This window comes from Dromiciops gliroides, chromosome 4 (assembly GCF_019393635.1).
Source record: "Dromiciops gliroides isolate mDroGli1 chromosome 4, mDroGli1.pri, whole genome shotgun sequence".
In the NCBI taxonomy this organism is placed as follows: domain Eukaryota; kingdom Metazoa; phylum Chordata; class Mammalia; order Microbiotheria; family Microbiotheriidae; genus Dromiciops; species Dromiciops gliroides.
The window spans coordinates 258,664,028-258,735,431 of NC_057864.1; the positions used below are offsets into that span (position 1 = coordinate 258,664,028).

Consider the following 71,404-nt stretch of genomic DNA (forward strand, 5'->3'; position numbering starts at 1 on the left):
CACTATTGCCCAAGGTCCTTGGGATATCAGGGAGAAATTTGGAAGTTGTTCATAAGTATGCTGTGACATGGCATCATAAAATAGACATAACTCAAAGGGACCTAGTGGGTACAGTGGAAAGACTGATACAGCTGCTTGTATGACCTTGGATAAATCACTTCCTCTTTCAAGCCTCAGTCCTTGTGAGATTAAAATTGGATATTAGATCATAAATCTCCCCTACTTAACCTTTCCCTTAATTTATCTCCCAGACTAGTAAATGGAAGAAGCTTCTGGTTTTCTAGATAGAGCCTTTATTGTATGGTCGTCACAAGGTGATGTTGATTAGAAGGATAGGAAAGTAGAAATACAATACAAATCCTCTTAAGTCTAGGCTTAGTCTATATTCTGTATAAAACTCACCAAAACCCAAGGCCACTTTTGGGGAGAGAGACCGAGTCAAGCGCGTGCTGTTAACCGAGAACCGGGCTGAGTCAAACTCCAGTCCGCGTCTGTCTGTGCAGCGCAGCCAGGAGACCAGCGGAGCAGGAAAAAGCCCCCATTTCCGTTCTCTCCTTGCCTTTTGAGCTCGCACCCCGGAAGTCAGAAGTCGAGTGCTCAGCAGGCAATGCTGTTGGTCTCCTCCCCAAAAGGGTGGTCCTAAAAAAAACCCCAAAACTGGCGTCTCTCCATTATCTAACCGACTGTTAAAACTTTTTACCACATTCTTATATATAAAATGAGGCAGGCGGGTGACATGATCTCTAGATTTCTTTCTCTCTCTAAAACTATGATTCAGAGGACCTCCTGACCATGGAATTTGAAGGGAGGTCCATGTTTCATGTTACTGGAAAACTTCAGTAACATGAGTAGCTCTCTTTCCTCCTTCCCCCTACCCTGATCCAGATTCATTCTTGACAATTTAATGGCAGAGACAATATGCAAGAGGAGACCTTCCAGATTCATTTGGTTTGACCAGTCAAGTAAATTTTACCTTTGCTATCTCTTTGGGGTCTAGGTATCATTCTCATTGGGGAAAATACCACCATTCCTTGATCTTCCTCTCTCTTACTGTATTTAACCAGAGTCTTCTTCCCATAATTCCTAGGACTGCCAGGGTACTATTAGAATAGCACTGAGTAAAATCAAAAGACCTGGGTTCAAGTTCTGGCTATGACATTCACTAGCTGTGTGACCTTGGATACATCATTTCTCCTAATATAGACCTCTATTTCCTTACCTACAAAATGAGGGGGTTGGACTTAATGACTTCCAATATCCCTGCTAGCTCCATCAGCCCGAGTCCATCAGCAGAGCTGTTGCCAAGGTTACTGTAAATCAGGGTCATGGGATTTAGAGCTGGCAGGAACCTAAGGGATTATTTAGTCTAACCCTCTCATTTTATAAAGGAGGAAACTGAGGCGCAGAGTGGGGAATGATTTAAACAGCCAGAGTTACAGTCACTGAGTCGAAGAGCATGTAATAGAACCCAGGTTTCCAACAATCTTTTTATTATGCTACTGTTGCCTCTAAGGTCCCTTCCTGCTCTAACATGCTCTATAGTTTTAAGCTAAAACCTCTCCTGCTTACTGCTGTGTGTATGTGTCCACATGTGTGCATGAGATCCCCAGTATCTCTTTGGCAGTAGGGTAGAAAGGAAGGAGAAGGAGTTGGGAGGACGAATGGAAAAGGAGATGCTGGCCAGATCTGGAAGAGAGTTGGCAGTGGTTAGGGGCTCTTCCAGATCACTCAAGCAATTTTGCCGTGCTATGAGGATTAAAGTTCCCTTGTGATGGGGATCAGAACCAGGAGTGGAAAAGGGAAGGGGGTTGACCTTTGCTCTCTTGTTGATGAACATGTTCATTTACATAAACGCTAGAGCTGCTTATAGAAGTATGAGTTCCACCCTCTCAACTCTACCTCCAATCCCTGCCCCTCTTAATACACTGCCCTCCCCCTCCCCTTCCCCCCCCCCCCCCGCCAAGACCAGGGTGCTCCTGGGGTTAACACCTATCTCTTTCCACAAAAAAATATGTGGTTTCTTACCTAGAAGAATATAAACCCACTCAATCTTTCCCTAAGCAGTGAGACATGGAAGGGAGAGGAGAAAAAAAGGTTAGCTGTCACCAGCTGGATTTTTTTATTTTTATTTTTTTGGCTTCCCTAGTGATTTAGAATCAAAGACAGAATTTCAGAGCTGAAAGAGACTTCAGAAGTCCAACTCCCCCATCATTCTATAGGTGAAGAAACTGAGGTTTAGAAAAGATTAAATCATTTGCTGAACCTCACAGTGGCTAATATCTGGTACAGGTGGTGCTAACACAATGGGATTTAATGTGACCATTAACCTCGAAGGCCCCTTCCATTCTGATCCTAGGATGCTACAAACCCAGGGCTTTAAATCTCCCATTGAAATGCTCCATTTACTAGCCTTAGTGGCTAGTGAGGCCACTGTCTCCCTAGGAGTTCTCTAGAGTCCACTCGCTCTTGTTTGGAGAGGAAAGGGAAAAGGGACCTTGGGAGTGAGTCTTGGTTCATGAAATATTTATTATATCAGGCCAAGGAGAAGGAAACAGAGGATCACCTCCCCTCCTTAGGCAATGGGACTTAGGTGCCAGGGGTCTGCCTAGTTTATCTTGTGGGGACTTGGGGAGAAAGGGAAACAGAAAAGGTCTAAGTCTCAGTGCACCCTGGGGTGAATGCAACTTGTTCCTTCATTTCCACAGAGGAGGCTGATGCCTTGGCTTTTTTTTGGGGGGGGGGCAATCAGGGTTAAGTGACTTGCCCAAGGTCACACAACTAGTAAGTGTCAAGTGTCTGAGGCTGGATTTGAACTCAGGTCCTCCTGAATCCAGGGCTGATGCTTTGTCCACTGAGCCACCTAGCTGCCCCCAGCCTTGGCTTTTGACAGGGTAGGACCCTGCTAACATTTTCTCTGCTTTCTGACTACTATCCCTGCTCCCCCACTTCTCCTGTGCCAGGCCCCGGGCAGGAAACCCTCCCAATAGGGGGCTGTCGACACCTCTCAAATACTACCTCCCTGTTCCCCCCCAAAAGAGCTGATAACACGAGCTCTGGCGCCAGGGCCCCAGCCCAATGCCTGAGTCTCTGTCTCAGCTGTAGTGAGGCAGGGGAAGGGGGCAGGGAGTGGGAGGGATGGGGGGGTGGCCTGAGGTAGGGTGCCCAAAGTACAACCCTCTTTCCCCCATCCCTTCCTCACCAGGGAAGGGTCTTGTCTTTTTCTCATTTTTCTCAAATACTTGCTAAGCTACTCAACAACCTTCTCATTCCTTTCTCCCCCCTCCTTGCCCTAAATTCTGCACCAGCCACTTCTCCCCCCCCCACCTCCACCCTGACCAAATTCCTTTTCCCACTTCAGTGCTTCAGCCTGGGGTAGCCTGGGCATTCCCATCCACATCTGACCTCTAAGGGGGATGGGGACCATAACTCAGTAAAGAAATAAAATTCAGCTTCTTTCTTTCCTTCCTTCCTTCCTTCCTTCCTTCCTTCCTTCCTTCCTTCCTTCCTTCCTTCCTTCCTTCCTTCCTTCCTTCCTTCCTTCCTTCCTTTCTTCTTTCTTCCTTCCTTCCTTTCTTTCTTTCTTTCTTCCTTCCTTCCTTCCTTCCTTCCTTCCTTCCTTCCTTCCTTCCTTCCTTTCTTTCTTTCTTTCTTTCTTTCTTTCTTTCTTTCTTTCTTTCTTTCTTTCTTTCTTTCTTCCTTTCTTTCTTCCTTTCTTTCCTTCTTCCTTCCTTCCTTCCATCCATCCATTCTTCCTTCTTCTTTCCCTTTTTCTTTTGCTCTTTCTCTCCTCCCTCCCTCTGTTTTTTTCATTTCCCTCCTCACCCCATAATCATCAGTTGTTAGGACTGTAAGAGACCTCGGAAATCAGCTAGCATATCCTGTTACATAGTTCTGGCCTAGAGAGATGAAATGATGAGCTGACTAGCCTGAAGTCAGTCACCTTTCTATCTATTTTTGGCGGGACAATGAGGGTTAAGTGACTTGCCCAGGGCCACACAGCTAGTGTCAAGTGTCTGAAGCAGGATTTGAACTCAGGTCCTCCTGAATCGAGGGCCGGTGCTTTATCCACTGTGCCACCTAACTGCCCTCAGTCAGTCACCTTTGAGCCCATAGTAGAGCCAGAACTAGAATCTGGGTCTCATGACTACTCCTCAGACAAGGTCTGTCTCCTACGAGGACATCTCCCTCAGCCCTCTCTCTACCTTTGCAGAGGATGGTAAAGCATTATCTCCTGCTGCTGACTGTTTGCCATGAGAGAATCCATCTGAGGACCTCCTTTGGGGAGGTGCTGAGGTAACCTTGTTTGGGGGGAAGAACGGTGACTGGAATCAAAAGGCTTGGGTTTACATTCCTGCTTCGGGGACAGTACACTGCCTTATGGGACTTTGAGCAAGTCCGTCACCTCCCTGGTTCTCAGTTTCTTTATATGCAAAAGGCACTACTGCTTGCACTGCCTTTAGTTAACTGTGTAACTTTGGCTATAGAAATCACTTCCCCTCTCCGGGCCTCAGTTTCCTTCTTTGTAAAATGGGAAGGTCGGACTTGATGGCCTCTGAAGTCCCTTCCAGATCTACATCTATGAGTCTATGATCTAGCTGTTAATTCTTTTTCTGATTGGTGCAACAGGCAGGGCGAGTTGGGATGAGGGCTGTCCAGAAATTTTGAATACTGTGGGCTGTTAGGAGAAGGTCCTTCTTTTCTCCTTTCACTCAATCCCGCCTTCACTCTCCTGAGAATCCTGATGGCCCTTGCAGAATAAGGATGTTGAGGGAGAGTGACTCGGACCACTTTGAGGGCCAAGGGCTTGCCCTGGTCATCCCCTCTGCGTGCACAGACACTGAATCTGGTCGTCTGCAGATTGAGGATGGAACTGGAGAGTCTCCCTGCCTGGAGTGGGCAAAAGGTCCAGGGCCATTGGTAAACAGTTGAGGAAGCAAGAATGCCAAGTGGCAGGCCCTTGGAGAAGCTGTTTGCGTCAGGTGCTTTCAAGGTAACTCCCTGGGCTGGGGGTGGGGAACAACAGCCCTGGAGGAGAGGGGGAGTCTCCGGAAGCAGCTTGGAAGCTGTGGAGGTCGTGGTGACCCAGGTCAGCTCACAGGGAACATCTGGATTTCTGGAAACACTTCTTCCACCCCTGATGTGGGGCCCCTCCCCCAGAGAGTTGGTCAGTCCCTGTAGGCTGCCATGGGTCTTGAGAGGAGCCTGGACAGCATATTAGTGGGGTGGGGGATACTAGGGCAAGAATAGGGATGAGTCTAGGGGAGAGAGGGGTCTGTTTGCCCACCCTGATACCTACCCTTGCCATTAGGAAGAAACTTTTCTTCTGGCTGCCAATGGGCTATGTGGCCCAGGGTCACCTAGAGGGGAGGGGGTGGGGAATGCTAGGGAGTTCCCCACCAGCATGGCCATCACATGACTACTCCACCTGGCACACATATGGTCTGGCATGTTTGGATTTCTTCCCATGTCCCCAGCCCCCTCTACCCAAGCCCCTATAAAAGTTTTCCCGGAGTCTCTAGGAATCTAGGGTAGAGACTTTAGGGGAACCATGGAGTTTAGAGCAAGATGGGCCCTTAGACATTGTTCAACCCAGCCCTCATTTTACAGAGGAGAAAACTGACATCTGGAGAGAGGAAGTGACTTGATGGATGTCATGCCCCTGGGAAGCAGTAGGGCCAGGATCTGAATCCAGGTTTTTGGGGTTTAAGTCTAGTGCTCTGACTACTCCAGAAAAGGTTTTGGGGGACTCTGGGTGGGAATAGGGCAAGGGGAGAGGGGAAAAGATGATAGACACTACTGCTGGACGGGCAAGGCTAGATCCGCAAGGACAGAGGTAGGGTCTTATTTCTTTTTCTCTTTTATGTGCTGCTCAAGCCCTTAGACAGTCACAGGAGGGCGCTCAATAAATAGAAGTGATGAAGGAGCTTGTACTAGGAAGTCTCCCAGGACCGGGAGGGATTGGGATGGAAGCAGGAAATGGAGGGATCCTTTTTGCAGGGAGGTTGTAGGGACGGGGAGGGGAAGGGATGAAGATGTGCTAGAGAGGGGTAGGTAAGAGAAAGGCTGAGGGATCAAGAGAAGTTGAGGCAGAGAAGGGGAATGGGACAAAAAGACAGAGAGGAAGAGACAGGTGGGGGAAAAAGGGAAGGAAGGAGAGAGGGGAGAAGAGAGATTAGGGCAGAAGTAGATGAAGAGAGAGAGAGAGAGAGACAGAGACAGAGACAGAGACAGAGAGAAAGGGAGAGCACCTATTTAGATTCAACTTCATTTTAATGGTGATACCACTATGGTGGTCTGGACATTGGCCCTGACATTTCCCCATGGGAAATTAGAGATCTGTGACTCACAGGAGGGGGACTCTTCACAAGGAGACCAGACCCCCAGCAGCATATTGGGCCCCTTGACCCCCATCAATGGCCTGGTTTCCTGAGGTTGTTTCCATTCGGCTTTGGCACGTAATGTCCCCTACTAGCGAGAGAAGAAGAAACTGGGAAGGAAGATCATTCCAGTTGGGGAAGGGATGGGCTGGGAGATACTGAACCCTGATACTTGTACCCTAGCATTTCAGAGAGTATGTCACCTTAGACATAATAGGCTAGAGCAGGCAGAAGCTAGTATGGCAAATGTTTCAAGGCCTAGACTTTAAAATGTTAGGCAGGTGGGTGGAAGAGAAAGTAGGAAAAATTGAATAGATTCCCTTCTCCTTTATAACTTTTTTTTGGATGGGGCAATGAGGGTTAAGTGACTTGCTCAGGGTCACACAGCTAGTAAGTGTCAAGTGTCTGAGGCTGGATTTGAACTCAGGTCCTCCTGAATCCAGGGCTGGTGCTTAATCCACTGTGCCACCTAGCTGCCTCCTCCTTTATAACTTTTATAACTTTTCAAATTAAGTCTCCTGGGGCACCCTGTGTATTGGGGGTAGGTGGAGGTTAATGAGGAAAGGTATTTACTGTAGGCTGTTTGGAGAGGAGGGCAGGGAGTGAACTTGGACAAATGGGAAATGGGGTAGGGTATGCAGATGTCCCCAACACCTTTTAGGAACGTTGGCAAAGCACACACACACACACACACACACACACACACACACACACACACACACTCAGGCACTAATGGTACCTGGTTAGCCACTTAAAACTCAGATGGCCCTGGACAAGTCCCTTTCCCTCCTCTGGGACTCAGTCTTTTCACTTGTAAAGTGAAGGGGCTAGGCTAGAATGAGGTGATCTCTTAGATCATATTTGTAAAACCCCTTAGCATGGTGCCTGGCACAGGGCAGGTGAATGCTTCTTCCCTTTCCCTTCAAGTGACCCCGTTGTGATTTATTGGGGAGCACTGGGAATGGACCTAAGGAGGTAGGCAGAGTGGTGGGGACTTCCCTGATTAGCGGGCCTGATTGGCCTTGACCTTCCCTGATGGTGGCATGTCTGTCTGACCCAGGCATCTGGCCAGCCCCTTCCTTCCCAAGTAGATTTTACTATTCCAGAGGAGACCACTACATATTCCCTACATTTAGAAGCTAGAAAGACCCCCCGAAGTCATTTAGGGGGTGGTGGAGTACCCCTGTCTTAGTTGACAAGGGACAGAAACAAAGGCCTTGCCAGCCTGGTGATATGGGTTTTCTGATCTATTTAGATTTATCTTTAGGCTGCATTGTATGATTTTTAAAAATCCCACCAAATCTCTCTGCCTTGTGCTTTCAACTGAGATGGCTTATAGGATCATAGATTTAGGGCTGGAAGAGGCCATCTAGTTCAACACTTAATTTTTTTTTTTTTTTTTTTTTTGGTGAGGCAATTGGGGTTAAGTGACTTGCCCAGGGTCACACAGCTAGTAAGTGTCAAGTGTCTGAGGTCGGATTTGAACTCAGATCCTACTGAATCCAGGGCCGGTGCTCTATCCACTGTGCCACCTAGCTGCCCCAACACTTAATTTTATAGATGAGGAAACCGAGGTCTAGAAAAGTTTGGTGATTGTCTGAGTCACCAAGGTTATATGTCAAAGATGGGATCTGAATCTTAGGCTTCTGAATCCAAATACAGTGCTTTCCCCACTGCTAGATGCTTGAATATAGGCAGCTGGGTGTCAAGGGGGCTGGGAAAAGCTGGGGATGAATCCACCAAGTGCCCAAGTGGGATCTTATATTTTATCTACTTTCTTTTGTTTCTTTTTTTTTTTTTTTTGGGCAGGGCAATGGGGGTTAAGTGACTTGCCCAGGGTCACACAGCTAGTAAGTGTCAAGTGTCTGAGGTCAGATTTGAACTCAGGTACTCCTGAATCCAGGCTCGGTGCTTTATCTACTGCGCCACCTAGCCGCCCCCCTTTGTTTCTTAATATAGAGAAATAATAATAGATCACATTGATATTGTGCTTTAAGGTTTACAAAGGTGGTTTATTTTCTCCCATCATGGCGCTCCTGCGAGATAGGTAGTGCAAGTATAATCACCCCTAGGTATAGATGAGGAAACTGGGGGCAGGGAGGTTAAGTAACATCATTGGTCACAAAGCTAGTGTCAAAACTGCAATTAAAATCCACATGCCTTACTCAAAATCCAGAGTTCTTTCCACTCCAGCAGGAGGCCCACTCATTCCCTCTCACTAGGTCTGCCCTCAAAGAGGAGCCAAGGATATTTCTGAAGGGTTCTGGGAAGGACTGCCCCACCAAAAAAAAGAAAAAATAAAAATTTTAAAATAATGATTCCTTCCCAAGGCCTAAAATCCATCATTAGAGATAACATTTCTTTGTGTTAGGCTTTGCTCTTCCCAGGAATCCTCTTGGGCCCTTGAGAGGGGATAGAATATTAAATCATTAACACCTCATTGTGAATGCTTGTCATCTACTCTCTTGGAAGCTCAGTTGTTAGGGCAGGAGGTGGGAGACCTTAAGAGATAATTTAGCCCAACCTCCTCATCAGATCGAAGCAATTGGGGCTTTTCAACATGGTGCTGACTTAGGGGTGGGTTGTAACCTTGAGTCAAGAAGGACCCAATACAGTCGAACAGTGAGGAGAGGAATCACATCCTTCCTCTGTCCTGCATAGCGTCTATGTTTTCTCCCCTTCAGTCTCCTACCTACCCCACTCCCCAACATTGTTTCTGAGAGGGTCGATTGTTAAAGGATGTCTATCCTGAGGGACCCAAGCCACTAAGATACACAAGCTAAGTTAACAGTGTCAGTGCTCTACAGACCTGGCAAATGCTGGGTTCTCTGTCTCCTTTATTAGTTCACCTCCTCCCCTCCACAACTGAATTTATGCCAGGTGCTAGGATTCCTAGTTATGGCCCTGTTCCCTGTTCAAGTAATTTACACATGCTAATTGCTTAATCAATGCTTCATTCATTCATTCAGTCTCACTTTACAGAGGAAGAAATTCAGACTGAGATAGGACAGATGACTTGGTAGAGTCACATCAGCTTTGACAAAGACAGTACCACACTGAACCTAGCTTTTCTAATTTTTTAAAAACTAAATCACCTTGGGGCAACTAGGTGGCATAGTGGATAAAGCACTGGATTCAGGAGGATCTGAGTTCAAATCTGCCCTCAGACACTTGACACTTACTAGCTGTGTGACCCTGGGAAAGTCACTTAACCCTCATTACCCTACAAAAAAAAAGTGGTCTAACCAAAGTAGAGGGATGACCACGTCTTTATTAATACAACAAGAATAAAAAGAATAGCTAATCTTAAAAACATAAAAATAAAACCCCAAACCCCAATAAAATAAATTGCTTTGCTGTAGCAGAACATCCAGCCAGCATATGCACCCTAGGCACCTGATGGGGAAGGAGACAGGGTGGGAGACATTGAAGCTAAATTCCATTATTCCACAAGGGCTTGGGGGCCTCTCTCTGCTCATCTGGAATTGTTCTCCTCCAAATCTCCAGGGTCCTAGGGACTTTGGCTGAGGGAGCCCGGATTCCTCTCCATTCCTGTCTTCTCCAGAGGCTGATGTCCTCTGCCCTCCCCTTTCACCACCAACGCAGAAGACAAACAGTGATGAGAGAGCTGGACCTGATTTCCCCTTCTCATGTTTGTTTAAATTCTCTAGGGGAGACTTTCTGTCTCTGAGGGCGGAGAACCTGGCCTGTGGCTCTCCACCAGAGGTAGCTGCATTTTCCCCTGTACTTTAGTAGGCTGAGGATGTCTCCGAAGAAACTATGTTTTCCCAGAGAGTCCCTTCGAGGGCAGCCAGGTGGCCCAGTAGAGAGCAGTAGACCAGGAGTCAGGAGAAAACTGGAGTTCAAATCCAAGCTTGTCCAGTTACTAGCTTTGTGACCCTGGGCAATTCACCTAACCTCTATATACCTCAGTTCCCTCATCTATAAAATGTGGAATAAAACCAGCGTCTCCCTTCCAGGATTGTGGGGGAGAATAAAATGAGATAATAAATGTAAAGTACTTTGTCAACTATAAAGCACTATATAAATATTAGCTATCATTGTTATCATCTCCCTCTTAATTCCTCTCCACTTTCTTTTTACATCTCAAAGACCATTGCAGATCTCAGGTAGACAAGGTAGAAAGGGCTAAGTCCCAAGTAAGGGACAGGGTCAAGTTTGGGGGTGAGCATCATAATTTGCCTCTCCCTCACAGAATCCTAATCCTGGCTAGTCTTCTCTCCTTGTTTTTTTTTACCTGAGGAATCTCATCTGGAAACTGAAACCCAAAGGGCAGATGAGGCTTGCCCAAGGTCCCATAGCAAATATATGGCAAAGCTGGGATGGGAAACCTGGCTTTCCTGACTTCCAATCAATGTTGTTTCCATGAGGCCTAGCTGCCCCACAAATTTCCCTCTACAACCTTGCCTGAAGGCTGAATGAGTCACTCTTCAAAGCTGGAGTGATGAGGGTGTTTTGGGGAAAGGCCTCCTGCCTTCTGTCTTGGACTAGATTGGAGGGTAATGCTTGTGCTTGCTTAGTGTAGGCTGTCCAGGACAGAAAAGGGGAACAGCTGGGATCCTAGGGGGACCCTCAGGGACAAGGTGATGGGGTACTGTTGTTATCTTCTAGGCCTGTGGTATGCAACCTCATCTCAGGCTTGGAAGGGTTGAGAGGAAGGGTGCCCAGGAAACAGGGGACACTCCCAGTCCCTGGTCTCTGACCTCACTCAGTTTCTCCTGGGCCTTCGGTAATCTTAGGTTTCAGGTTGTTGCCTCTCACCTCACCTTCTCCCTTTATCATCCTGGGGATTCACTCTTCAGCCTCCTTCTCAGCTTAGTCTTCCTTCCTGGATGGTGCTTTTCCAGTTGGTCTCTGGTATCTACATTTCCCTCATCATTGTTTTTTCCCTCTGGTTCTGTTTTGCCTCTATGTCCATCTCTTGCTTAGTCTTTTCAGAGGCTGATCAAGAGAGAGTGAAAAAATAGCAAGACCTTTCATTTTCCAGACCGAATCATGCCCTTCAATTCAACAAGGGATGGTTTAGCTTTTTTTCTTTTTTCTTTGTGTGTTCAGAACTGTTCTAGGCAGGACTGGAGGGCTTTCTGGGGTGAGGGACAAGGAATACCAAAGAGAAGTAGAAGACATAATTCCTGTCCTCAAAGAGTTTATGTTCTAGTTCCATACGTGAGACACCCACAAGAGCAATATGATGTTAGAAGAAACCTGTGTTCATATCTCACTTTCCTCCACTTTAGACAAGTTACTCTATCTGAGCCTGAATTTCTCTATCTGCAAAATGGAGATAAAACCTACCTGCCTATTTGCCTCTCATTTATGGTTGTTGTGAGGATAAAATGGGAAGATTTTATATATATATATATATATGCATATTAAAATATATATCACTTTATATATCTCATATATATAACTTTGCCAAGTTTAAATGGATTTATAACTGTCCATTATTAGAGCACTATTGATGCCTTCATGGCCCCTATTGCCCAACCCCAATAATAGATCCCTGACTCCCTCATCGACCATTGCCCTTTCTGCGTTTTCCTTTCCCTACCCCAAGAGTAGGGCCTAACCTTCTTCTGCTGCGTCCCTCTTGTTTCTCTGGCCATGGTCACCAAATCCCGCCTGCCCAGGCCCCTTGTGCCTCTCACTCTTGGGTGAGAGGGATCCCTATTTTCTCTCTGTCCCCTCCCTCCCTCCAGCCCCCCTCCTCCCCATAGCAGGATACGGCTCTTCTCCCCTCCTTACTGTGAGAGGTCCTGTCCTGTTGGGAGCCTCTTCAAGAGGTGAGAGGACTTCACTTACAAAGTACAGTTATTATACTCATGGGCTGATCACTACCTCCTTTGTCTAGGGCTCCACTCCTGGCTCCTGGCCTCCTTTCATGGTCTGCCCCGCCCCCTGGCCCCCTTCCCCCCTTCCTCCATCACCTGGAACAACCTTCTACTTCTCACAAGCCAAACATCCTTCTCTTTCCTTCTTGGATCCCTACTCTAAACCTCCTCTTCCACATGGCCTTCTCTCCCACCCTTGTCCCTGAATTACTAGTTGGGTTGCTGCCTGCTCATGTTCAAGGGTGAGTAGCTACTGATGCCTTCTGATTCGAGTGGCAGAAAGAAGGGTGTACCTTGTTTTAGGTGAGGGTGGAGGGGAGAATATGCCAAAAGGGTCTTTGTATGTATTGTTATCTGTTTCACCTTCCTTCATTGCCATATGACCTTGGGCTGGTCACCATCTATCTTCTAGGTCCCTGGGATATTCTCAGGGTGTGTGTATATGTGTGTGTGGGTAATTATCAGAGCTTCTTCCTGTACAATGGAGATGCAAGGAAGACTGATGACATTGACTTTATACCAGGGTATTAAAAGCACAAGGGAAGAACTGGTGCTAGGGATACCCAATTTAGCCTTTGGAGGGGGGGGGTTCTGTGTATACACTGTTGCCTTTATACAGCTCAGGTAAATTTGGTCTTGCTTCGTGGTAACAATACTGGGTCTATGGTAGTCAGCTCTTGTAGGAATGACAAATCAGAAGGCTAGCTGACAGAAATCCAGAAGTACCACCTTCTGAGTCAATGCCAGTACTTGTCTCTACTTTTACCCCCCAGACCTGACTGGGCTCATCCTGGGAGGGCAGTTCCTGAGGTACTGAGGGGTTCAGGTTAATACTATTTCCTTCCCTCCATGAAATGGGCTGCTTATCTGGGAATGTCATCCCAGCTGGGAGATATTCCCCCTTGTCATAGTCCTGAGAATTGCACTAAACTTGGTGTCTGTCAATATTAATTATATAGTGAAAGCAAACTGCAGGACTTGGGTTCGAATTCCATCTGTTTGACTCTCCACCCTGGGCCTTGTTTTTCTCCTCTGTCAAGTAAGAGGACTGGACCAGATGATCTCTAAGTTTCCTTCCAGTCATAAATCCCATTATTCTGTGCCCCTTGTATTTCTGGTATCTTGGGCTTATCCCATTCCTTTATCAGCCTCCCCCACTCACCTTAGAACCATTGGGGCATCTGGAATTCTCCCCTTCTTTAACCAATTCACATCCCTGAGATACCTGAGGGGAATTGGAGGGCGCAGAGGAGGGCACTATGGCTTAAAGTAAGTCATTCTGAGGCCAGACACTCTCACTCTGGGTTTGGAGTCAGGGGGATTTGTCCTGTGAAGCTATTGTACCCAGAGAGCTCTGGTTTGGGGCAGGGGTCCAGGATGGAGGGAGCTTCAGAGCCAGATCTAGACTGACAATGGGGAACCTTAGCCCACTCTCCAATCTCCCCACACCTGCCTTATGACCCTCTCTCCAATCCACCCAGCCAGAAAATGATCCTGGGCAAGGAGGCCAACCCCCGGGAGGGGGACCACTAAGCCAGATAATGTACATTTATAAAGTGTAAGAAGAACTAGTCCCTAGCAGTTGGGGGTCTTGCCAGCTGGTTGAGAGGGGATATAGATGAGAAGGACAGAAACTCTGTCTCCCTCCCGCTACAGAGTTTGCTCAGAACCATATCTCCTTCCATGATGAGACTGGGGTGGGTGATAGGTGGGAGTGTCTGGCGTATGAGGGTGTGATCTTGCCCCACCTTGGGGTAGCTGCATCTTCCCTCTCTCTCTCTCTCTCTCTCTCTCTCTCTCTCTCTCTCTCTCTCTCTCTCTCTCTCTCTCTCTCTCTGTCTGTCTCTGTCTCTCTCAGTATGTTGGGGACAAGATAGGGGGCAGAAGCAGAGGAACGGATAAGATGAACTCTCAGGATTCTTTTGCCTTAAATTGACCCTCAGTCTTTGCTCCTGTCCCTGCTAAACCTAACCCAGCTGCACTACAGTGATTTATGGGGTGAGGGTATGGGTTGGAGGGGGCTGAGAAGAAGGATCCACTGGATTTGGAATCAGGGGACAAGAGTTTGAATCCTCATAGCCATTTACTTGACTCCTATACCAAGTCACCTCCTTTCTTTGGACCTCAGTTTTTTCATCTGTAAAATCATGGAGTTTGGACTAGGTGATTTCTATGGTATCTTCCAGTTCTAAATTGATAAATTCCCTGTGAAGATCTTTGTGTACTTTTAGCTCAAGCTCTGTGGTAGGCAGTGGGACAGGCTAGCTTCCTTTCTTCCCACAGGCATCTGAGCCCCTAATTCTTTCCAAAGGAACAGCCCAGGAGTAGCTGGGCAAAGCCCAACCTGAGGGCTGGTTGGCTATCTGGAAAACGAGAGGGGAAGGGGCTGGAGGGCAGCATTGAACAGGAGAGGGGAAGAGGCTGGGAGAACACAGAGGAGGGGGTACCAGAAGTACATTGGAAGAGATAGGAGGGACTGAAGGGGGAGCAGTATTCCAAATCCCATGCAAATAACCTAGAAATGTAATTGGAAAGTGGAAATAGTGGATAATCTCAGTCTTGGACCCCAGGCTGGGGGGTGTGTAGGGAGAAACCTTGGGTAGCTGTTGAGTGTAAACGTGCTGAAGTGCTGGTGGGTTAAGCCTGAATCATCACGTCAGGCCCAGGCCGGGCTTTCCATGGCCACTGTGCCCCTGCCAGTCCCCACAGCATCATGAACAAGGGCCTCTGTCTCCTCAGCTGCTTCTTCCTCCCAGCTGAGCCAGACTCAGCAGACAGTCTGGTGTGGACGTGGGCTCTAACAGCTCTGCTTCCCCTCAGGGTCATAGCTTCCAGTCAGCTCAGCCCAGTCAGGCCTTGATTCCTTCCAAACTTTGCCATCTTCCAAGAAGGCTGTCTGTATTCATCCCACAAGAACCAGCCCCCTTCTCTCTGCACTGACGTGACAGGGGCTGATCCATTCCTGTTCTTTTGCACGGATAATGCTTCCTATTAGTTCCAGGCTGGGAGTTCTCCAAAGGGCAGGGGTCCTTGCTCTCCCCCATCAGTCTTTAAACTCCTTCAGGCACGAAGGACTCTCTTTCCTTTCTGGGCCTCTTTCTTCAGTACCTCCACTACGCGACTCTGTGCTTGAGTCCACTCCATCAGTAACCATGTAGCTGGGGGAAGAGGAAGTAGGTACTTTTAAGAACAAATTACCCTCTCAAAAACGGAATTCCAACAGTAACCCCCCACCTAACCAGGGCTCAGCCAGCCCTGGGGCTAGAGTTTCAGGGTCTCCCGTCTGTAGCCACTAGGCGGCGCTCCTTCACCATGGCCGGCTTCATTAGCCAGGTGAACTTGGGAGAAAATGGGTAGCCTGCTTCTCCTTCCCCTCTTCCTCGACCCCCACTCACATCTCTCTTTACTCGGGGTGGGGGGGGGAAGTGAGGTGCGTAGGAAGAAGATCAGGGATCATTTCAAGGTTCCCCCCGATTATGCCCATCGTTGTACGCTCCAGAAGATTCTCAGCGGGGAGGGGGGGAGGGGAGGGGGAGGAAGGTCTGACTGCCCCTGTCCCTGCATAACCCTAAATATATCTCCCCTCCCTCTGCCTTCTCCCCTTCCCCCAACTCTGCCAGAGAGAGAGAGAGAGAGAGAGAGAGAGAGAGAGAGAGAGAGAGAGAGAGAGAGAGAGAGAGAGAGAGAGAGAGAGAGAGAGAGAGAGAGAGAGAGAGAGAGAGATTGTAACTGAATTTCTTGGGGGCTATGGTAATTCTCAGCTTTGATTATTTGGGGGGTTGGAGACAAAAGTACCCTCTTTAACAGCAACAGGTTTCTCTGGGGAAGGGGAGAGGGTGGGAAAGGTCGGAACTTTTACTCCTCCCCACCTGTAGGGAAGTCCCCTATTGAAAGAAGGGTGTTTCTATACACAGATTTCTATAACGCTAACGCTGATATAGAAGGGGTGGGGAGACCCCCAATCCCTTGGCAGTAGCAGGAAAGGAATCGGGGAATAGGTTGGTAGGGGACTGGGGAGGAGGGGTTACTAGACATAGAGGAAAAAGCGAAATGGCTTTTTTTTTTTTAATTCCACATTAGCTGGGGGTTGGGGAAGGGATGGCTGGAGAGGAGGCGGAGAAGGTATGGGGGGGAGGGCAAGGGCGGAGCTAAAAAAATTTTTTAAGCCTTTGAGGGGCGCAGAGCGGGGGATGGTAAAAAGAGGCGGTCCTCAAGGCCCAGTTAAATTGACCGAGAGGCGGAGAAACGGCCGAGCAGAGCCGGGTAGAGACAGCGAAGAGGAAGGGAAGGACGAACGACATATTCCCCTGTCTGCACATTGCGCTTGACTGTTGGGGTTGCTCTCGTTTGCTTCTCATTTTTTTTTTCACCGTCTCCTTTTTAAAATTTATTTTTCGATTCCCTCCTTCCTTACTACAGTCGGGAGGACTTTTTTTTTTTTTTCCCTTGGGGGGATTCCCCCCTTCTCCCTCAGATCGCTCTCTGGATTTTGGAAACCGGCCGAGGGGAGAGAGAAAGAGCAAAGAGTCTTGAGAGGGAAAGAGGAAAGTAAGTGACCTCGGGTTTTTATTTTAGGGAACGGACTGCAGAAAGAGATCTGAGCCCTCCCCCCAGCTTTGAGACCCGGGGACCCAGCGCCTCCGGGGCTGACACTTCCCCCGCACCACCGCCAGCTACCCCGCCAAGCACCGACAAGAGGGGGTACACCTCCTCGCACGCACACTTTCTTTTTTCCCCGGCTTCTGACGGCGGCGGGCTCGGCTGCAAGCGAGCCTTAGAAGAACCCCGGTCAGCGGCTAGGGGCGGGGTGGAGGGGGCAGGGGTACGAGACTATGCACTGAAACTTTTTGTCCAACTTTTGGACTGTTCTCGCTCCGGAGGAGCCGTGGTCCGCGCCGGGAGCGCCGAGCTGTGCCGAGCGGAGAGCAGTGCTCGCTCGGGCCCGGATCAGCAGCAGCAGCGGCGGCAGCGGCGGCGGCAGCTGCGGCGGCGACAAGAGGAGGAAGAAGAAAAAGAAGAAAACGAAGAAGAGGTGCGGGGGCCGCGGGAGCGGCAGAGGCTCGGCTCTAGGGAGCCGGGCTCATGGACGGGTGAAGCCTTAGAGAGCACAGTGAGCGCCCAGCCCGCTAGCGCGCCCCAGGCCCTGGCCCGGGCCTTGGCCCCGGGGGAAAAAGGAGACAGCGAAGAAGGCGCCGGGGGGACAAGGCCACCGACGCCGCAGCCGCAGAAGAGCGAGAAAGGGAGGCAAGGGAGTGAGAGCCTTACCGGCCCCGACCGGGCCTCCGAAACCATGAACTTTATGCTCACTTGGGTACATTGGTGCTTAGCCCTGCTGCTCTATCTCCATCATGCTAAGGTAAGCTAGTTGGTGCTGGCAAGGGGTGCTTGATGGTGGTGGCGGCGGCGGCTAGTGTCCGGCAAGCTGGTGGGGGGGTGGTGGTGGTGGAGGCATAGTGCCTGGCAGTGAAGCGTGGAAGGAAGCTGGGGGAAGGGGGGGGGGTGGGCAGCGGGCTCCTTTTCCTAACCTTGGGAGTGGGGATGGTGAGATCTGTGCCCCAGTCGTATTGGTGGGCACCAAGCATTAGGGAGTAAGTGCCCCCCCACCCCCGAAGTGTGCAGCGGACTGGAGAGGGGGCGCGCGCTAGGTGGAGAGCATCTGGTTGGGGTCTCGCCGCCCACGCGGGCCCTGCCCACCCACCGGAGCCACACGCACGTAGGATCCCGGCCGAAGGGAGGGGAAGGAGGAGGGAATTGGAGGGGCTGGGCTAGTGCTTCGGCGGCTCAAGTTTGCTCCTTGTCGCCGGGTCCCACAGCAAACAGACTGGGCCATGGGGGCGCTGAGAGCCATGCCCCCTGGTGGGGGGGGGAGCTATGGGGAGGTGGTCACGAATTTTAGACTAGGGAGGGAAGCGGTTTGAGCGCATGCTAAAGAGAGAGCTCCAGAGGCTCAGGTCATGTCACTTTGTCTTCCAACCTTCCCCCTCAACCCAAATGAGTTTGGAGAAAAGTTTGTGGGTGGGGGAGCTTCTGGTACCCCCAGGAGTGCAGCTTGTAAAGCCTCCATTCCCCCCGCCTCTCTCAGGTCTCCTCAGTCCCCTCCCTCCCCCTTCTCGGCGCCGGGGGCGCGCTGCGCGAAGCCGATTACATCAGCCCCGGGACTGGCCGGGCCGCGTGTTCCCCTGGAGCTGCCTGGGCCGGAGCTCGGGGTCCCTGGATTGGGAGAGACTTCTTCACCATTCCCCAGAAATCATGGACACACACCCCCGATCTCCCCCTGGAGAAGGTGACCCTTTAAGCTAGCCACAGCCTGGTGCCGAAGGGTAGCCCCCCTTCCCCCACCAGCTCCCCCCTCTCCGACTCCTTTCCAGTCAGAAAAATTCGAATACACCCCTTTTACCAACTTCCTAGCACTGAGAGCCCCCCCACCCGTTCCCCTTTTTTGAGCCACGAGAGAAGATTCCAGCTGCTTTCTGATCCCATCACCACCAAACCCCTCTTGTCCTGTATTGTTTTTAATCGAGGAGGGAGCGTAGCCCCCCCCCCAATCTCCTATATAGCTCAGTGAGACCCCCCCCACTTTCCTCCCCCTCCCCCCTTCTTTCCTTCCCGCCCGCGGGGCCTGGGAAAGGGACGGTCACTGCCAGTGGACCCGGCCTGGGAGAGCCCGCCCAGGGCGGCGCTTGGTCTCGACTCCGCCCTTGTAGTGACCTGGTGACAGCCCGCCTCCTGTCCCCTCCCCCCATGGCCCTGTGTGTAGCTGGACGGGGGCTTTATGATGGGGGGGGCGGTTCAGGGGGGCACAGAAGGGAGGCTTACATACTGAGGTTTGGCTCTCCTAGCTGAATTCTGTCTTCCCTGCACCTCCCACTTTGTGGAGAATGTTTCCAAAATGCTGTGACATTTGGGTTTCAGGGTTAGCTGGGCAGGGAGAGTGGGGTTCTTTTGCTTCGGCATACATGCCTTTCCTTCTCCCTCTTAGGGGCTGGTGCTGGGATAGTAATAACCGGGACTCCGGGCTGCTTCTGACTATTTCCCAGTCCTCCTCTTTCCTTATAGCCTCCATATGGTGATTGGGGGAAAGAAACTGGAGGGAATGAAGACCGGGCTGGAACCCCTCCCCTCCCCCAGGCGCTGTGAAATAGGCTTCCTTCGACCCTGGCTCTCTGGGAAGGCTGTCATTCTCTGAGTTTGAATGCGTGCCCCAGACTACCCTGGAGGTCACTGCCATGAAGTTTGGGGCAGGTGTTCTTGCCAGTCCTAGGCACAGTTACTAAGTACAGCCAGATCTTAATTACTGTCCAGTTGCCCCCCTCTTCAAAATCACATTCCCTACCTTCCCAGGAACTAGCAACAAGAACTACTTCTCGACATCCCCCAGGAAGTTGAGTGCAATCCACTTCTATTCCTATGAGTTCTTAAGATCTGGCACAGTCACCCCTCCCCCACCCCCCAAGATGTAGGCCTCTGGACTAGGACTAGGGAAGGGTTGTCTAGCTATAGTTATGACCTTCCTAGGCCCCCAGAGAAGGGCACCAGCCGCTCAGCCCCTCCCCCACTGGGCACCGCCCCCTCTCTGTGACTGTGGTGGTGGTGGTGGGGATCGTGGGGAAGGTTCCCTCTGGCCTAGGGGACCTGGGAGGTGGGGACAAGGCTGCTGGGACTCTCAGCTTCTTAGTAGGGCCCGGAGAGAATTGGAATATTAGGGAGGCATGGGAGCTGGTGGGCAAAGGGAAAGCTAGAGAGCCAGCTTCTGGGGAGACAGCCTGCCTCGGGGCAGGGAAGCCATAGGATTTAGAGCCAGAAAGGATCTTGGCTCCGTCTAGTTTCAACCCCCTTTTCAGCTGAGGAGACCAAGTCATAGAAAGGGGTATTATGGGGTTAGGACCGTTAACAGGGAGAAACCTTGATAAAGTTGGGGACGTGTGTCTGGGGCTTTGTGATCCTTCCTAAAGAAGAGCCCCATCTGCTTTTGGCATAGAGAATGGAGGGGTGTGTGTCTGTGTGTTTGGGGATTGTATACTGGAGGAAAAGCCTAGTGAACAGGGAGGACCGGGCTGGAGGAAACCCCATCTGCTGCTCAGTTGGCCCCAAAGGGTCTCAAGGTCCTTGGGGGGAGTTAATATGGAGAGGCCTGGCACCCCTCCCCTGATCTCCTGCTATGGGGGTTGGGCCTGAAAGGGGGCATCCATTTTGTCAGTGTCCTGGCTCTTGTCTGTTGACCTTCACAGTCAGTGGGGAGGGGCTGCCTGCCAGGAGTTGGGGGTGGGGGGAGACATAGTGTCCAGAGTGCTCTGGAAGATAAGCAGCCTCCTTGGGGCTGGTTAGGATCAGGGGATGAGGATGTGGGGGAGCTGGAGAGGGGAGGAATAGGTAGACATAAATGGTAGAACCTGCGAACCCCCAATTCCACAGGAGAGAAGAGATCAGGAAATAGCGAAAGGGTTTGGGAGAGAACTTGGAACTAGAGACTGATCTGGACTTAGGGGGTGGAATGGAAAATGAAGTTTGGAAGGGCCCTGTAGCCATATTACTAAAGTTTGCCCCTCTTTTCTTCAAACTAAGCAGCCCCTTACCTGAGGGTCAGATTGAGCATTTCTGGAAAGGGAAGAGATGGTTTTTGGTTGGGGAGGGTGTCAGCCTTCCATTCTCTGCCCCCCCCCCCCATCCCTTGTGTTTGTCAGGTCAACTAGATAAGGTCACCTGTGCTGGTTTTTCCCTTCCTTCCTTCCTTCCTTCCTTCCTTCCTTCCTTCCTTCCTTCCTTCCTTCCTTCCTTCCTTCCTTCTTTCTTTCTTTCTTTCTTTCTTTCTTTCTTTCTTTCTTTCTTTCTTTCTTTCTTTCTTTCTTTCTTTCTTTCTTTTCTGGATCCCTTCCTTCCTGCCCACTCGGTCATGTTTTTCCCCCTTTAATTGAAGTAAGTGCCTTTGGACCAGGGTGTATGTGTTGAGGACAGGTAGTTTGGAGGATTGATGAAGTGAAGTGACTAGAGTTTTTTGAGGGTGATAGGGAGGAGTGTGGAAGGAGTAGAATAGGAGAACCGAGAAGGGGGTTGAAGAAAGGCCTGGCAACTCTGGACAGACCTAGATAACTAGTTAGCTTCTCCTAGATCTATCATTAGGGGGTCTCATGGTTCTCTCCTCTGATGGTAAGCTGTGTGTGGGCTGGAGGAGGTCCCTTTTAACACACCTTTCCCTGAGGTCAGACCTCACATGTGTTTGTGAGACACTGGTCTATAACTCTGGGTTGGATAGGGACACTGGAGGTTAAAGGAAAGGAGGTCAAGGGTCTGGGTCTGGCTTAGCCTATGTAAACTCCTGTACCCCATGCCCCTATCTCACTCTCTGCTTTGTTTACAGTGGTCGCAGGCAGCACCCACCCCAGAAGAAGGAGAAAGGAAACCTACAGAGGGTGAGTCTGCTCACATACAGCATGGGCCCTAAGTCTTTCCATGTCTCGGGTGGGCACGTCAGCCCCTGTCTCTTACTCTCTGGTGCAGGTCCCTCATGGGGATGAAGCAGAGGGAAAGAGTAGAGTTGGTGGGGGCAGACACAGACATTTATTTAAGCTGCTAGTTTCCTGTGGGGTCCAATCTGTTTCTTGGCTGGGCAAATATGTTTTCAGGCACAGGGCTTATACTTCTTTCACCCTCTAGAAACTTGAATTTTTAAAGAGGACAGTGGCCAAGCAGGGGTACCAGACTGAGAGTGATTTATCCAGTCCCAGAGTCCCCCATCCAGGGAGAAGGTTGGGAGTTTTTTCTCCCCTCCCTTATCTACCCTTCCCCACCACCCCCCAAGCACTAAGGAACAGGGATGTTATTGGGGTAAACTTCCTTTTAGTGCCAGCAGAGGGCTGTAGCTGTGAAGCTGACTCACCACCCCCTTTCCCCTCCTAAACCCTGCCTGTCTTTTGTTTGCTAGGGCCCCCATTCCGAGTACTCCCTGACTCTTCTTACAGCCCTTGAACCCCTACTCTGCTCTCCTTTGGCACTTTAATGGCAGACATCCCCTTCACTTGCACCCATCACTCTGCATCTCTGTGTCAAGACACAGGGTATGCTTAGGATTGGGTTTTTCTAAAGGGCCATACCAGGCTGTTTTCCCATTCTCCTTGGGATTGGAATCCCTGATTAGCTCCACTTTCTCCCATTTATCCTGTCCCTTGCCTTCTCTGTCAGCTGGAGAATGGTTCCCTCACCTCTTTCCCACCCATGACCATCATGGATACCCTTAGAAAGTCACTCTTCTTCCCCTCACTCCCCCTTTCAAGAGCCTCTCCCCTGCCTCCCCAGCCTTTCCCAGTGGTCTTCGTGGCTTGAGAGAAAGAAGACAAATGGTCTTTGTTTGCTGGAGAAAAGGTTGTCTGCAATAAATGAAGAAAACCCAGGACACTTGAGGCTGCTGAGCATGTGTGCTTGTGTGAGAGGATAGATTCGTGTTTGTGGGTGTGCTTGAGTGTGAAGGAAGTTCTCCTTTGGGAGGTAGCGGCAGGAGGGGCTTGGGATGGGTGCTGAGGGGAGCTCTCTGACCTGTTCTAGTGTGACAGACTTCTTCCCTCTCTTCCCTGGAGAGCCTAGAATTCCTTTTCCTTTGATGGGGCCTCCACTGACTCGGAAGGGTCTACGATCTCCCCAGCTTGTAGGCCAACCCTTTTTTGTACCACCCCCTGGCTTGAGGAGGGAGACATCGAAGGATGGGGTTCCATCAAACCAGCCAGAGATCTAGCCACCTCTTTCCTCTTCCCACCCCACAACCCAGTTAGAGCAAGCAAGGGTCAGAAACCCCCGAGATCAATTATTGTCTTTCTCAGTGCTTGATTTTAAACCATTATGTCCTTTATGGACATTTGGTTTCCTATCCATCCATCAGGGATGCAAAGAACCTTCCTGTATAGAGAGGGCTGACAACCAGCCTGTGGCTTGATAGGAGTTGGTGCTTGAATAAGAACCCAGGTCTTCCTGAGTTCCAGCCTGCTGTTCCCAGCCAACCCTTTTCAGTCCTCTCCAGCCATATAAACTTGGCAGGGTGAAGTAGAGGACGGGTCTACCATCTCCTCCTGGCCCCCAGCCATATTTTAAATAGATATGTATATATCTAAGGGAGGCAATTTAGCACAGCATATGGAAAAACTGAGGTGATGGAGTCAATAAGTGCTGAGTTCATGTACTTTTTATGCCACAGCCTAGCTTTCTCAAGTCACTTAAACTCAGTGCCTCAAGCAGCTAAAAGTGGGGGCAGCTAGATGGCAAAGTGGACAGAGCACTGGCCCTCAAGTCAAGAGGACCTGAGTTCAAATCGGGTCTCCAATACTCACTCATTCACTCAATCACACACATCGAGTCAGTTGGAAAGCCGGAACTAGAACCCAGACCTCCTAATTCCTGTCTAGGGTTCTGTACTTGGCACCCTGATTGGTAGGGTGGGTGGGGTCCTAGGGGAAAGAGATGGGAACCATGTGGATTTGACTAGCTGGATCATAGATATAAAGCTAGAAAGGACTTCAGAGGATGTCTAGCCCGCCTCGTTTCACCTATTAAGGGGCTGAGGCCCAGAGAAGTGCTTAGTTAGCTCAGTGCCTGGCACAGAGTAGATGCTGAATAAATACTGATTGATTATTGGTTGACTTGCCCAAGGTCACCCGGGGAGTAAGGAGAACCACTGAGATTTGAACCTAGGGCTCTGTGTCCAGCTCTTCTGTCACTGGATCATGCCTCTTCCTCTTCTGAACCTCCCTGGGTTCTGTCGATACTTTTTCCCTGAGTGTGCTTTGCTGCCTCCGAGTGCCTTGTCCCCTTGACCCCAAGTTACCTTTTCATGCTTTACTGCACCCCAGGCTCTCTGCCCCGTTACCTAGCCCAGAGAACCTTTGTTGCTCTTCGTCACCTGTTCAGTTCTTCCAGAAATGCTTAGCAGCGGGAGCAGCAGCACGGCTTTTTTTTTTTTTTTCCATGATGCAAGCAGTTTGCTCTTATCAGGCAGGGCTATTGGTCTCTCACCTGGCATGCTTAGCCATGCCCGGTGGCCGCCGACTCTCAGGGCTGCCTAGCTGAGGCCTCCCTGTTTTTCTCCTTAGCTTCTCCCTCTCCCCAGGAAGTTGGGTCTTTCAGGCACATGCTTGGGGTGTGGAAGGCCAGCTTCTTGCCCTGTGGCCCTGCTCCCCAGAGACCTCCCCACCCTCTGGCATTGCTTCTTCCCTTGTGTTGGGAAAGTCTTGGGAAACCCTAGAGGTCCCCAACAGGGGTGAGAGTGGAAGGCCTAGGCATGCAAAGATTGGCTTTTCCTTCTCTACATCAGGTTGATCATGTGAAACAGGCTTCTCTATTTTCTCTCGACACCCCTCCCCATTCTGCCCCCCTCCCTAGCACACAGGGACCCAGACTAGGGAAGGGCAGTAGCCGTATAGGCTCAGGGTATGGGGCAGAGTGAACCCGAGTTTTGTAAGGATTGACTCTTAACAGAGAGAGAGGATTTGCCCCTCAGGAGGGAGGGAGGGGTCGAGGTAGTACTGAAATGTGTGGGACTCCTAAGGCTCCCCCTCTGAGAAAGCCATGGATTGTCCCTTCTTTCTCTCCCTTGGCCCTTGCTCCTTCACCTACATCTCACTCACTTTCTTCTCTAGCCTTCTCCAGCCTGCCAGGTGTGGCAGAAGGTGTCCCAGAAAGAGCACCTTGCTGTGGTTGGCCAGCAGAGTTCTGGAGGGATTTAGGGATAGGGGGGTGGGGGAGGGCAGTTAAGAAATGGACATTAGTGCTGGGAAATTACTTCGAGAGCCTTGAGTCCATTTTAGTAGATGAGAAAATGGAGGTTTTGAGAGGTAACGTGAGCAGGGATCATGGAACTTAAGGGAACCCTCAGGAATTTGGAACTTTTTTTTATGTCATGGACCCATTAGGCAGCCTGATGATGCCTATGGACTTCTTTCTCAGGATGTTTTTAAATGCATACAATAAAATACTTAGGATTATAAAAGAAACCAATTATATTAAATTACATTTATCAAAATAAATTTAAAAACACAACAACCTAATTCATAGACTCATTGTCTCAGTTGATAGAGCACTGGACCTGAAGTTAGGAAGACCTGAGTTCAAATCTGGCCTCAGATACTTATTAGCTGTGTGACCCCGGCCAAGTCACTTAACTTCTGTTTGCCTCAATTTCCTCATCTGTAAAAATGGGGATAATAGCACCTACCCATCAGGATTGTTTTGAGGATCAAATGAGATATTGGTAAAGTGTTTAGCACAGTGCAAGGCACATAGTAGGTGCTATATAAATGTCATTATTATTCCTCCTTCTCTAATCCTGCTGCTTTATTTTACCAATGAGGAGACTGGAGCCTAGAGAGGGAAAGAGTCTTGCCTAAGGTCACACAGCTAATTTGTGGCAGAGGCAGAATTTGAAACCAAGTCTTTTGACTTTAGATTCAGTACTCTTTCACACAGGGCAGTGAGGGCTCAGTGGATAGAGTGCTGGGCTTGGATTCAGGAAGACTCATCTTCCTGAGTTCAAATCTGGCTTCAGACATTTACTAGCTGTGTGACCCTGGGCAAGTCACTTCACCCTGTTTGCCTCAGTTTTCTCATCTGTCAAATGAGCTAGAGAAGGAAATGGCAAACCATTCCAGTATCTTTGTCAAGAAAACTCCCTAATGGGGTCATGAAGAGTCAGACAAAACCCTTTACACAAACATATTACTTGCAGCAGGTTAGTTGTGTCCCTCTCCTCATCAGCACCACCCCTCCCCCCCTTTCCTTCTGAAGGTTATGAAGTGCTGGGGCCGGACCCTCTCACAAAGGAATACTGGCTGGTCAGAAGACATACTCTGATATTTTCTTGAGGCTCTTTTAGGTTAACCCATTTGTTCAAACTCCTAAGTTGCCTTTTCTCCTTTAGTGGTGAAATTTCTGGATGTCTACCAACGCAGCTACTGCCGGGCTATCGAGACTCTGGTGGACATCTTCCAAGAATACCCAGATGAGGTGGAATTCATTTTCAAGCCGTCTTGTGTACCTCTGATGAGGTGTGCTGGCTGTTGCAATGATGAGGGACTCGAGTGTGTCCCCTACGAGGTGCACAACGTCACCATGCAGGTGAGGAAAGCTGTCTTGGGGTCATGGGAGTGAAGCTTTCTCCCTGGGTAAAGGAGTTTTTTTAATTTTAAATTTAACTTATTATATCATTTTAAAATTTTAATGAGAGTTTATACATTTTTGAAGGGAGAGGTTTTTGGCAGCAAGAGGGTTTGAGATCAGAGATCTCTTTCTCAGGAGAATAGGATAGACAATTCTCCTTATGTCCTGTTTTCCTGAAGTGCGACTGGTTGAATGGGGAATCCTGCTTGGAGGCAGGGGCATCGGCAAGATGACCCATCTGGGACCCAGATGATGGAAAGCAAATGTTCCTCTTTAGAGGCAAAGATGTCTTAGGGACATCCCTCTACCTGTTTTCCTTTTGTAATTGAAGCCCTGTCCCTGACCCATAACCCTATTCCACCTCTTCTCCTGTCCTGGCCCCTTGCCCCTTGTTTCTGGAGGCATTCAGGGACAGGAGGCACAGTGTCTGTCCCTTTTCTCTCCACCCCCTTCTTCCCAGAGGAATTTCCCTACTGTCCTTGGGACTTTGCTCAGGAGTAATGGGTCAACTCTGACTGATCTGGATTAGGAGACTTACCAGGGATGTGGGGTTTGGGTTGTTCAAAAAGTTAGTTCCCTCATACAATCACTTCCCTAAAAAATCCTCCCTTCTGGAGGCGGCTAGGTGGCGCAGTGGATAAAGCACCGGCCCTGGATTCAGGAGTTCCTGAGTTCAAATCCAGCCTCAGACACTTGACACTTACTGGCTGTGTGACCCTGGGCAAGTCACTTAACCCCCATTGCCCCGCAAAAAAAAGAAAAAAAAATCCTCCCTTCTTCCTAGGACTCCTTCATGGTACAAAACCCCAGTTCAAGTTCTTGGCTCTATCTCTTTCCCTTCCTTCCTCTCTTCCCCTTCTTGCTTTGACTCCTCCTTTCTGCCCTGGAGGTCCTGCCCTTGGTGCTGCTTCCCAGGTCTGAACCCTGGGGAACTGGCAGCACTGCCCTCTGAGGCATAGACTTCCAGAGACCAGGCATTTAATCTCTTAGTTCTCAGGTCCTTGAAAATATTGACCTCTGTCTCTCTCTTCTTCCCTGCTATCCCCATTTTCCCCTGAGAACCTAGGAATAGGTATCTGGTGAGGGATTTGTCCTTCCTTAGCCAGTGTTTTTTGGGGAAATGAAATTATTCCTTCAAATGGGGCATGGGCAGGGTGAAAAGAAGAACCAGATTATTTGAATTTTGTGGGTACCAGGAGTCTGATGTGGGCATGTTGTTGGGAGTGGGGGGGGAGGGGCTGGAAATGGTGCCAACCCAGGACCCTAATTCCCAGCTCGGCCAACCCGAAGCAGCCACATCAGCTCTCTGAGATTATTGGGGTTAGGAGGTAGGGGAGGAGGGGGCGGGGCTCTATGGCTTTGTCCTATTGACAGCCATTAACCCCCCCCCCCTTTACCTCCTTCACTCCCTGGGGACTATTAATCCCCGGAGACCTCCGGGTGTTGAGTGGCAAGAGACAGGGGGGTGTCGGGCGAGTGGCTGGCTGGGTCACTAACTACTGTGTTCTCCTGCCCTCTCAGATCATGAGGATTAAACCCCACCAGGGCCAGCATATTGGGGAGATGAGCTTCTTACAGCACAGTAAATGTGAATGCAGGTAAGGGGAGATTCATGGATAGAGGTGTTCTTGGGGAAGGGATGGGTAGATCAGGCCTGCGAAGAGGTCAGAGAGAGAGAAGGGGTGTCAGAGAGAGTAGGCAGACATGAGAAGGCCACAAACGAGAAGGTCCTAGAAGTCAAAGACACAGAAACAGAGAATGGAGTGGGCAGGGAGGAGATGGAGACATGGTTCTTAGAGGAGACCTTTTCTATTAAGGGTCTCCCAGAGGGGCTGGGGTTGGGGTGGGGGCATATATTTATATACATACACATTTGCTTCCTCTGGTAGAATGTAAGCTCCTTGTGGTCAGGAGCTGATGGAGAGGTTGAATAGAAGGCAGGAACATGGAAAGGGACTCTGCCTAGAGTGAGGATGAGAAGAGGAAAAGGAGTCCGAGTTCTTCCGGGCTCCCCTAGTACTGAGGGGGGGAGGGAGACTGTTCAAGGTGGCAGGAAGCCAGTTCTCTTACCTTCCTCCTCTGATCCTTTCCTTTTCTCATTTTTAGACCAAAGAAAGATGTCAAAGGAAAACAAGAGAAGTAAGTGGACATAACTTTTGGTGTTTTTTTCCCTTCTCGGCCGGTTGTCTTGCTGGTTTTTTTTTTTTTTTTACTCTTTGCCCCTTCTGTTGCTCTGTTATTCAGGGTCATTATTCAGGCCTCACTAAGGCTAGGCAGAAGTATGGAGAACTGATTGGTGGGCAGAGAAAGGTTTGGAGGTGGAGTGGAAGGCACCCTCATTCTTGTGTGGTCTAGATGGTTCCCTTTCTACCATGCCACGTGGAGAACCCACTGGGTTCCTTCCAGGATTAATTAGGTCCTGAAATTTGGCTGGAGGGTTATTGGGAAATCCTGGCCCAAAGCATCTGTACCTGCTGGGAAGAGCTATTAGACTCTGGGTCTGGACTTCATTTTCTATATGGTCTGGCTTGATGTTGTTGTAGTGTCCTGGTACCCTGTTTGCTTACTAGCCTGACCCTCAGGTGGGTTGTCAACCCCTAGAACACTTGGTACCCTGCCACAGGGTGGGGGTATAGGCAGGGGGTTGGAACTGTCAGGGAAACAGGTGGTGGAGGGCGTGTGTGGTATATTTCCATTTGCTATCTTGTGACTCAGGTTTGGAGGCTATACTTGGAGGGGAAATGGGTCCCCCCTGGGGTTTCTACCTTGTCACTGTCCTTGGATGCTTTTGGGGTCAAAGTAAGGATGTGACGTTCTTCTGGATTAGATGGTAGATTTGCTAGCTTGGTTTAATAGACTTTAGTGTTTGACTCAATTAAGTTCCTCACTTTTCAGGGGCTCTGTAGTCTGGGAATAGAGTATTGTTAAGGGCAGAGGCTGACACTCAAGGCACAGTAGCATTAGAAACTGATGAATGTAAAGGGCTGGTTATTAGGCCACCAAATAGAAGGTCTGAGTCAGGCTGCCTAAAGAGGAAGGAGATGGAGGCTGAAAGAGAACACATTGTCTTCCCTTTTCTCTGTGCCTACCCTCGCCCATTGCCCCTGGGCCGCACCTTCCTTCTCTCCCCTCCAAGTCCAGCATGTTCTCTTAGTGTTGAAGCAGTTTCAGTGGCAATGGGGCAGAGGGGCTAGCAGGCTGGAAGTGCTCTTTGGAGAGACTGTGTGGGTGATTGAGCCTGGTTTCCTAGGACCCTCCCTTCTCTCCTCCCCTCCCCACCTCTGCTGCTTATTGTTACTCCCTATGCATTCTCCCCAGGAGAATGATGGAGGGCCCCCTTCCCCTCTCCTCCCCTTTTTCCTTCCTTTTTGGCAAAACTCCCTGGGGTGTATCTACCTCCCCGAACTGTGGGACAATGTGAGGAATGATGGTTTCCTTTTGTTGGGGATGAATCGGGCCACAACCCACCCCTTCTCCCCCTTCCTCATTCCCTATGACTCCCAGCCCCCTATCCCCCACCTCAGCCTGTTCCCAGGATATCAGCCTTGCCTGCAGCTAGAATGGGGTAGCTTGGAAGAAAATTTTGTGAGAAGGCAGACAGGCTCTGACAGGGCCTGGGGAGGATACCCTGCCAAGTTACGCCCCAGCCTCTCCCCTCCCACACCCCCTCCATCCCTCTTCCCCCTTATACCCACAAACCCTCTTTCCCCCAGGCTCTTGGTGGGGGGGTGGCCTCTTCCTGGGAGTGGATGGTTGCCACTGGCCAGGATGGCTCTCCAGTCCATGGCATGGGCCTTTATATCGTGGCTGTGCTCAGCTCATTCCTCAAACACACACACACACACACCACACACCATGCTCACTCCTCAGTCAGTGCCTTGGGCTCTCTGACCCATCCCCCTTTATGGTGATTCCTAATGTTGCTAAGTGGAAAGCCAGGAGCGTGAGTCAGGGCTGTTGGCCCAGCCCCCTCTCAGTTCATAGACTGTTCTACACGGAAATGGGGTTGGAGGGCATCATTCTCCTGGCCCCCTCAAGCTCTGTGCTACTAGACACTTTCCCCCTTCCTTGTTGCCCTGCATCCTTCCTGGGAGAACCCTTAAAGGGCATGTCTGCCATTGGCTGGAATCCTGGAGCCTTTGCTCAGCACTCTCCCCCTGTTCCCTTCCCACCTCCATGTTGCTGAGACTGAAGGAAGCACCCTGTTTGGTAGAGGTGTGATATTTCCCCACCATTCCTCCCAGGGAGGCTGTCTCCAGAGATCTGGAGTACCTTGAATGGTAACAATAATTACACACCTTCTAGGTTCACAACCTGTCTTCTTCCTAACCATCTTGTGAGGGAAAGGTAGTGCAAGTGTTATCATCCCCATTATAAAGTTGATGAAACTGAGTCTTGGTGAAGTGGCTAATGGGCCTTGGGTCTTCTGATTCTCAGTTCAGTGTGTTTTCTACCAGTCCGTGTGACTCTAAGCCTCAAGAGGGATGGCTGGCACCATGGTGATAGTAATAATGATAATAATATTATTTTCTAATAATTATATTTATTATACTAATTATTAATATTTTAAAAGAAACACATAACATTTATTATGATTATAGTGTATGATGATCGAATAATAAATATAATAATAACAAACTTTTGTTTGCTTCAGTTTCCTCCTCTGGACAATGGGGATAATAATAGCACCTCCCAGGTTGTCATGAAGATCAGACGAGATAATATTTGTAAAGTACTTTGCAAACCTTAAAGAGCTAGATAAAGGATGGCTATGTTCTTATTTATAACGACACCAATGATAGTGAAAATTCCCATCTATGAGACAGAGGCCCAAGAGCGAGGTAGTGCAGCACTATTATGATGCCATTTCCCACCTGAAGAAACTGAGACACAGAGGGTTAAGTGACTTGTCCAAGGATTACAGAGTTAATAAGGATAAGAAGTAGGATTTGAACCCAGGGCTAATCAATGCTAATGCCATTTCCACTCCCATCACAGATAGGGGTGGGGTAAGTTGCCAAAGTAGAGTAATGCTTTAGGAACAAATATGGCCCCTGTGCCTTCTGCCTGAAGCCCCAGTGTCTTTGGATCTTGTGCCCTCAGCAGAGGTGGGGGATATGAATAGAGAGAGCTTTGGGGGTGATGGGAAACTTATCATCTCTTTCCATCTCCTCAGAGTCATCAAAATGATGAGAAAGGGCTTTCTTCATGGTGCACTCCCACATATGTAGCTATGCTGCAGAGCCCTGTCCCCCGAGACCATTTCCCACCCCCCACTCCCAGCCCCCTTCCTTCTCTTTCTCTCCCTTCTAGGGAGAGAAGCCATTGGGATGTTGGGCTTAGGAGGGGATGTGTATTTCCCCTCTTCCCAACCCTTTCTGCTTCATTCCATTTCCTCCTGCCCCTCCTCGGCCCCCACCCTGTTCTCTGTCTGTCTCTGTCTCTGTTTTTTTATTTTCCAGAAAATCAAATCGAGGAAAGGGGAAGGGGCAAAAGCGCAAGCGAAAGAAATCCCGGTATAAATCCTGGATCGTGTACGTTGGTGCCCGGCGCTATTTAACACCCCTTCCCCTTAATCCCCTTTCCCTACAATCAGACCCTCCATTTGTAGCACCCAGTGATACCCCTACCTATCTTTACCCTTCCTTCCCCCTTCCCTAGTGTCTCCATTCTTTCCACTTGACTAATTGGCACCGATGGGGTCAAAGTGGTGGTGGCCTTCTGGCTAGGGCCCTGGGTTCTTGAGGACTTGGGTGGGGGGCTATGGCTTGGCTGGGCACAGACTTTCTTACCCACTGGGCACTGGTGGCGGGTCTCTGTTGGCATGGGCACTGGGAAGTGGTGCCTGCCCAATCTAGCTCTTGGCTTATGCATTTGTTTGGAAATCAAATGGGGGGTCTTGGGTAAGGATGGGGAGGGGATCATTTGAAGAGGGTTTGGGGAAGGAGTATGTGTACATGAGTGAATGACATTGCGACGATGTGGAAGGTGGAGTGGGCTAGGACTGGGGATGGGGAAAGGTTCTATCTAAGGAATAGTGTTGTTGCCATCTTTTCTCCTCCTATCCCATGGCAGGATGAGGGTAGAGAAGGGCTCCTTGCCAAAGTGGAGAGAAGGTTCTCTGGTTCCAAGTTTTTCTAATTCAGCTGAGGCCATGGTCATTAACATGGACCCTATCTCCTAGAAGAACCTTTTCTCCTGTTGTATCTTTGAGGGAGCAAGGCAATGTGTGTCTGGGATAGAGGGTGTACCTACACCCAGGAAAGAGAGAGCAGCAGTGGTTTGAGGTCTAGGATGCTCCTGGCCTCTTGGGATTTTATCTGGCTGGTTCTGGAGAGGGTATTGTGACCTGCTTCCCACCTCTCTTCAAGCAATAGGTTAGGAAGAGGTCTAGAACCTGTATGACTCTGTGTCTCAGGGGCCATTGGAAAGGATGATACTTGCAGCATTGATTCCTTTTGGGGGGACAAGTCAGGCCCTTTTGGGATCAGCACCATATGTTAAATAGTATCTGGGAATTGGTGGAGAGGGACTTTGCAAAGGAGAGTGCCAAATTCTTTTGCTCCTCAATGGAGCTTCTTGGGTTAGACTTTCTGTCTTCCCAGGATCATGGGATTATGGATTTCTAGCTGGAAGGGACCTTAGAGATCATCTTATCAAATCTCTTCATTCTATAGAAGAAGAAACCAGTCCCAAAGAGATTAAGTAACTTGCCCAGGGTCGCATAGCTAGTAAATGTCTGAGGCAGAATTTGAATCCAAATCTTCCATGATATCTCTATGGAGCTATGAATCTGCAGGCTAGCTTCATACCCCACCCACCCCACCCCAACTTCCTGAAGTGGGCAGGATAGCGCCTCATTGCAAGTCTTTCTTTGGTCTGTGGTATTTTGGCATGTTAAAACAGGAAGCGACCTTAGAGGTCATCTGGTCCAACAACCTCATTTTGTAGAGGAGGAAACTGAGGCCTGGAGAGGCAGGTGACTTGACCAAGCTCACACAAGTCATGGGACGTGAACTCAGTTCTCCTGAACTCAAGTCCCATGCTCTTTGCCCTATATACCATGCCACAGGAGGAAACCCCCCACCTCCATTTCTGGGAGTCCTGAAGCCTGCCTTTGCTCAAGCACGCTGTGTCTTCGCTTCTTTTGCCCCATCAGACCAGCCTTCTGTCCTCTCTATCTCTCTGCTCATGCAGGCCTCTCCAAAGCTGCTTCTTTGCCTCTTTCTGCTGTAGCTCTCTGATATTGGGAATGGGGAGTGGGGTCGGTCATGGCACGACCGGGAGAGGGCACTGAAGGGCGGTGGGGACCCATGATGGCGATGTGTTAGGGGGTGGGGGTATATTGCACGGGGATGGGTTTTTTTTCCCTCTGCTGAAGCTCTAGCTTAGATCTCTTTCCTTTTGCCTTTTTGCAGTCCCTGTGGGCCTTGCTCAGAGCGGAGAAAGCATTTGTTTGTACAAGATCCGCAGACGTGTAAATGCTCCTGCAAAAACACAGACTCGAGGTGCAAGGCGAGGCAGCTTGAGTTAAACGAACGAACTTGCAGGTTGGTTTCCCGAACAGAGAGAGACAGAGAGAGAGATTGAGAGAGAGGAGAGACAGACAGACAGACAGACAGACAGAGACACAGACATACAGAGAGACAGACTGCTCGCTTGGCTTTTAGCTCCCTGCTCTATGACTGCTACTTTCTCCTGCTCTCAGGATCCCCCCCGTGGAGGGGGGAGTGTCGGGGTTCTGTCCTGGCTGGGTGCCAGGGAAGCTGCTCCGGTTGGCAGGGTGCACAGACTGGCGTGGCTCCATGTGGTGGTGTTGTCGTGGAGGGTAACGCCCCTGATGTGCTGTGTTGTCTGGATCCAGGTGGTTGTTATTAATAATAATGTGTGTTTGTGTTGCTTTGTTATCTCTCATTGTTTTTTACTAGCATTGTCTTATTGGATCTTTATAACACCTCCCCACAACCCTCAGGTAGGCAGAGAAGATATTTTTCTCCTCTATTTGACACATGAGGAAATTTGAATCCCAGAGAATGGAAGAGAGCCAGGACTAGAACCCAGGTCTTCTTACTCCTCGTTTGCTGCTCTTTATACCATACAATGTTGTTGTTGGGGCAAATTGGATGGCCCCTATCTGCCTCTACACTGAAGAGAGTAAAGGTTCAGGATGGGGAAGATTAGTGGAAACCCTAAGTAGTTCTCCTCTCCTCCTTGGTTTTTCCCATTTGTTATTACTAATAAAGACCTAGAAAGAGTGTCTGCCTGGCCTGCTTTGTTTGCTCACTTACCTCGCACCCCCAGGCATGTGACTGCCCAGGAGGCAGGCATGCTGAGGACTAAGACCTTGAGATGTTGGTATGTCCCATGGACTGATATAGAACTCAGAGGATGTGTTGGGGAGAGGAGAAGGGGACAGCTCAGGCTGTCCTCCCTGGGGTTCTAGGAATAGATGATACCCTTGCAGCTATAGCCAGGTAGAGAAGATATATCTGTCTGCTTCTCCTAGTGGGAAGAGAGTTTGGTGTAAGTTGGAGATGGGGAGGGAATATGTAGGTGGGAGCATCTGAGGCTACTGGGCACCTGGATTAGACTAAAAAAGCCAATTAAGTCACCTCAGCCTTCACAGGTCCAGCCTGATCTGCCTCCTTCTACTCTCTGAGCCCACACCACTAGTCTGCTAGATGTGATCTCAGTCTCCCTTAAGCAGCTGCTCTGCAGGGATGTTGTGGGTGATGGATAGGTCTTAGGGTCAAGAGGATGGAAGAGAAGACCTGGAGTTCTCTTCATCGAAAGCATTCTACAGCAGAATTTCCTAATTTCCTCCCTTTTCTGATCCCCTCTTCCTTTGCTCCTTCCCCTAGAACCAATAGACAGTAAATTGGGGGCAAGAGGATGGATGCCTGGCATCAGTCTGCACGTATTCTTCACATAGGTGTTTGCCAGATAGGCTTCCCTGGCTCTGCTTTGGTGTAACTCACAGACTGAGTTGGAGGAAGAGGGACACTCCAAAGTTCTACTTGGCTTCTTTATGTCACCTGACCTGCCAAAATTTAGGTGTTTTAGAGGCTGGTTCTTGTTTGGCTTTGGGGGATCACCTATAACTTCATCCTCACTTTTTACTTCTTACCATTATCCAAATGCAATATTCCCACTGCCAAGCATTTGCATCGTTCATACCTGATGCCTGGAATACCCTCCCTACTCTGCTCTACTCAACAATGTATTACTCTTAAAACATATAGTTCATAGTTCACACCCTTGAGTTGCCCTTTCCTGTTTGATTCCAATGAACTCTGATCACTCCTTTACTTTGTCTTGTCCAGCACTTATTACTAACAAATAATAATAGTAAAAGCTGACATTTTAATAGCATTTAAAGGTTTATAAGGTGCTTGACGCATATAATTTAAATTGGTTCTCTGTTCGTTGGTACTTGCTACTATGTCACTTTGTAAATGTGAGTCGTGTCTGTTTCATCTCAATCAGAGTGGTAGCTCCCTGAGGTCAGGAGCATTGTATCTTCCTCATCAGAACAGGAGGGCCCTGAATATGGGGCCTGTCTTTCCCTTCAGACTTGGGGCTCCCTGAGGGCAGGAACTATGTCTCCCTCATCAGCCTCAGGGACTCTTTGAAGGCAAAGACTGTATTTCCCCCATCAGAGGTGGGGTGGGGCTCCCTGGAGATAGAGACCATGTCAAATTGGAATTCCACCCCCCTTCAAAGGTTTCAGACCTCATCTCCTCCCCTAATATTTATTTGCCAAGTGTAGGACTATTCATGGGAAGTGGGGGAGGGGAGTAGAATTGCTTGGATGCGGTTAATATGGTCTCTGACCCTTCTGGTCTTTGGCTCTCCTTGCAGATGTGACAAGCCAAGGCGGTGAGCCCCCTCGGCATTTCCAGAGCCAGACCTCTCAGACCTGGAAAAGAAAAAAAAATCAGAACAATTAAGAGAAACCACAAGCCACCACCACCGCCACCACCGTCGCCAACACTGACAACCCAATGATGATGAAACTAACACTAATCCAAAAGAAACCTTAAATGAAGGATGAAGAGAGGCGCATAGCACTTTGAGTCCGGAAGGTGTGACTCCGGCAGAAGCATTCCCGGGCAAGAGACGGAGCAGGGGTCCCTCTTCCAGTTGGATTGCAATTCTGTTTTTCATGCTGCTAAATCATGGAGCCAGGAAGATTAGAGGGTTTTATTTCTGGGATTCCTATAGACACACCCACACGCGTACATGCATTCATATATATATATACATATATATAAAAATAAATATATATATTTTATATGTACATATAAAATATATATATTCTTTTTTAATAATTAACATTGCTAACGTTATTGGTGTCTTCACTGGATGTATTTGACTGCTGTGGACTTGAGTGGGAAAAAAATACCCACACAGAATCCAGCTGGGAAAAGATGGGAGCAGTGATATTGGCATGGCCACCTTCTTCTAGGGGAGGCCAGAGCTATCTATCTGTGCCTTCCACTCTGTCCCTTCTTGCCCTGCCTTGTCCTGCTGGCCCCAGGAAGAATGACTGAACACGCGGAGGTTGAATTTGATGCCTGGCTCTGGGTTTTGAGGGCATGTTGACATACTCAGCTGTGGTCCCCATATTTTACTCCTCTATTGGATTGCACCTTGGACCTGTCCCCTAGGTTGTTGTTGGTTTTTGTTTTTGTTTTTGTTTTTCTGTTGTTTTTTTTTTTTTGTCAAAGATGGGGAAAGGGCTGAGAGATGGGAGACAGGGAAGAAGAAGCAGCATGGTTAGGAGGAATGGGGACCAGAGGATGCTACAGTGCTGGGGTGCTCCCCAAACTCCCCTGATGACAAGACATCCTATCCCCTGGGTCTGAATTGCCTGGGTACCCTTCAAAACACAGTGGAACATTTCTGTAGAGGGGTATTACTATGCTGTGGAGACAGGGGGTGGTGCATTTTGTGTGATAATATATCCCTCTCCCCCAATGTAACCTCCCCTCCCCACACCTTTTCCCAAGGAGGAGAAGCTATCCCCCTCTGTCTTCCTCTTGCTCAGTGAGGCAGGCTCCAGAAGCAGAGATAAACCCTCAAGACTACTAAACCACTAGGAAGCTTCCCCCAGGGTGTTTGAGTTTGGCTTGTCTGAAGGCAGACAAGGGTGAAGGGTGAAGGGTGAAGGGCGAATGGGTGGCTGTGGGCGTGGGAGTGCTTCCCTGACCCTGGACCCTGACCTTGTCTCCCACTCCACAGTGGGGAGAGACAGAGCAGGATCCATATGCCTGGTGTGGAGGCAGAGAAAAGAAAAAAGTGTTTTATATTACTTATTTAATATCCCTTTTTAATTAGAAATTAAAACAGTTAATTTAATTAAAAGAGTAGGGTTTTTCAGTATTCTTGGTTAATATTTAATTTCAACTATTTATAAATATACCTCTTTCTCTTTTTCTCTCTTATTCTCTCTTCTATTTGTATTTTTTTTGGGGGGGGATAAAGTTCATGTTTCCAGTATCTCCCCACCTCGATTTGGGGTGGGGGGAGAAACCATTGGCGATGGTCAGTAGCATGCCCCGAACAGATATTTAATTTTTCTAACACTTGCCCCTCCTCATTTTCCCTGCTCCCCCCACACATTCCTGTTGAAATAAGGTTTCAATATACATCTACATACTATATATATATTTGGCTACTTGTGTTTGTATATATATATATATATATATATATGTTTATGTATATATGTGATTTGGATGAAATAGACTTCGCCATTGTTTTTTTTATATGTAAAAAACAAAATAAGAAAAAAATAGAAAATTCTACATACTAAATTTCTCTCTTTTTTAATTTTAATATTTGTTATCATTTATTTATTGGTGCTACTGTTTATCCGTAATAATTGTGGGGAAAGAAGATATTAACATCACATCTTTGTCTCTAGTACAGTTTCTTGAGATATTCCGTAGTACATATTTATTTTTAAACGATGACAACAACAACAAAAATACAGCTATATCTTAAAAAAAGAAGCTTTTTGTATTAAAAAATTTAATTCTGATCTCAAAGTTCCTCCCGTTTCTACTTCTGGTTTCCATTTTAATTCCCTTTACTTCCTTCCCTTATATCCCTTTATCTCCTATTAGGAATCTGGGGTTTCTACTTTTGCCTTGGTGGGTAGATTTCTGGGAAGACCTCATTGTACTGGTCTTGGGATAAGGGCCTTGAATTCACTGGGTCTCTGGCTGGAAGCCACTTGGGGCATAAAAGAATCTGGGGTTAACTAGTCTGAAAGGGGGGGGTGGAGAAAGGTGGGGATGGGAGGTATAGGGAGTAAAAGAGTAATTGTTTCTTAAATGGGATCTTGGAGAATGCAGTTTAAGGGCTTGTTGATTTGCCTTCAGGGGTCAAACAGTGCCTTACTCTGCTTCTTGGTAAGAGGAAGAGGAGAAGGTTGAGATGGGATGGTCTTGAGCACTGCCAGAGAGAGGGGAGAAAGAAGATGGATCAATTCATGGATTTCCTCTGAGTTTTCCATTCCATTGGGCTGGGTTAGTGGAAGATGGGAGTGGAAAGGTTTGGTGGTGGATGTGGGTGGGGATGATCTATAGGACCTGATTGAGAACTCTGTAATATAGTTCTGGACAGAGATGCTTCCCCCTTGAATCACTTGTTTGACCCATAGAATGAAGAAAGCAAACACTTGGAAGTGGTGGGCATTATGACTTTCTCACCCCTGCCCCAGCTTGTTGCTATGGCACAAACTCAGTTTTGTTCTGTCCTCAGTGGGAATGCAGAATATTCTTGAGGTGGCAGTTCTGGGTGGTGTTGAATAAGGCTGTTAAATAATCTTCCTCCTCTTATCCCTGGTGCTGATATTCTAGTTTCTTCCTTTCTTCCTACCACTTAATATGGTCACCTTCTCTGTTTCCTCAATCACTAAAGGAGTCAGAAGACTGGGGTTTGAATCCTGGTTTTGTGGCTTACAATTTTTGTAACCTTGTGCAGGTCACCTTCCCTCTCTGGGCCTCAATTTTCTCATCTTTCAAATGAGGGTTTTGGAGTAGGTGATCTCTAAGGGTCCCTCCAGTTCTAAATTCTCTTCTCAATAGTACTATCTTTTACATGTCCAGGACTATATTTGGGTGGGAAGGTGGGCAGGGGATAAAAAAATAGAAGGCCAGAACCTACCTTCAAAAATCTAAATGGGATGTCAAAAACAGAAAACCAAACAAGTAAAGAGCAAAATTAAACAATTTGAAGGCAAGGTAAACCAAAGTGTTTACTGAGCAAGTACTGTATGCAGGACACAGTGCCAGGTGCTGGACGTGATCCAAAGTTTAGATGAGACATAGACCCTGACCTCATGAAACTTGTAGTCTAGAAGGGGGAGAAGACCAACACAATATGACATGGGAAGTGCAAAATGAAATATTTTATGCAATAGGAAATTTACTGACTGGGGTGATGATGGAAGACTTTCCCAAAGGGGTGGCATTCTCAATGAACTTTAAGGGATGAGTTGAAATTAGGCAAAAAGAGGAATAAAGAGCATTCCAGATAGAAGGAACATATTGGGCAAAGATGCAGAGATGGAAGAGTGCAGTGTATGTTATAAGGATAGAGAGGGGTCCAGACTATAAGTGCAATAGAGGGTAGGTTGGAGTAGTCCAGGAAGACTTGGAGGAAGTGGGACTTGAGGTGAGCCTTGAAAGAATGTGCAGGTGGGGGTGGGGAAGAATATTTAGATAGATGACAGAAATGGGAAGGACTTGCTGCATTGGGGAGTGGCATTTGCAAAGTCCTAGATAAGAACCTTAACAATTTGCAAAGTAATACAGTCTAGACTAAATGAAAGAAGAGTAGGATGGAAGTTGAAGATGAGAAGCTAAAGAAAGAGCTGAAGCCCTGTTCTCATGAGAATAGCATAGACTAGCTAGCCTTTGTAGAAATATGATCATAGGATCACAGGACTTAGAGCTTGAAGGAACCTCAGAAGTCATTTGGCCAATCCCTCATTGTACACATGAGGAAACAGAGACTTACAAAAGTTAAACACCTTTCTCATGCTTACATATTGACAGTTGGGACTCAGATGCAGGTTCTCTAACAAGCTGTGTTATGTATTTCTTCTATGTTGTCTCCCTCTAGAGAATGTGAGCTCCCTGAGGGCAGGCATGATTTCTTTTTTGTCTTAGAGCTCATGGTTTATCTATGCAGAACTAGCAAGGACTTTAGAGATCCCGTCCCTTATTTTATGGAGAAGAAAACTGAGTATTACAGAAGTGATAACATAGTTATTGTAATGTGAGTGTTTTGTAAATCTTAAAACACTGTAAGACCTCCCTCTCTTCCTTCTTCTCCTTCCCTCCCTCCCTTTCTTCCTTCTTCTGTCCTCAAGTTGCAGATACTCTAGTTGAGGAGACAATGCCCATGTGACACAATTGGGCATTCAGACCATCAGTCTCTAAGGCTTAGGATAGAAGAGAGAGGAATTCTATTCCCTTGAGGACAGAGAGCAATATAAGCTTGATTTCAGCATGAGAGATAGAGGTTAGATGTAAGGAGGAACTGCCAAAGAGGTACAGGTGTGAGGTATTGGGAATGGGAGGCCATTGGGATTTATTCTTGAGATCCTTAAAGATAGAAGATTCTTCCATTTGCCTGGGGTGACTTTAGTGGAGTATTTCCCCCCCACACAGAGGGGACTGGATACAATGACTAGTGGAAAGCTTTCCCAGGCTGCCTGAAGAGATACTGGGTGGAAGATAACACACCATGTCTAGGACATCATCCATCAGCACGCAGGATGTGGGTGAGGGAAGGAAAAAGAAATATTTATAATCTGCCTGGAAGAGAGCAAATCCAAGGCAGAAACAGGGCCAAATGGAGCAGAGGTAGAAGCAAAAGGCTGGGTTGGGGAGGGGGGAGGTGTAGATTTTTGAAGGCAGAGGGTAGCAAGAGATGGTGATAAGATCCTGGCCAGGGATGGGGGATGGTAGAGAGGAGAGACAAATCAATGGATTTCAAGTGAGCAAGAAAGCATTGATGCAGGCACTGTGCTAGGTGCTAGGGTCATACACACAGTGCAGATAACCTCAATAATTCACATGTTTATAGTGCTTTAAGGTTTACAAATCACCCTTAGCTTCTGTAATACTCAATTTCTTTCTCTGAATTATAGAGGATTTGACCCTATGATCTCTAATGTCCTTCTCAGCTCTGGATACATAAACTATGGGCTCAAAGACAAAGATGAAACCCTGCCTGCCTCTAAGGATCTCACATTTTCTAGGGGGAGACAATATACACAACATGTCCACATATAAGTACACACAAAATAAAGACAATGTAATTATGAGGGAGAGGTGACACTTAGCTATAAGGGGAAGCAGGAGAGGACCCCTGTTGGGGGTGGGGGGTGTGACACTGATGCTGAGCTTTGAAAGAATATAGGAATCATAGGAGATGGGAGTGAGGAGAGACATCATTGCAGTCATGGGAGACCACCTGTGCAAAGGTATGGAGATGAGAGATGGGATGTCATGTACAGGAAATGCCACGTCATTCATGCTTCAAAAGTTTCTCCATCTCAGGGTCAAAGTCTTGTCACAGCCCCTTTGGAGGAACAAGATAGAAAGAGGGATTAGCGGTGCTCAAGTTGCATCAGTATAAAATGGTTCTTAGCACCGTGTCTGGCACATAGTAGGTGATTAGTAAATGTTTGTTGAGTTGACATGCCTTGATTGGTTCCATTACTCTCATGCTGAATCAGAGCAAAGATTGCTGGAGTTGGAATTGAGATCTGGGTTTGAATCCTGACTTGGACATTTATTAGCTATGTGACCTTGGGTGAATTATTTTTACTTTCTTCCATCCTCTCCTCACTTACTTTTCTTTTCTTTCTTTTTTTCTTTTTTTTTCTTTCTTTCTTTCTTTCTTTTTTTTTTGGTGAGGCAATTGGGGTTAAGTGACTTGCCCAGGGTCACACAGCTAGTAAGTGTCAAGCGTCTGAGGCCGGATTTGAACTCAGGTCCTCCTGAATCCAGGGCTGGTGCTCTATCCACTGTGCCACTTAGCTGCCCCCACTCACTTACTTTTATTATCCACTCAGTTTCCAAGGTGATTTTCCAAAAATATAGATCTGCCTGTATCAACTCCACTGCTCAATGAACTTCAATGGCTTCCTATTACCTCTAGAATAAAATTTAAACTCCTCTGGCATTTGAAGCTCTTTATAACCTGGCCCCTTCCTCCCTTTCCAGTCTTCTTATACTTTGCTCCCCTCCAGGCGTAGGATCCAGAGACACTGCCCTATTTGCTTTTCCTTGAATAAGACTCATCATCTTTTGACTTCAAGTCTTTCTATGGGCTGTTTATATTTGGAATGTTTTTCTTCCTAATCAATTCTTCTTTCTACAGGAAGTGTTTTCTATTCTTCCTCACTGCTAGTCCCTTTCCTTCTGAAATTACCTCCCACCTACTCCATATATGGGGTAACAAGGTAGCACTGTGGATAGAGCACTGGGCCTGGAATCAGGAAGACTCATCTTCCTGAGTTCAAATCCAGTCTCAAACAATTACTAGCAGTGTGACCCTGGGCAAGTCACTTCACCTTGTTTGCCTCAGTTTCTTCATGTATCAAATGAACTGGAGAAGGAAATGACAAACCACTCCAGTATCTCTGCCAAGAAAACCCCAAATGGGGTCACAAAGAGTCAGACTGGACTGAACAACAAACTCTGTATATATCTCGTATGCACATGTTTACATGTTGTCTCTTCTTCCATAAGAATTTAAGTTCTTTGAGAGCAGGGACTGATTTTTTAATTGGGGCAGTGGGGGTAGCCTTTCTCTTTATCTCCAGCCCTTAGCCTATGCCTGGCATATAGTAAACACTTAATAAAAGCTGATTGACGACTGACTAACTTGAATGACTTCAACTTAGTTCCCGGCTCAGTAAAATGAGGGTAAAGAATAACTTGTGGGGCAGCTAGGTGGCGGAGTGGATAGAGCACCGGCCCTGGAGTCAGGAGGACCTGAGTTCAAATCTGGCCTCAGACACTTAACACTTACTAGCTGTGAGACCCTGGGCAAGTCACTTAACCCCAGTTGCCTCACTAAAAAAAAAGAAAAAAAAAAGAATAACTTGTACTACCTACTCCACAAGGTAACTGTGAGAAAAGTGCTTCATAAATCTACAAGTACTATGGGGATATGAATTATGATTATTATTAGAGCACGGAACAACATCTAAAGGGGAGGAGAGAGTGGATAAGGCCTGGGGACTGGGCGATATCTCCTCCTTTCCAATGCCAGTCTAGAAAGAAATAAAAATGTTGACTTTCATATGATTTACACAACCAGGTCAAAATGATTCTAAGGCCTCCCATGGTCCAACCCAATTTAACTCCTTTCTCCTCCCTCACCAGGAAGCTGGGGGTCACGGTGGTGGTCCAGCATTGAATAATGGCTGGTTGTACCCCAGCAAGGGAGGCCGGAGTGTGTGCTAAATCTTGGCCCCACCATTGCCTGTGTCCTCCAACCCAGAGCACCAGAGCAGAGGGTCCCTCCCCAACCCAACTCCCCCAACCCAAAGTGTGGCAGGGGTCAACATTCCGAAGTCATGGGACTAGAGGCCAGGGAGCCAGCCACTGGGTTGGGTAAGCTCTGGGGAGGGAGGCGGGGAAAGGGAGGGCTGCTTAGGGCATGGCTGAGGACAGTTGCTCTTTGGGACAAGTCCCCCAGGGGGATGACGGGAAGGGAGGGTGGGGAGTAGCTTCTAGAAGCAGCTGGCCTGTTCCCCGCCATGTTTGGCTGACCTTGTTTGTGTCCTGTGACCCCCTCTCCCCTGCTGACCGTTGCTCACCAATAAACACCTCGTGGACTATTAATAAAGCTCTATCTGGCAGCCTTGGTATTTATAACACTGGGCCGGGACAAGCCAGGCCAAGACTCCGGTTCTTTCTGCCTGCAAGGAGGTCTAGGGTGAGCTCCCTTCCAGGACAATGTCTTTGCAAACCCTGTTCCTCCTTTTCTGGGAAAACTTGTTCAATGCTAGTTCCCTCTAGGAACCCCTCGGCCCTTTCTTGCTTTCAGAGATTCTGCTTGCACGCTCTATTCATTGACCTCTGCCTCTGTGTTTGGGCTGCAGCCTCAGCTCTGGGTGAGTGTCTGCTCTTCTTCATCAGTCTTAGCCACTCCCCAGAGCAGAGAAGGCATCTTCTGCAGCAGATTGAGAAGCCACATAGTGTAAGAGATCGATGGAGGCCCATGGACCCGGGAAGGCTCTGACTCAAGTCGTGCCTTTGATACTGACTCTGGGCAAGTCACTTATTTCTGGTCCTGTTTCCCCATGTATAAAATGAGGGGGGTTAGACCTCTAAGGTCCCTTCCAGTTCTAAAACTTATGACTCTATGCTCCCTGAAGGCAGTGACTATATCTGTTGCTTAGCCTAGTTTTCTTCCTATGCACCCAGAATGGGATTGGGTGGGCAGAAGACCCTAGGGTAGTGTGTAGACTGGAAGATGCCTTGGATTTTGGAGCCACAGAACCTTGGACAAGTCACTGCCTCATTCTGGATCTGTTTCCTCCCAGTCCAAACTGAGAAGTTTTGTCTAGATGACTTCTAAAGTCTCTTTTAGCTCTAAATCTATGATTCTATAACAGAGAGTTAACAGAAAGAGCCATGGGCCTTATGTGGAAACCACAAATGTAGAAAGGTGGAAGGGGGAATTGGGTAATTTTGCCTTTCCTCCTGGTTTTTGTAACATGAGCTAGCCTGACTTTTGCTTGGGAGATCTGGAACCTGGGGGTTGAGGATGGTGTTGGGGATTGGGGGCAGGGAAGTAGCATTTATTTAGCCCCTACTGTGAGCCGGGCATTGTACTTAGTGGTTTACAAATATCATCTCATTTGGGCCGTTTTATACTTGTGAGAGTTGTGAGAGCCTGCCTTTCCCACTAGGCTTTTATCTTTTTCATTTAGTTATCCAAACCCTTCCTAATCTGCATTCCTAGCCCTTAGCTGTCATATGCTCATATATTAAGCATATCTTAAATATCAGTTATGTGCTAGGCTGGGCACTTCACTGCTGATGGAAATGGTTGGGTCACCCTCCTCTTTAGGGAGCTCCTATGGATCCCCATGACCCCCAGGACCAAATGTAAACTCCTTTGACTTTTTTTAGTGAGGCAGTTGGGGTTAAGTGACTTGCCCAAGGTCACACAGCTAGCAAGTGTTAAGTGTCTGAGGCCGGACTTGAACTCAGGTACTTCTGACTTCAGGGACAGTGCTCTATCCACTGCGCCACCTAGCTGCCGCCTCCTTTGGCTTTTAAAGCTCTTCAGTAATTGACTTCTTTCTATAACTCCTTACCCTCAAGGGGCTTACTTTCTGCTAGTTCAGTCTTTTTTCAGTTATGCCCAATTCTTTGAGACCCCATTTGGGGTTTTCTTGGTAAAGATACCAGAGCGGTTTGCTATTTCCTTCGCCAGTTCATTTAACAAATGGGGAAACTGAGGGTTAAGTGACTAGCCCAGGATCATACAGCTACTAAGTGTCCAAGGCCAGATTTGAACTTAGGAAGATGATTCTTCCTGACTCCTGGCCCAGTACTTTATCCACTGGGCCTTTCTTTCTACTGGAACAACTTAAATTCCCCCAACAGATCTCAGTATTCTAGCTATATTTTAGGAAAGGACATTGAAAAACAAGAACACATACTGAGGGAAGCAAAGCAAATGGTGAAATCATGTTGTTTGTGGATGGGTTAGGAAAATAGAAGGAAAGACTTGGGAAGAACACGATAGCTTAGTTCAGTTATTTAAAGGGTTGTCGCTCCTTCCAGAAGGCAAAGATAGGAGCAAAGGATGAATGCCGAAGAGAAGCAGATTAAGGTTTGTTAGTCCATATTCCCTAACCATCAGAAGTACACTTAGGGGAATGGGCTACTTTGGGAAATGGTGGACCTCATCTTCTTTGGAGGCCTTTGAACAAAGGTTGGATGATTGCTTGTTATGCAGAATTGGGCTAAGTGGTCTCTGAGGTCTTTTCTGAGATTCTGTGAACCAGAGGCAGTGTGTGAGGTGTTCAGTCATGTCCAACTCTTCATGACCCCATTTGAGGTTTTCTTGGCAAAGATGGTGGTTTGCCCATTTCCTTCTCCAGCTCATTTGACAGATGAGGGAACTGAGGCCAACAGGGTTAAGTGACTTATTTGCCCAGGGTCATTCGGCTAATGGCTGAGGCTGGATTTGAACTCAGGTCTTCTTGACTCCAGGCCCTGTGCTCCATCCCCTGCACCATTTAACTGCCCAAGAGGCAGCATGGTATAATGGAAATGGCTTTGAATTTGGAGCCAGAGTATTTGAGTTCAGCGGCTGATTCTGTCACTTAGGATGCATGTGATCTACAGCAAGGCCCTGGGCCTGGACTGCCTCATCTGTAAAATGGGAGTAACAGCAGTACCTAACTCAAAGTGTTCAAATGTAAAGTGCTTTGCAAACCTTTCTTGTGTTATCAAAACACTGGTTTTTATGATTAGTTATGAAGCATCTACTATGGACTTCATACTACTGCACTCCACTTCTGGTTGCCGGGTATACAAAATACCAAAACCAAAATGTTTGGTGCTCTCAGTGTTTGGAAATGCTCAGTGGGAGAGCCCCCAATCCTGGGGCTTGTGTCCTTTGGTTATTTCCCTCCTATCTAGCTTAACAAGATAAAACCTTGGTACAGCCCTGACTCTGCTTTCTATTAATAAAGAGGCTCCAAGACTTGTGGTACAAGATGAAAACGCAGGAGGAGGTGGGGGCAGGAGGAAGAGGTGCTGTCTGTGGTGACAGGCTGGGCTAATTGCTGGTAAAGAACCTTTGGAGACTTCTGGTAAAAGGCCTACCCCAGGTCTCCTTTATCAGGCATCGCGGCTATACCGTTGGTTGTCTTTTACCCAACAGGAAGTTCTCATGGTGGGTGACTTAGCTAGTGGGAATAGCTCAACTGTAGGGGATGGATGGGTGAAGAAAGGAGGGGAGGTGGGGGCAGCTAGATGGTGCAGTGGTTAAAGCATTGGCCCTGGATTCAGGAGTACCTGAGTTCAAATCCGGCCTCAGACACTTGACACTTACTAGCTGTGTGACCCTGGGCAAGTCACTTAACCCCAATTGCCTCACTAAAAAAAAAAAAAAAGAAAAAATTAAAAAAAAAAAAAAAGAAAAGAAAGGAGGGGAGGTGAAAGAAGGGAGGAAGAAGACTGTTCGTATATATACATATTCCCCTAAAACCAATCTCTTCCTAATATCCTTACTCCCTTTGCCTTCCCAGATTAGATCCTTAAATGGGAGATTTAGACTGAAAAAATATGGAGACAGAAATGAGAAAGGTCACAGATCCCTGTTTTTAAACAGGTCTTGGAGCCACACAGAGCTGGACAAATGATCAGCTTCCCTAGTGTCATTCCCTCACACAAGGCAAGTGCTCACATGAAGGTCAGAAGAAGTGATACAAGGATATTCTCTCAAGGTCTTTCTGAAAGACTTTGGTATTGATTGTGAAACACGGGAGACACTGTCACAGGACCACCCAACATGGCTTGCCTACATCAAAGAAAGCGCCATGCTCTATGAGCAAAGCAGAATTGCAGTAGCTCAAAAGAAATGTTAGATGTGCCCATTTAGAGACATCTCCATCCCAAATGTTCAAACGGATTATTTGTGCCCAATCTGTGGTAGGGCCTTCTGAGCTTGAATTGGGCTGATCAGCCCACAATCAGACACAATATACTTTGACCCCAACATTGTGATGCCATTTTGTTCCTCCTCTCCGAGCATGAAGGACAACAATAACAAAAACAACAACCAATGCGCTCCATATGGGAAGGAAGAAAATAAGCATTTATTAAACACCTACTATAATAAGCATTTATTAAACACCTACTATATGCCAGGCACTGTGCTAAGCGATTTATAAATATTATCTCATTTGATCCTCACAACAATCCTGAGAAGTAGGTTCTATTATTACCTCCATTTCACAGTTGAGGAAACCGTGGCAGACAGAGGTTGAGACTTGCCCAGTGTCCCACAGTCAGTAAGTGTCTGAGGCCAGATTTGAACTCAGGTCCTCCTGAATCCAGGGCGGATGCTTTATCCACTGCTTCATCTAACTGCCCCTGACCAGGGGAAAAATTTCAAACTCCCTTGGGAGGGGTGTCGATTTGTTCTCTCCCTGCTGAGAATTTGAGGCAGCGAGGATGGACTCAGAGTGAGGAAGACCTGGATTCAAATCCTACCTCAGACACTCTCTAGCTTGTGACCCCTAGTTGAACATCAAACAGATAACTTCTTAGGGCTTGTTTTTTTTACCTATAAAATGAGGCAATTGGAAATCATGACCTTTAAGGTCTCTAGGCTCACAGGTATGGCATGTCGTTGGTTTTTGTTCTTCATTTTTGTTTTTGGAAGAGGACCAACGACATCACTCATGTGAATTGTGTGTGAATTGGATATAAGAGAGGCAGAGTTGCACAAAGTCATTAGCCTCACTTTCTCTTCCAGAGGCATGGTCCAGTGGCAGGTCAAAAGTCAAGGTGACTGGCAATGGCCTGAGATACAGCGGATGACCTTCAATGTCTGACCAAGCTCTAAGTGCTCCACAGGTACTGCTTCAGTCACCTTCATAGCTATCAGAACAAATTATTCTTATCTTCCCATTCCGCCAAGGGAAGTCTTTACATTCTTGGGGTAGACACCTCCCTAACTCATCAATGGGTCTGTGGCCTGTTGGTTACCTTCAACCTGATTTAACCCATCTGCCAAGACAGTCTTACTGGGGTGTGGCTGCTAGGCATGGTGTAGCGTCTTGGAGCCACAGGTGAGAGTTGGGTGAAAGGTGGACACCCAAGGTAGATGAGCAGCCCTGAAAAAGGCTCAGCAAGCCCTCACACCAGAGGTGCTAATCTTCTTTGAACACTCCATACAATAATACTTCTCAGTTATGGGATTGTTGTTGTTTGTCCTTCATTCTTTTTTTTTTTTTTTTTTTTTTTTGCGGGGCAATGGGGGTTAAGTGACTTGTCCAGGGTCACACAGCTAGTAAGTGTCAAATGTCTGAATCCGGATTTGAACTCAGGTACTCCTGAATCCAGGGCCGATGCTTTATCCACTACGCCACCTAGCTGCCCCTTTGTCCTTCATTCTTTAAAGAGGACTGACATTAGGAGGGTGAAGTCTTGACTTGCAAGTGAATTGGATTTAAGTGAGACAGTGCTGTGCAAAGTCATCAGCCTCACTCTCTCCTCCAGAGTCATTGGGGGTCCAGTGGCAAGACATAGGTCAGGACGACTGCAGTGGGAGACCTTGGTCTTTTTAAGCCAGGATCTTTCCTAGGTCTAAAGAAAGAGACAATGTCGAACCCAAAGGAGCGACTCTTTAGTGGTGGAATTCCAGGCACTGATGGGAGATATATTTGGAGGCTGAGGAGCTTTCCCTGAATTAGAGGCAGCAAAGGTATGTGGCTCCTAGATCACAGAACTGGCTAAACCCGGTCATTTAGTCCAAGGTCATTTAGTCCAACTCCGTCATTTGACAGATAAGGAGACTAAAACCCAGGCAAGTGAAGGTCACACAGGTGTCAGAGGCCAAGTCTTCTTTGAAACTCGGGTTTTCTGACCCCAGAGACAATACCGTTCCTATTGAATCACACTTCCTTGAGGGGTGGTGGTGGAGGGCTAGAAGAAGTGAGTCAACAGATCTGACTTTGAGTCTTGCTTCTCCCACTCAATGAGCTGTGTGTCTTTGGACAAGTCCTTTCCCTTCTTGAATGAATGTTTCTTTTTCTGGCTCCCTAAAAGCAACCCTTCTTCAATGCTCTGCCCTTGGCTCTCTTCCGTGTTGCTTCTGCAGCTTACTTTCTGCTTTCTGGCCCGTGTGTCTTTGCCTACACGGTTCCCTTTCCTTAGACATTTCTCCCCTGCTTTCTTTGGATTGAAATCCAAGCTACCCTTTAATGCCTCTCTCCAACCTCTTCCTTTCAGTTTTTCCTGCCTCCACCATCCCGGACAGCATCGCAGAGTAGCAGAGTTGAAAGAAACTGAGGAGAATTTGCTGGTCCAACCCACCTCTCTCATTTTGCCAATGAGAAAGCTGAGCCTTGCTTTTTATCTGTCAGATGGGGTTAACAAAACTCGGCCGCACTTTGTAAACCATAAAATCCTCCACAAATGTAAGCTATTACTTACCTCATGAAGCTGGAGTGAGGAAAGGACTTTGTTAAAATGCTATATATAAATGTGAACTATGATTATTATTATCTCCATGGGTGTAGTGGAAAAAGCACTGGACTGGGAGTCAGAAGAGCTGGACTGGAGTTAGAATGGACTTGGTTCAAGTCCCAACTCTGTCACTAAGTGTATGAATTTGGCCATGTCATTTAATCTTTCTGGGCCTCAGTTTCCTCATTTGCAAAATAAGTGTGTGTGTGTGTGTGTGTGTGTGTGTGTGTGTGTGTGTATGTGGGGGGATTGGACTCAATGATTTCTAATCTCCCTTTCAGATCTAACCCTTTGAACCTAGGGACTTAGAAATCATCAAATACAAATTCTTCCTTTTATAGGTGAGAAAACTGAGGCCTAGGTTCACAGAATTGGTAAATGTCTGAGGTAGGATTTGAACTCAGGTCATCCTAACTCTGGGTTCAGCTGAGTGTCCACTGGTCCTGTACAACCATGAGGGTTGAGTGGTAATTTAATCTACTTTGCAGTTTGGCCTAAAAGTGGCTTATTTCTTTCTTTTGTGTGTGTCTCTGCTTCTTCAGTTCTCAGCACAGGGATCTATTCACAGAATAACCCCAAGGTGAGAATTTAGGGGCTCACAGGCCATTGTTTCTCTTTCTACCCCTCCTGGGAAAGGGGAAGACAGGGCAGGCTCCCCTTTACCCCAGGTTCTCTTGTGGAATACACTGTATGTTTCCCCATTTCTTCCCCCTCCCCGCCATTCATTCTCATGCTGAGGTGGGTACCTCCTTGACTTTCATTTCTCCTTCCTGGCTCTTCCTGCTGAGGAGATGAAGCCTCTACTCTCATGGTACCCCATTCCTACTCCTTTGGGGGCTGCTTATCTCTCCTAAGGCTTGGTGCTGCCCCCACAGTAGCACAGGATTGGGAAACCAGAGGCCTGGCCAAGTTGGGAAACACACGCTCGACCCTCCAGCACTTTCCCAATCATTGAGCTGCCCCTGTGCCTGCTATGTGTGGGAGGCTGGTGTGTGTGTGAGTGTGTGTGTATGTACCTGCCTAGATTAACTCCTTCTTCCCCAGCGGTCCATGCTAAGGTATCCATTGTACAAAACTTTCTGGCTAATGGAGATGGAGTTCAGCAGGGCCCAGCTCTGACAAGAAGTTAGGAGTCTGAGGATATGTGCTTCGGTTTGGATGTGTATCCTGCTGAAATTGTCATAGAAGTGAAAGCTGGAAGGGACCTTAGAATTATCCAGCCCAATTCCCTCATTTTACAGTTGAGGAAACTGAGGCCCATAGAAGATAAGTGACTTGCCTGAGGTCACCCAGAGAGTAAACAGCAGAACCAGACTTGAACCCTAGTCATCTGACTCCAAATTCAGTCCTATTTCCATGATGTGCATGTGTGTGTGTGTGTGTGATCAAGGACAAACTTTGCCCGCTTCACCATTTTGCCATACCATATGAGGGAACAAATGTTCTCAAGATTGAGGGCAGAGTGCGATGAGTCACAGATGACTCAGGTGCTGAAGAGGCCACTGGCTAGGGGCACTGATAGCATGTGATGGGTTAAGGGGAAAAAGGTAGAGGTGGCAGAGATTGGGATAAATAGGTGACCAGGAAGCTTAAGACTATGTCTTCGCCTTCCCCAGGGGCTGGGGCCTGAGAATACAGAAACAATTTCTATTTTTCTCTGATAATGCATTAGGATTAGTTCAACCCAGAGGCAGGGGAGTAGATGATATGATCCCTGGGGGGTGGGGGGGTGGGGGAGAACAGGACACACCTTCCCTGAGAACTTGACCAGTGTATGACTTTTATGCCCTCCAGTGATGAAGGTGGATGGTTCTTGTCCCTCATCACTGGGGCATGGGATTTTTCAGGAGGTGGAGATGACAATGCATTGATACACTCAGTTTCTTGCTTGGTCTTCTCATGTCCAATGACATATTCTGAGTTAGGTCTAGGGACTCCAACTGTAGCTAGGAAATAGATCTATTCTCTTTCAAAGCTAAGGGGCAAGAGAATAGGTGATCTTGACCCTCACTGGCATTCTATTGTACTCAAAGAACTCGGTTCTTCTTTTGCCTACAGCATCCTTATCCTTTGACATTCCAGGATTCGGAGTGTTAGGTCTCTGACCCAGCAAAGCCACAAATTGCTCAGCTACAGGGGAATGGCTCCATGATGTTCTCTCTCTGACTCTCTGTTTATAAGCCAAGAGTTAGGCCAAGACTGGCTAAAGATAGGGAGTGCTGGGCCCCAGCAGAAGAATTATGGGTCTGTGTCCAGCCCCACTTACACGGTGATGATTATATGGTGGGCAGTGTGGGCCCAGACACTGTAATCTGCCTTTGTGCCAGGCCCAAGGCCCCAAGGCCTCATTTCCTTCTGCTTTTTTACAACTGTGATGGGAGAGGCCCTTGCTTCAGACACTGGGCATGAGCAGAAAACACAGTGAGAGGAAGAATGAGGAAAGCTACAAGAAGGGGGACTAGAGGAAAGGAGAAGGGATAAGGAATGGGAATAAAAGGAGAAGGGGAAGAGAGCAAGAGTGGGGGCGGGGAAGAAGGAGGGGAATTTGGGTGCACAAGATTGGTATTTGGGAAGATGTATATCTCTTGTGTTATTTGCCACAACTAGGCTTCCCAAAGGCATGATAATAATATAAAGACATAGTCCATTTGCTTTTTTTTAATAAAGTATTTTATTTTTTTCCTGTTACATGTAAAGGTAGTTCTCAACTTTTGTTTATACAAGCTTTCCAATTTCATATTTTTCTCCCTCCCTCCCCTCTCTCCCCCCTCCCCTAGACAGCAGGTAATCTGATATAGGTTATATATATATATATATATATATATATATATATATATATATACACACACACACACACACATACACATACACATATACATATACATACATAATAACATTAAACATATTTCTGCATTAGTCATGTTATAAGAGAAAAATCAGAGCAATGACGAAAAACCTCAAAATAGAAAAACAACAGCACCAAAACCAAAAGAAATAGTATGGTTCATTCAGCATCTATACTCCACAGTTCTTTTTTTTTTTTCCCTGGATTTGGAGATCCTCTTCTATCATGAGTTCCCTGGAACTCTTCTGTACCATTGCATTGGTGAGAAGAATATAGTCCATCACAATAGATCAACACACAATGTTGATGATACTGTGTACAATGTTCTTCTGGTTCTGCTCATCTCACTCAACATCAGCCCACACAAGACCCTCCAGGTTTCTCTGAACTCCTCCTGCTCATTGTTTCTTACAGCACAATAGTATTCCATTACATTCATATACTACAACTTGTCCAGCCATTCCCCAATTGATGGGCATCCCCTCAACTTCCAATTCCTTGCCACCACGTAAAGAGCAGCTATAAATATTTTTGTACATGTGGGTCCCTCTCCTCTTTCCATGATCTCTTTGGGAAAAAGACCCAAAAGTGGTATTGCTGGGTCAAAGGGTATGCACAGCTTTATAGCCCTCTGGACATAATTCCAAATTACTCTCCAGAATGGTTGGATCAGTTCACAGCTCCACCAACAGTCCATTTGCTTTTTCATAAATATCTTTATAGAATGAAAATATTAACTAATAACTAATTAAAAGAGAACATTTCAGGCAAGATTTGAAAGCACTGAGGTATAATCTAGTACCCTTCTCCCTAGTTCTTAACTCTGCTAGTCAGTATTCACTCATACATTCATTACATTAGATTGGAAGTTCCTTTTTTTTTTTTTTGGTATCCCTAGTGCTTAACACAGGTCTAATAATAGGTATTTAATAAATATTGATTGATTGATTGAATACTGCTATATATAAGGCATTTTTCTAGTGTTCAGTTCTCTTTAATAATTTACTCAGGCCCTTTCTCTTTGTACAGAAAAAACAAACCCATGGGGTTTCTGTTTCAAATAGCTTGGTAAAAACTAGAAGGGAAATAGATTATGAGTACCCTGTACATACATGTGAAAGCAGTCTTTTTTAATCAGACAGGAATTATCCAATCAAGTAGTCAGCTTCCACATCCCTTAACTCCCTCCTCCCAATAGGCAGCTTGGCATTAACTTATGGTCGGTTGCTTCTCTAACTGCCGTAGACTTTCAGAAGTTTTACAAGGTTGACTTCTGACATAGTCCTTTCACAAAACCTGCTTTTGATTAAAAAGGCCTTGCCTTTTAAAATATTCTGAACATACTTCAAAGAATACACTGGAATGTTTCGTAAACAGAGATATATTGTAATTTCTTTCCATTACTTGTCCTTCAAGGCCTAGCTCAAGACTATTCTCTTTCATGAAGCTTTTTCTGGCTACTTCAACCAACAATGATTTCTGTTTTTGTGAAATCCAGAGGAACCAGCCTCAGAAAATGTTGGCCAATCTATGAAGAGTAAAGTCTTTCAAAGGGCTACATCACACCAGGAATTCTGTCTTGAGCAGGAGCCAGGCTGGGGTAGCAGAGCCAAGTCTATATCCAACAGGGGAAAGCCAGAGAATGGGGTTGGAAAATCTAACCCATAGGAAGCAATTGAAATTAAAATTAGGAGATGGATCAGACCCTCTCCAATCAAGAGGATCCAAAGAATGGCAAACCTGAAGTCTAAGAGAGAAATACAAGTCTGGTTGGTTACTTTTAGCAATATCCAGGTCCTGGATTCTGGTCCTGCCTTTGGGAGCTAGTTGGCATGCACATGTCTCACCATCCTTATGTATAACACTGTTGACCATCTTCATCCCTCCCCAATACATTTTTCTAACTTCCCAAAGCCTCTGAACCTGTGGATGCTTGGATCTAGAGGCCTTTTCTCTAAACTTCTATAGAAACAAACATATATCAAATGCCTTTTATATGAAGAATAGCATACTGAGGGAGATATAAAATTTAGCCAATACCTTGTCCCTGTCCTCATGGAGTTTATGGTCTGGTAGGGGGTTATGACAAGTTCATAAGCAGTGTGGCACAATGGTACAAACACCGAATTTGGCTTCAGAAAGCATGGGTTTAAATCTTACTATTTGTGTGACCTTGGGCAAGTCATTTTCATGCTCTGAATTTCAGTTTCTTCATAGGTAAAATGAGATAATTATTGTATTATCCATCTTACAGTGTAGTAGTTTTGGGGAAAGGGCTTTGTAACCCTTAAAGTATCACATAGATGTGAGCTATTATAACACAAATAGAATTGGATAAATATGTAAAAGAGCTCCAAGGAAGGAAAGAATGTTTAGACCTGAGGGAATGAATCATGGTTGTTGTTGTTGTTTGTCCTTCATTCTCCAAGAGGACCAAGACATCAGGAGGGGATGTTGTGACTTGCACTGAATTGGATTTAAGTGAGGGAGGGCTGTGCAAAATCACCAGCCTCAGTGGCAAGATATATATCAGGACGACTGGAGATGGCCCTTTTGCAGCAATTGGGGTTAAGTGACTTACCCAGGGTCATATAGCTAGTGTGAAGTGTCTGAGGCTGGATTTGAACTCAGGACCTCCTAACTCCAGGGTCAGTGCTCTATCCACTGTGCCACCTAGCTGCCCCTGGGAGAATCATTAAGAAGTTCTTTGAGGAAGGGGCATTTAACTTGGGCCTTGAAGGATGGATAGGATTCTTTTTTTTTTTTTTGTGGGGCAATGAAGGTTAAGTGACTTGCCCAGGGATACACAGCTAGTAAGTGTCCAGTGTCAGAGGCTGGATTTGATGGATTTGAACTCAGGTTCTTCTGAATCCAGCGCTGGTTCTTTATCCACTGAGCCACCTAGCTGCCTCTGATAGGATTCTTTAGATTAAGACAGGGAAGCAGAACATTCTAGGAATGTCGGATGTGTGTGTGGGGAAGGGTATATCACCTTCTCCACGAATCCTTTCCCAATCCCCTTTAATTCTAGTGTCTTTCCTAAGTTGATTATCTGCACTTTATCCTGTATGTAGCTTGTTAATATATAGTTGTGTGTATGCTGTCTCCTCCATTTGATTGTGAGTTCCCTGAAAACAAGGATAATTTTTGCCTTTTTTTGTATCCCCAGCATTTAGCACAGTGCCTGGCGCATAGTAAGCACTTAATGTTGTTGCTCATCCTTTGTTTTTTGAACCAGAACAATGACATCACAGGGTCATGTCTTGGCTTTTGTGTGAATTGGTTTTAAGCGAGGCAGAGTTGCATAAAGTCATCAGACTCATTCTTTCTTCTAGAGCCTTGAGGTGCAGTGGCAAGACAAAAGTCAGGATGACCAGAGATGGCCTGGGATGCAGGGGATGATCTTGGCATCTTTGATGTCTGACCAAGCTCTCAGCTCTATATGGCACCTGGTTCAGCTGCTTCATGGCCCTGGGAACAAATTGTTCTCAAATGCCCGTTCCCCCAAGGGAAGTCTTCATATGCTTGGGGTAGACATCCCCTTAACTCACTGATGGGTTTGAGGCCTATTGGTTACCCTCAACCTGGTTTAGCTTATCTGTCAAGACAGTTTTACCAAAGTGTGGCCATCAGGCATGCCACAACTTTTTGGAGCCACAGGTGAAAGGTGAGTGACAGCAAAGGTGGGTGAGCAACCCTGAAAAGGCCTTGGCAAGTCCTCACACCAGAGGTGCTAGTCCTCCCTGAGCACCCTGTATACCCCAGGGATTTAGTAAATCTTGATCGACTGAATGGAAAAACAAGGGAAGTATCTGGCAGATAAAAGAGAAGGTTGAAGTTTGTTTTCAAAACTTCCCTCCCAGCTTGGGTAGATCTACATGTGGGATCATGGGATCCAAAGCTTAAAGACACCTCTTCCCCCATAATTTATAGATGAGGAAACTAGGATTTACAGTCAATAATCAGCAGAACCAGTACCTGAATCAGGTACTTTCTTTTCCTCGTTTCCGATAAATTGGAAAGAACTTGAAAAAGAAGAGATGGCCTTGTATGGTAGAGAGAGAGCACAGGGTCTGGATTGAGAGGACCTGGGTTCAGATTCTGTTTCTGATGCTTACTACTTCTGTGACCCTGTACAAGTTACTTTTGTTTTTTTTTTTTAACGGGGCAATGAGGGTTAAGTGACTTGCCCAGGGTCACACAGCTAGTGTAAAATGTCTGAGGTTAGATTTGAACTCAGATCCTCCTGAATCCAGGGTTGGTGCTTTATCCACTGTGCCACCTAGCAGCCCCCCAAGTTACTTCATTTGCAGCAGTAGATAGAGCACTAAGCCTGGAGTCAGAAAGACTTGAGTTCAAATCTAGCCTCAGACACTTAGTAGCTGTAGGACCCGGACAAAATACTTAAAAAACAAACAAACAAACTCCATTTGCCTCAGTTTCCCCATCTGTAAAATGAGGATGATAATAGTACCTACCTTCCAGGGTTGTTGTGAGGATCAAATGAGATAATAATTCTAAAGGATTTAACACAGTGCCTGACACATACTAGGTGCTTAATAAATGCTGGTTTTCTTCTTTATTTATTCCTCTAGGTTTCAGTTTCCTCACCTATAAATTGCTGTGTGACCCTGGGCAAGTCATTTCACTCTGTTGACCTCTGTTAAATTTCCTCATCTATAAAATGAGCTGGAGAAGGAAAGAGCAAACCACTCCAGTATCAAGAAAACCCCAAATAGGGTCATGAAGATTCAGACATGACTGAAAAAAGACTGAATGACAACAAAATGATAGTGATGTGTGATCTTGGATGAGATATTTCTCTTCATTGGCCTTCAGTTACCTCACTGTAAAAGAAGGGGGATTGGACCCAATGATCTCAAAGATTGATTCCAATTCAAAATGCTCATCTAAGATCCGTTGCATAGCTGGTGGGATGACTTGACCAGATTAGTGCAGAATGGGCAGGAATTTTCTTCTCATTGGTTCAAGAAGGCTTCTGGTAAAAGAGGGCATTTCAAGAGCCTCCAGAAGATGGGGAGGGCCCTAGGGAGCCAGGTAAATGAGGGTGGAGGGAAAGGATCCCATGGCTTCCTGTGCATCCTCTCTGTTCATCGGCTCAGGTATTTATGCAGCCACAATAGCTCCACAGTGTTTGATTATCTCTTGGTTGGAAAGAAGCAGTGGACTAAGTTTGGACTTTGGGCCCCACCTCTGGCCCCCATCTGGGAAAAAAAAAAACCTTTTTAGAATGTACTCCTTGCCTCCTGGGCCACCTTTGATCTGATCTGCTATTCCACTACCACTACTCTCCAGCCTGAGCCAGCATCAGAGAATTTATAAGTTGTTATTGGTCAAAGGTGAAGTCAACAAGAGCTCGGCAAGACAACAGGTCCCCAATACCCCTGATTACCTGTTGGGTGGTTGCTTAATAAGAATATCTAAGTCTGTTGGAGTTAAGGCTAGGGTTCCCTACTTCCCCAACCCCACTCTAGAGGTCAACTTGGCCGACCCTCTATCAGCAAGAAGGATGCCCCCACTCCACCCCACCCCACCCTAACTCTAGCCTAGGCAAATGAAAGATTTTTAGAGACAGAGATGCCAAGGCCTCTTTTCCTCCCTCCATTCTTTATCCCAGTGCTTTCTGCCCTACTTAACAGTGGAAAAGTTACTTCTATTATCTATTTTTTATTTTATTGTCTTTTTATTTTTTTATTTTTTTGTCTTTTATCATTGTATTATCTTTTAATGTCTATTCAATTATTCGACAAATAGTTCCTACCCTCAAGGAACTTAAATTCTATTAGAGGAAAATAGCTCCTACTCCGATAAGTGAAAAATAATAAGAGCTAAAATTTACATAACTCTTTTAAGGTTTACAAATATTACATAGGTTATCTCACTTAAGCCTCCCGACAGTCTCATAATAAGTGCTATCAGTATTCCCATTTTACAGGTGAGGAGATTGAGGCTGAGAGAGGTTAAGGGGGCTTTCCCATTGTCACATACCTAATAAGGGTTTGAGGAGGGATTCAGATCTATGTTTCCCTGACTCCAGGTCCACTGCTCCATTCACTATACCATACTGCCTCTAGCTATGTCATTTGGCTGGGAGAGGTGAAGGGGAGCTAAGGGAGAATACTAGCAACCCAGGGTGGAGGGGCAGTATGGGAGGGTGGGGGTGTTTGGGAAATCAGGTCAGGCCTCACATAGGAAGTTTCAGATTTTAAAAGCTGGAGGTAGGGGCAGCTAGGTGGCACAGTGGATAGAGCACTGGCCCTGGAGTCAGGAGGACCTGAGTTCAAATCCGACCTCAGACACTTAACACTTACTAGCTGTGTGACCCTGGGCAAGTCACTTAACCCCAATTGCCTTGCTAATTAAAAAAAAAAAAGCTGGAGGTAAGGAGGCACTGGGGTCATCCAGGGTAAAAGTATGGAGACCAAAGATGGAATGTCCTATCATTCAGCCAACAAGACACTAGTGTGGGAAACCAGGAGCTCCACAGGGATTCAGTTCTCCATTAAATCTGTACTACCTTAACTGTCCCTTATAGACATTATTATTAGAGAAACTTGAGGGACTTGGTGATTTATGTAGATTTTTCCTATTTATTGTAAGCTTTAGGAAGGAAGGGACTGTGCAAGGTGGCACAGTGGATTGAGCACTGGGCTTCGTGAGTTCAAATCTGACCTCAGATACTTACTAGCTGCCTCAATTTCCTCCTCCATAAAATGAGCTGGAGAAGGAAATGGCAAACCATTCCAATATCTTTTTAAAATTTTATTTCTTTCAAATTTTGCCAGATGGTTTTCCCCTTTATTCTTATTATTTTATTAATTTATTTTTAATAAGGCAATTGGGGTTAAGTGACTTGCTCAGGGTCACACAGCTAGTATGTGTCAAGTATCTAAGGCTGGATTTGAACTCAGGTACTCCTGAATCCAGGACTGGTGCTTTATCCACTGCATCACCTAGCTGCACCCCCCAGACTGTGACTTTTGATTTACTGGTATTCCCCATCCCAATTTGTCCTGCCTTTCTCTACCCCAATGACTTCTATATATAAGGGTCTGCACATAGTAGACATGAGAGTATTTATCAAAAAACTCACCTCCAAGGGGCAGCTAGGGGCTGTCTTCTTATACCTTACTTCCTCTCACCGACACTTTAATACAGTGATATTGCTATCCCTCTAACAAGATGCTCCATCTGCCTGGAATTCTCTTCCTTCTTGTCTTTGGCTTCTGGCTTCCTTCAAGTCCCAGTTAAAATCTTATCTTCTTTGAGAAGCCTTTCCTGATTCCTCCCTAATGCTAATGCCTTCCCTTGAATTAAGGAAATCCGATTTATTATGTACATATCTTGTCTGTACACTGTCGTTTTTTCATATTATCTCCTCCATTAAATTAAAAATATTTGTAAAAAGTGCCTAGTATAGTGCTCAGCACATAGTAGGGGCTATAGAAATGCTTATTTCCTCTCTCTCTCCCTCCTCTCCCCTTAGCCTGTGAGCTCCTTGAGAGCACAGACTGACTTTTGCCTTTATTTGTATTCCCAGTACTTAGTACACAGTGCTTGGAACATGGTAAGAGCTTAATAAATGCTTATTGATTGACTGGTTGACAGATAAGACATTTATTAAATGTCTACTATGTGCCAGTCACTATGCTAAGTAATGGGGATACATAGACTAGTCAACAAGGAGCATACAGAGGAAGAGCTGGGAGGAGTGCAGGCTTCAGTGACGTGAATGCTATCTCCTACAGTGCTTACCACAGTGTTCTGCAAACACGAGATGCTTAATACTTGTTTGAAAAATGAAATTCAGTTCCTTCGTTTCCTTCCTTTCCCAAGTACCTGGACCTTTCATCCTTGTGGAAGCTGGGAAGAGCTACAAATCCATTAGTGGTTGTATTTCTGTCCATTCCTTTGAGAATTTCCTCTATTCTTTCAATTCCTGGGCTGGATGCCATGGGTCTGTATTGATAACAGTGGTCTGGAGAAGTCGTGATTTCTTAAGGTCAAAGTCATTTTATATTTCCTTTCCACATATTTTGTATTTACTTATCTCCATATAGTTTCCACCCAGTAGGACCTGAGTTCTTTGAGGAAAGGGAATGCTTTCTTTCTATTATCCACAGTTCCTGGTGTATAATGAATGCATAATAAATGTTTGCCGAATTCCCCCTTTAGAACACAAGCTCATTTTGAGTGAGGATTGTTACATTCTTTGTGTTTGTTTATCTGGAAAGGAGCTGGAGGTTAATTTAGTGGACTCCAAATGTGTGGATGGTGTTATGGGCAACCAAAATATGGGTTTTATTAAGAGAGGAACAAGAAGGTGAGAGTCCTGTTGTATGTACACTGCTCTAGTCAGATCACACCAGGGTACTGGGTGTAGTTCTAGGCACCCCAGCTTAGAAAGGTCATTGATAAACTGGGGAGCATCCAGAGAAGGAAGATTAGGACAGTAAAGGGGCTTTATGTCCATGTCATGAGAGCTGATGAAAAGAACTGGGTATGTCTTGTCTGGGTGAGAGAAGCCTTGGGCGGCTGGAGTGGTGGTGGAGGATGACATGTTAGCTGTGTTCAAATATTTAAAGAGCTGTATGGAATGGGATTACATTTATTTGTTCTGTTTGATCCCATGAAGAAAAAAATTGGAGCCATTGCATTGAGGCAAATTGTCAGAAAGAGGCTTACAGAAAAACTCTGTAGTAATTAAGAGCTATCCATCTGTGGAAAGGGATACCTTGGGAGGTAGTGGGTTCCCTGTCATGGGAAATAGAGACTCGGTGACCATGTGGTGGGTATTTTATGCAGATATTCTGGGGAATGGTTAGACTAGATGGCCACCCAGGTGCCTTCCAATGCTAATATTTTTTCACTTCCTACATCAGTTTGTACACAGTAACAAAGAAGTAGACCCTGTCCTTGTCTGTGCAGAGAGACATCATAAACCATGAGCTAATTTGATTTTTTTAAGAAGAAAACCAAATTACCAATATCAAAAATGAAAAGGAGAATGAGGAAAAAATAAAGGAAATTATTAGAAGTTATTTTGCCCAACTATATGCCAGTGAAACTGACAATTTAAATGAAATGGATGAACATTAAGAAAAATATAAAATGCCCAGATTAACAGAACAGGAAATAGAGAATTTAAATAGCCCAGCCTTCGGTAAAAGAAATTGAATGAGAGGACAGTGACATGTTGTTAAGTCAAGACATTAATGGATAGAAGAATATACGAAGAATATACAAAATGGCTAACATTTATATAATGCTTTAAGTTTTACAGTGCACTCTACAATTATCTTCTCATTTAATCCTCACAACAAAGTCTGGGAGGTAGGTATTATTATTATTTCCATTTTATAGATGAAGAAACTGAGGCTAAGAGAGCTTAAGTGACTTGCCCAGAGACATACATCTAGTATGTATCTGAGGTTGGATTTGAACTCAGATCTTCCTCATACCAGGTTCAATGCTCTAAGTATTGCATCACCTGATACCTCAATGAGTGGAGAAAGCTATTGAATTTCTCCTTGATCAGCCTACAAAGCTTTACTGGAGGAGGGGGCATTTCTGTTTCTATGATGTGATTTAAAGATAGTCACTGTCATGCATACTCTTTATTACCATTGGGAGTAGCAAGTTAACAGTATGGAAAATCTGTTTGTATTTGTCTGTGCATGTTCTATTGTTATCTTTCACATATGCAACTGATATTACTAATTGTGCCTCTCCTTGGACAGGGCCTCATTTCTTTCTGAATGATGTAAGAGAAAAAAGTGAGGTCTCACTGAAACAGGATGGATTGAGGTTAGAGACCAGGGCATGTACTGACTGATTTGTGAGGAACACTAGGATAGCAGAGAAAAGGCAGCAAGATCTGTTTTCCTAGGCATCTCTGAAGATCAGAGAATAGTCTCCTCCCCTCTTCTTTGGGCTCAGCTGCCCAGCCTTCTGAAGGTCAGGGGATGGCCGTGATGGAGGATCCCTGAAAGGGTCCTTGGAGTTTGAAGTTGATACCAGGAAAACCAACCCATCCTCTTCTCCATGTGTCCGCCTGGGTTGGGTCTTACACTTTGGAACAATATATGAACACACGTTCAAGAGAGAGAGAAGCTGTTTCCCCCCCCCTCACATCAGCCTCAGGGGGTCCAAAGTCCAGTGGGGTGATTCTGTCATCCCTTCCCAGGGATGTATTAAAGGGCCGCCACCTACTGCCGCCATGTTAATGATTACCTCAGTACTGTTGGCTTACATGTGGACCCAGGTGTGTGTATGTATATGTGTATGGGGGGGGGTGGAGAGCTAGTTGGGCGGAGTTGGGCTGGCATTATGATTGGGCTGGGGGGGATGCAGAAGGATAGCCCCAGTGGGCTTCCTCTGACCAATCCCACACGAGACTATGTTCATCCCATGTTCCAATTCACTACTTGCCCCAGGCAAGGAGGGATCTGTAACTTTAAGGCAAACAAACAGATCTGGGACTGGTGAGCTCCCTGCTAACAGGAACCAGAGGGTAAAGTCCAACATACTGCCCCCATGCTATGGAGAGGTTAGGTCGATTTGGGAGAAGGAAAACATCCGAGGGCTATGGGAGCTCTGGAAGGAGATGAGGCCCTTTTAATCACATTTCTGTGCTGCCTCTGGCCTGGAGGGTCCTGTTTCTCCCAAGGGGACCCAGCTACCCTAAGAGGCAGCATTCAGGTCCCCATAATTCCCCCCAGAATCCAAGAAAGAACAGAGGATTCCTATCACCAAACCTTGGTATGCTGATGAGCTTTGGGATTAGGTCTTCATTGAGCAAAGGCTTAAAGGATTTAGAACCAGAAGGGACCTTAGAGGCCAAATAGTTCAACCTCCTCATTTTATAGATGAGGAAACTGAGGCTCAGACAGGTACGATGAATTTGGAGTTGGTAGTTTCAGTAGTGTATGACTCTTTGTGACCCCATTTGGGGTTTTCTTGGCAAAGATACTGGAATGGTTTGCCATTTGCTTCCCCAGCTCATTTGACAGATGAAGAAACTGAGGCAAATGACTTGCACAGGCTCACACAGTTAGTGTCTGAGGCCAGATTTGAAGTCATGAAGATGAGTCTCCCCAATTCCAACACCAGTGCTCTATTTACTATGCTACCTAATGGGAGTCCAAAGGGCCTGGGTTCAAATCCAAGCTCTGCCACTTTCTAACTGTGTGACTGTGGGCAAGTCACCTCATTGGACCTCAGTCTGTTCATCTATAAATCGAGGAGACTAGACTAGACTAGATTAATCAATCATCAAACATTTATTAAGTTCCTACTATGTGTCAGGCACTGTACTAAGTGCTAGATGACCTAGAAGGTCATTTCAGCTATTTGGTAGGCCACAAAGTCAGTTCACTCACTGTCCCCATAGTCCCACAGGCTATCCTTGTCTTTTCCTTCTGTCCTAGGTTCTGCTCTAGCTGGGCTAGACTTCCCCACTGACCCTTTGGAAAGAAGACCATTCAACTTCCTCCACCATTCTTCCAAACCTGGTGTTTTCCTTTCTTCCAAAGGTGGCTTAGAATCTAGCTCTTGGGGAAGCCTTATCAGATTGACTTTATGAAGCTCTGGTTGCCCCAACACCCCCCCACCCTCTGCCCCCAGCTTCTCCATAGGCATTGAGAGGAGAATTTATCCAATTGGAGTTATTATGATCTTTGCTTCTCTTTCTGCCTGTTTTCTTTCCCCTCTCAGATAAGGGGGTTCCCTGAGAGCAGGGACTGTGTGTCCCCCATCAGTCTGGGAGTTCCCTGACAGTAGGACCTGTGTCCCCCCCCCCCCCCCCCGTCATCCTGGAAGCTTCTTGCGGGCAGAGGCTGTGAAGAATCCAGCCTCCTGGACCTTGGGCCTAAATGAATCTCCCCTGGTGTCCTGGGGCCACTGGTCTCTCTGCTTGGAATTTATCCAGGGGACCTTGGCCTTTGGAGCCCAGGGCTTTCACCTTTACTATTTTATAATTCTTTCCTGATCATTGAGCCCTAACTGGAAATCCTGAGCCTCCTGATCTCTCTTAACCCTCAGCCCGCTTGGCTCCCTATGTTCATCTAAGAGATGTAACCAAGGCAGAATTATGAGGCTTTAAAAAAAAAAGTGGGGCATTGAGGGTTAAGTGACTTGCCCAAGGTCACACAGCTAGTAAGTGTCAAGTGTCTGAGGCCACATTTGAACTCAGGTCCTCCTGAATCCAGGGCAGGTTCTTTATCCACTGTGCTACCTAGCTGCCCCCAGTAATGGGGCTCTTTTTTAGAGGGTATAGATAGTACCATCATGGGGTACACATTCTACTCCTGGCAGCTTTGCTCTTGTCCCTCAAGTCCACTGCCCCAAACCAATAAGCCAACAGTGTTTTTCCTTCAGCAGTGAAGAAACCTCGAGGTGTCCCAGTGCCTGTTTCCTCCTCCTGAGATGTAGGGAGACATATTGGAAGCAGCACTGAATATTTGGAATCAGAGCATAATGGTTCATGTCTTGCCTGTTATTAACTACCTGAGTGACCTTGGGCAAATCCCTTAACCACTCTGTACCTCAGTTTCTTCATCTGTAAAGTGAAGAGTTCAGGTAGCTAGTTGGCACAGTGGATAGAGCACCAGATCTGGAGTCAGAAAGACCTGAATTCAAATTTGGCCTCAGACATGTAGCTGTGTGACGTCACTTCACCCACTTTTCCTCAGTTTCCTCATCTGTCAAATGAGTTGGAGAAGGAAACGGCAAACCACTGCAGAATCTTTGCCAAGATAACCCCAGATGGGGTCATGGACAAGACTGAAATGACTGAACAAGAACAACAAAGTGAGGGTTTGGACTAGATGACTTCTAAGGTTGCTTCTAGCTCCAAACCCTAGGATTCAGATCATCTCAAGTGAGCTCCTCCTTCTGCTACCTCAGGAGCAGAAATCTTTCATTAAGGCTCTGAGACTGACCTTCTCTTTTCCTCTGCTGATTGGTGCTCAGTTCCAGCAAGTCTTTCCCATTTCCCCCTTTTTCTTTCCTTTGGATGCTTGCTCCATGATGAGTGGGTTTCTAAAACAAGGTTTATTCACAAAGTAAAAGGGAATAAATACACCAGGACAAGGTGATTAGGAGGGCCAATAACATGGATCTATCTGGGCCTCCATCAGGTATCCCTTAAACTTCTCATTCTGTTTTGCTTCAGTTCCTCACATTGAGATTCGCTGCTTCATCATTCTGCCTCCCCTCTAAGCATTTGCTCTTTTATTTCCAGGGCATCATAGAATTAAGTTGGAAAGAATCTTGAAGATCATTTAGTTCAGTGATCCTCAAACTTCATGATCTCAGGACCTGAAAGCTTTTGTTTACATATTTACCATATTAGAAATTAAAGCAGATACATTTAAAAGTATCTATTCATTCTCTTAAAACAACAATAATAAACACATTGAATGTTAACATAAACCATTTTAAATTAAAATAACTATATTTTCTGAAACAAATCAAGAAGAGTGGCACTGTTTTAAAATTTTGCATTTCACTTTAGGAGACAGCAAGATTGTCAAATCTATTTCTTCATTCAATCTGCTGCGATCTATTGTTTTCATTGAAGAATAGGAAGACAATCTAGCCACACACAGATATGCAGTTGGAAAAGGGAGAAGTCTCTTAATAGCCTTTATGGATAAATTGTGGATATTCTTCTTTGATATCTACACCAAAACTCAGACAACTAGTAGTTTCTTTCCTTTCCTTTCCTTTCCTTTCCTTTCCTTTCCTTTCCTTTCCTTTCCTTTCCTTTCCTTTCCTTTCCTTTCCTTTCCTTTCCTTTCCTTTCCTTTCCTTTCCTTTCCTTTCCTTTCCTTTCCTTTCCTTTCCTTTCCTTTCCTTTCCTTTCCTTTCCTTTCCTTTCCTTTCCTTTCCTTTCCTTTCCTTTCCTTTCCTTTCCTTTCCTTTCCTTTCCTTTCCTTTCCTTTCCTTTCCTTTCCTTTTTCCTTTTTTTGCAGGGCAATGAGGGTTAAGTGACTTGCACAGGGTTACACAGCTAGTAAGTGTCAAGTGTCTGAGGCTGGATTTGAACTCAGGTCTTCCTGAATCCAGGGCTGGTGCTTTATTCACTGTGCCACCTACCTGCCCCCAAACTGGTAGTTTCTTAAAGGCTAGTTACAATACAGAAACTTAAACCATATCAATGAACTTTTTATATTCGGTTACATTGAACTCCACTGTCGGTCTTGCACTACAAATGGATCTTTTACCCATTTATGGTCTTGTAACATGAGGCACAGGTTTTTGAAGAATATTAGTTTACCAAGTTATGCAGATGTTCCAAATGTTGGCATATTTCATTTTACAATATTAAGAAATCACATTAGTTAATATCACCACTGATCTCATCTGCAAACAACGTTTTTAAGTATCGGGAATCTGTCAAGTTCAGGGTGTCTGGTACAAGTTTTCCTCCCAGGATTGTTGTGAGGATCAAACGAGATAATATTTCTAAAGTGCCTAGCACAGTGCCTGGCACATAGTTGGCACTTAATGTATGCTTATTTCCTTCCTTAAAGTGAAAGGATCACTTCATTTATTTTGGAGAAAATGTCTGCCAGATACCGAAGTCTGAATAACTATTGTTTGTCTGTCAATTGTTCTTTCAAGTAAAAATGGTGTTCCATGAAAAAAGTGACTAGTTAAACTCTCAGCTCAGTTACACAAGTGGTTTTTTTGAGACAATCACTGTGCTTTGATATTCAGTAGAAAGCCTTTCTGTGTACATCCTATCTTATCACGTGGAATATTTTAAAAATCTGTACACAAGGGTAGAGTTTTAATAAAAAATTTATTCCTTTGTCAAGGGCATTCTTAAGTGGAAGGTTTGTTTTTTTCCTTAACTGAATGTGTAGCAATGAAGAATATAATGAGTAAAAGTATAGTTTGAAGTCACTGCCTTGATTTATGTGAAGGTGCCAACAGTTTTACTATTGCTTTTGTGCCATCAGAGGCAGCTGGGTGGCACAGGACTTGGAACTTGGAAGACCTGAGTTCAAATCTAGCCTCAGATATATTAACTGAGTGACTTTGGGTAATCACTTAACCATTAACTGCCTCAGTTTCCTCCCCTGTAAAATGAGGATAATACTAGCACCTACCTCTTATGGTCGTTGTGATGATGAAATTAAGTAAAATAAAGAGCTTTCAACCTAAAAGGCCTATATAAATGATACTCATCATCCTCACCCTCACCCCCACCAATGTCCACACAGTCTGTTCCAGGATATACCATGAGATGAAAAATATTACTCTATACTTTGAATATTTCAGCACCACTTGTGTTTGTTCCAAGCATTCACAAAAAGATTTTTGATGATTCATTGGTGCTGATACTGTACAAACTGTACAAATACAAACAAAACAACAAGTCCAGTCATGTCTGTAGATTCATCCATTTATAAGGCAAAAGTACAATTCTACAGATGAGACACCAACTCAGTCTGCAGCTAAATCTTTAATTTGCAGGTCATGTAGCCTCTGGAAAATCCCATTCTATACTTGTGAGAGAATAAAAATGAAAAAGGCAAATGACATCTTAGTATTATTGTGAAAATAGTTTTAATGATCATACTTTGAGAACTATTGATTTAATTCAAACCCATTATTTTTCAGATGAGGAAAGTGAGACAGAGAAATTTGGTGACTTACACAAGGTCGTGCAGTTTGTAGGTGGCAGAGTCAATAGGAATTAGAATCTTGTTCTTCTGATTCCAAATGTAGTGTTCTTTCCACTGTACTACTCTGGAGATATTAAAAAAAACCAACAGGGATGCAACATGGTACAGTGGAAGATACTGTCACTGAAGTCAGGACATGGGTTCGAATACTGTTTTGGATGGTTGCTACTTGTCAGAGAGGGAAGAGAGAAATAAGGAGAGTCTCTTGTCATGGAAGCCATGGAGTGAATTTTAATGAGTCGAGAATATATAGACTGTGGACAAGGAAATGGTCATTAATTGGACAATTAGTTGGTTACTGGTGACATTCAAAAAAGCATTTTAAGTATAGTAGTAGAGAGAGAAGGTAAATTGTAGGGGATTAAGAAATCAAGTAGCTTGAGAAGTCCAACTATAAGATAAGGATACTGAGATGAAGATTGGGGGATCCAGCGGATCTTTCTTTGCTGGTCCAGGCTTCTCTCTGTGCTTCCTGGATAGTTTGTTTGCCTGGCTCCCTCTCAGCCAATCAGAAATCCTCATGACAGTGTGGCAGGTTTTTTTTTTTGTTTGTTTGTTTGTTTGTTTGTTTGTTTGTTTGTTTTTTTTTTTTACTTTATTACACTACATGTGTTCTGTTACCTGCAAATCACAGACTTTCTTGAATGTCAAAGTGGAAAGAGTCCTCAGCTGCCCAACTTGATCTTGAATCAAAATATTTCCAAGGATGGGGAACTCACTCCTTGATGAAACAAGGGTCAGATCTAATTGGTTATACAGTTTCCCTTATATAAAGCCAAGATTGACTCCTCTGCCACTTCCACCTATCGTTCCTTGTCCCATCCCTCTGGGGTCCAGTTGAACAAATCTCATGCTTTTTCCATGACAGTCTTTCAAATGCTTGAAGACAGCTACTGTCAAAAGCTAGGAGCATCCCATTCCCTTACTTCATCACAAAGTCTTCTCTTACCTAGCCTAAACATTCTCTTTTCCTTCAGCTGTTTGATAGCTATATGGCCTTGCTTCTGGACCTCTCCTTATCCTGGCAGCCCCCTTACAGACATGATCGAATTTGACCTTTCTCTAAAATGGGTGGTTGTAAATCAACCAATCAATCAATAAGCATATTTTAAGCATCTACTGTGTGCTAAGCAGGGTGCTAAGCACTGGGGATAGGGGTAAAAGTCCTGCCCTCAAGAAGCTTACAGTCTAATTGGGGAGACAACATGAAAACAAAGCAATATATTTAGGAAATATTTAAAAGAGGGAAAGAACTGGAATTAAGAGGAGTTAGAGAAGACTTCCTGTAGAAAGTGGGATTTTACTTGGGACTTAAAGGAAGTCAAGGAGGTCAGCAGTCAGAGGAGAGGAGAGAGAGCATTTCAAGGATGGGGGACAGCCAGAGAAAATAGCCTGAACTGAGAGTTGGTGTGTCTTGTTCATGGAACAGCCAGTGTAACTGGATCAAAGAATATCTACTGGGGAGTAAGGTCTAAGAAGACTGGAAAGGTAGTACCCAATACATGGTCTGACCAGGACAGAGCACAGTTGGACAATCTACTATACTTTTGGTAATGCAGCTGGCAATAGCATTATCTTTTGTTTGGATGATATGCTACATCTGAAAAGTTTTGATGTTAAAAAAAGGGTCCTCTTACCGGGGAAAGTTGGCTACTGTTGCCTTGTACTATGCCCATTGAACCACATCGATGCATATTTGAAACAAAGTTCACCTTTTATTTCTTCCCCATTCTTTAGGGCAGTATTATTGATTCATGTTGAAACTTGTCAACCAAAACCCCAAGATCTCTTTCTCTTTCAATTTTTGTTGATATCTTTTGACAGGATGCCATGGTGTAGTTCATTGAGTGTTGACATTGGAGCCAGAGAGACCTGGGCTCTAGTCCTATCTCCTCTAATCTGAATCTGAGCAAGTCACCTGTGAGTTTTGGAGAAGATGTCAACCTTTATTAGTAAAAAGAGTTTTCTAATTCAGACAATTCCTGTATCAATGAAATCACAGATGCTATCTCTAAGCCTGCTTTTTAAAAATAGCACCTTATTTTCTGAATCTATTCTTTCCCTTTCTCTACCCAACAAGCTATCCCATATAACCCAAAATAAAAAAGAAAGAGAAAAACAAGTCAGCAAAATTAACCAACACATCAACTAGGTCTGATGGTTATTTCAGTGTTCTTTTGCAGGAGGGAGGGAGGGAGGGAGGTACATTTTAAAATTTCTTCTT

General features: G+C 46.3%; 1 protein-coding gene and 1 long non-coding RNA gene across 2 annotated transcripts; both read left to right on the forward strand.

Annotated features, from left to right (window-relative positions):
- Positions 1 to 16,781: 16,781 nt before the first annotated feature.
- VEGFA (vascular endothelial growth factor A) lies at positions 16,782 to 38,412 on the forward strand (the record flags this gene model as incomplete). Its single annotated transcript, XM_044002178.1, has 9 exons — positions 16,782 to 17,585; positions 21,585 to 21,636; positions 26,124 to 26,320; positions 27,884 to 27,960; positions 28,469 to 28,501; positions 31,825 to 31,896; positions 33,781 to 33,912; positions 34,071 to 34,226; positions 36,224 to 38,412. Coding segments are annotated over 8 exons (1,491 nt in total), but the record flags the coding sequence as incomplete, so codon positions are not given.
- Positions 38,413 to 44,281: 5,869 nt separating this feature from the next.
- LOC122753345 lies at positions 44,282 to 50,552 on the forward strand. Its single transcript, XR_006356274.1, has 3 exons — positions 44,282 to 44,332; positions 48,902 to 49,002; positions 50,380 to 50,552. It is a non-coding gene; the product is annotated as an uncharacterized LOC122753345 (long non-coding RNA).
- The last annotated feature ends 20,852 nt before the right edge of the window (positions 50,553 to 71,404 follow it).